The sequence below is a fragment of the Ictidomys tridecemlineatus genome, chromosome 1 (genome assembly GCF_052094955.1).
Source record: "Ictidomys tridecemlineatus isolate mIctTri1 chromosome 1, mIctTri1.hap1, whole genome shotgun sequence".
Taxonomy (NCBI): Eukaryota; Metazoa; Chordata; class Mammalia; order Rodentia; family Sciuridae; genus Ictidomys; species Ictidomys tridecemlineatus.
The window spans coordinates 42,490,378-42,562,466 of record NC_135477.1 but is presented as its reverse complement, the minus strand read 5'-3'; the positions used below and the strand labels follow the sequence as shown (position 1 = coordinate 42,562,466).

Sequence of the window (72,089 nt, the reverse complement as noted above, 5' to 3'; positions counted from 1 at the left end):
TACTTGGGTTAGATACCTTAGCTTCTGAATGACATTTAAGGCCCTTGATTTTCATTCAATGCGGTGATTTTTCAAACTGGGTACTGGGGGGCCTCTGGAAAAACCTAAGGGATATAAACAATCATAGCCTTTCACAACACAACATGGCCATACCCTGAAGTCACTGCCATGAAGCAGGGATGTCCAAGTCACTCTGGGCATGTTCCCCTACAACTCTCATGCAGCATGATGGGTCTCCCTGATAGTACAACTAATCCACTGCCTGTGAATTTTCTCTTGAAGCCACACATGTCATAGTCTGATCCAAGAGTGAGATCACTGGAGTGGTGTCCCACACAGCTCCCACAATGTTGACCTACCTGATCTCCTGCACCAACATCCTCTTCATTTCTGTCTAGATGGACACACTGGGCAATATCTGGGGACTGTTGCTCCAGAGCCACCAGCACATTGCAGGTCTTGAAGTCAAAGCCTAGGCAGAAAGGACACATGTCAGAGAGACAGGGGCTGCCAGCTTCCTGGTAGACTACTCATCGCTGACATGGCCCTTTGTGAAGGGGTCTATGATCTCTAACCAGCACGGGTCTACCTAGGTTCACAGCTGCCACCCAGGATAGTGTGAAGAGGCCATGTCTTCTCCACGCAATCTTTTGTCAGAGAAAATGCTCTGTGGTACATTTTACTGTATTCAATTATACCTTGGTTTAAAAAGTATACCCTACGTGGAACTGCAGCATAAAAACCAGGTGACAGTGGCTGAGAAACAGGTTGGTGACACTAGGCCTTAGGTTTTTCCAGAGGCATCACCAGTACACAGTATGAAAATCACTGCATTGAATGAAAAATCAAGGGCCTTAACTGTCATTCAGAAGCTCAGAAGCCTAACCCAAGTATGAAATTACTGAAAAAATACAGTGTGGATGAACCAGTGTAGAGAGACTCCCAGAGCCCAGGTTCTCTCATTCTGAAATGTTCACGGGGCCAGCAGCAAATGGAAAAACCACACCCTTTGGGTCAAAGCTGAGGCACAGAGTTGGAGGCTGGGTGACACCAGTGTGCTGGGTGCTGGTGCAAGGAAGTCTTGCAAATTGTCGCCCACTCTAGATATCCCTGGAGGAAGCTGCTAGGTGTGAAAAGCATGTTCCTCTCCCAGTTGGCTCTCACAGAATGAGGAGCTAAACACAGATGCTCACCATGAGTTCTCTTTCCCAGAACCCCAACAGCCATCCCCTTTCCAGTCTGTTCTCCTACTCACAATGCCAACTTACGTTGTTTATGTTCAAGCCTCTGGTGGGGATCTCCCACCAGAGAATAAAATGGAAACGTCTCTGTTCAACAGAACTCTTGCTGTGGGAAATCCTTTAGGGTTAGTCTTCAGCACATCTTTTCCACTTCTATTGGGTCTCTCTGCCTGCAATGCTCCCGTCCACACACATGCCCAAACCCTATTGGCTCTCAGCAAATGTCCCTGGGTGTTTACCCTTAAAGTTTGGCTCGCTCCTTGTTTACTATGCCACAGACTCTGCATGCTCAGTGATGTCATCTGAGGCCAGGCAGTCCCTTCACCACGGGAAATCAGGTCATCTTTGCCCTTTGCACCCCTCTTTCCCCAGTGACTGTTATTGAGCGTACAAATCAATGGCCAGTTTTTACAGAGCTGTGAAAGGACTCCCTCATTACAAATTAGACATTTCTTATTTTACCTTATTACTTTCTATCTAAATAATAACTCTCCCCAGTGCCAAAAAACCAAGCAAGGGCTTCAAAAGATTTGGGGAAGCAGAATTTAAAAACCAAAGGGAGAGGGGAAGAGTTTGAAAAGAGCTCTTCCTCTTTGTGTAAGGAGCAGCTGGCCCTGCCAAGGTGGCTGTCACCATCCACAATGGGCCATCTGGCACAAGTCCATGGGCCTGCTTGGGTAAGGGAAACTCAACCAGCTGAGCCCAACTTAGACAGAGCTGGGTGCTCTGTCACTTATCTCTTACTGGGGGAACATTACCTCCTGGAAAATTTCTCTGCTACAGAGAACAAGGTTTGCTCTTGAACAAGGTCTAAATATATATACACAAATTGGCTTTTCCTGGTAAAGAGAGGAAGGTTCTGCATGGTAACATCTCAGGAAGCTGCTGCTCTAATAAAACAATGCCTCTCCTCTATGAACACCCTCATGTCCTGATGGGGGAAACTCATTTGAAGCCTTGCTTTTCTTTCCAGTGATTCTTGACACATTCCTGGAAAACACTTATGCATTCTAGTGACTTCATTGCTCATGAATGCTTTGGGCCAAGTCAGACTATGGTTGAACTGAGTGTCTCACACTGTGATTGGCTCTCTCACTTATAAACTCTCCTCCATGACCCACGAAGATGTGACAGAGGAACAAACAACCAATATGTGACAGATGCAGAAATAAGCATCTTTCAACAGTCATGGTCCTGTTTGTGAGTCTTGATTATAGGTCTGAGTATCAGCAGGTTGTTCTGAAAGAGGACCTTTCTTGCCATTGCCTAAGATCAATACATTTTTCATGGTGACTCCAGAGAATGAGAACCAAGCCAATAAAGACTCAAAAGGAATTTTTCTTTTAAAAAACTGAACTTGTCTAAATATGTACTACCAGGAATATCACAGAATCTCTAAGAATTGGAGCCCAGTGCTCTTCACAGGAGGCCAGCTTAAATAAACAGCCTTTGCAGTGCCCATGGAATGGTGCTGTACACAAGTCCTCAGTACCCAGCATTCATACTTGGGGCCTTTGAAGTACCTTCAGGCCCTGCTGCTCCCTGGCTGCCCAAGCTCAGACACTGGAATCTGCTTCCAGGCTCTCATTTCTTCCAAGCTTTCCCCCTCACCTGGTTATATTGGTGTTTCTCCTCAATTCCATCCTAGGACCTGTGCCTCTATCCTGGGTTTTGGCTTCTGCACCATCTGGCACCAGGGCTAACCCGGGCCCTCCTGTCTTCTTCACCTGCCTAGTTCTGGACCAAGTCATCTTTCTCCATGCCTATAATGAGGGAAAGCATGGTTTGGTGGAAAGAACAGGGATTTCAAACCTGGTGGCCTTTCTCTGTGTTACCTTAGGTAAGTCTCTAAGTCTCCATCTGCATAAGAGTTTCAGAAAGGATGAAGACAAATGATGCAAAGAGTAGCACCATTGCCTAGCAGAGAACATTCTCGGCAGAGAGCAGCTCCCTCCGTTCCGTGCTTCTTTTTCTTCCAAAGTGTCTGCCAGCAGCAAGAATTAAGACTTCAAATGACACCAGTCAACAAAGGACAGGCACATGCTGGTTCCACCAGGTATGTCATACATAGTCAGACTTTCATAATTTTACCAGAGCCTTTGACACCTGAAACCCAGCAGATGGGTCTAGGAAAGGATTTTTTTTTCTTCTAGCAGGGTTTTACTTACATAAAACTGAAAGCTCAGATTTGACAGCTTCAAGGGGGTGTTTTCTGCAAAGACCAACATGGATCCCAGACCCAGGGGCCCGCCCTCACCTTTGGCAGAGTCGTCATAGCCAATGTGCTTGATGGTGTCCCTCACCACCCGCTGGTAGTCCACCATGGCCGTTGAGGTGATCTCCCCACACAGTAGCACCATGCCTGTCTTGCATACTGTCTCTGAAAGGAAAGCGGGGAGGTTATCAGCCATGGGCCCTGGAGGAAGCTCAAGTACCTAGACCTCTCACAGTGTGGAGAGGGGAATAAGGAATGTATTCCAGAAAGATTCAATACACAGAATATCACGGGATGAAGAAATCTGTTGCAGACCAGAGGACATCTCTTTGTAACTCAAGAGAATCACTCCATGGTCTTATGCCCACTAAGACCCTCAGTGCAACCCACTCAGGTCTCCAGCAGAAAGGAATGTGATCTCTTACCACAGGCCACCTTGGCATTGGGATCTTGCTTGAGGTGGGCATCCAGCACTGCATCACTGATCTGGTCGCAGATCTTATCTGAACAAGAATAAACATGAGAATGACACAAATAATAGGTCTAACAAACTGACATGCTAAAATAATTTGAGGTTGTCGATTTGCATATCAAACTCACCTGCCAAAGAGAACACTTTCAAATACAAGAAATCAGATATATTTTGAAATTTTTATTTCTTCTCATTTCTGTCTACTTTTTGGAGGGCACATACGATATCATAGCATTGAAGTACATTTCAAACTTCAGCTCTTTGAGACTCTAAGGCAATTCACACACACATACATTCATTTAACTAAAATCTCTCTTATTCTTGGGCACATTCCCTTTAATTCTAATATATGGAAAAGCCCTAGAAATAGAAGTTAAAATTATTATTGATGTCAGTCAATAAGATTAGGTGCTATGATAAAAAAATCAGATGGGACAGAACAGCTGCATGGCTGTGTGGGTTCCAGAAGATGCCATGCACCATGTATAAGATACCACCAAAAAGGGACGAAACTTGAGGACATTTTGTTAAGTGAAGTGAGCCAAACTCAGAAGGTCAAGAGATGTGGTTTTCCTCATATGTAGAAGCTAGAGAGGAAAAAGGAAAAGAAAGTGTGGTGGATCACATGGAAAGTTGAATGGAGATCAGTAGAGGAAAAGGACCATGGGAGGGAGGAGGGAGGAATGAGGAGGGAGGAGGGAAGGGGAAGTGGAAATACCAGGGAATGGTTTTGGCCAAACTGTATTGTTATATTGTGTGCATGTAGGAATATGTAACAACAAATCCCACCATTGTGGACTTTTGTACACTGTGCTATATATTATGGGTGCACAATAGTGCACCAATAAAATTATGGAAAAGAAAGACACCACCCCCAAGTACATGGTTCCACCTGCAAGAATTCTACAAGCACACACTATACAGCATTGCTATTCCACAGAACTTTTCCATCAACTTCTCTCAGTTCCTCCTCTGGTTTCTTGGCCTCCTGGAAGTCAGATGTCCTTATACCTGAGAAGATAGGACTACCAAGGGTTCAACGTGGGCTGAGTTTTGATCATATTCTTCCACGATCGGCCTGAAAGACACTACCTGGTCTAATATGTGGATCACTAAATGGCACTGTGGAAAACTCTACTCTTGCTTTGGGGTTATGCAAACTGTGAACACCCACAAAGAAATAAAAGTGACCTCTTTTTACACATGTTACATCTCATTTAGTGTTCAAAATACCCATGGAGTCTGCTCCTCTAAGTAGGTTAATATGTTTTTCAGTTAAGAATACAGATCCAAAATCAAGTTGTTCAGCTCTCAAAAGCAAATGTTAAGTTCAGAAATTAAAGATATTAGTTAATCTGCCATTAAAAGTGAATTTTCTAATGTCTCTTTTAGAAACTACTCCTAAATATATTTGGGCTTTCCTCTCTTTCTTGCCAGTGGCAAATACTGGTTATAAATCCAGGCATGTCCAAATCCATAGCCTCTATACATCCCTACCAACAAAGCCCTCTTTTGGTTAAAATATCCTAAGATTTCAGGCCATCATATTGCAAAAAGTTATCACAGGTTGATTATTAATGTCTCTGCTTATTTAAAAGACCCAGCTTACATGTCCCACTCTGGGTAGGGAAAAACAATTGCTATAGGTACAAAACTAGAGCTCAGCAAGCTTGTTGAGATAACAGTATAGATAGCATAATGCCTAATAGAAATAATTCTTTTTAGGCTTTCAAAATTTCTCTAAGTATCACTCAAAAGGCTTACAATAGCTACTAGTCACTTTTCTTGGAAGTTGAACAAGAAACATGAATTTTATCTTTCTAGTGGAGAAGAATTCAGCCCTAAAATGACAAGCAGAAAGTCACCAAACATTAGAAGAAACTGACTTAGTTGGGCAGTTAATTTACCTTGGCAAGTAAGAGGGGAATCAGACAGATTGGTGGGCTGTCATTAAGCAGACAAGAGAACCAATGGCTTGGTGGGAATTTTCATTTTCTATCCACTGAAGCCATGACTGTTATGTAAAATGGACCATGCTTGGGACCACTGGCCACTGCATGCCAAAGAACCCACTTCCTTTAGGTGGAACAAATGTTTCTCCTAACCTGCATATGATCTTTATAGGGCATGGAGCTGAGCAGAGTACATTAGATATTAGCCGCTTACCTGAGATAAGTATAGTAAACCTAGAAACTATAAAGTTGTGCACAATGAAAGAAGCCATTTACACTGAATTAAGTCTCCTACAAATTAATCTAATTCAAGGTTTTCAACAGCTACACTATTGACATTTTGGGCCAAATAGTTGCGGTGGGATTGTCTTATTTATTGCAGGATGTTCAGCAGCATGTCTGGCCTCTATCTAATAGAAACTGGTAGCATCTTCCTGCCACCCCCATAGTTCTGACAACCCAAATTGTCTCCAGACATTAAAAAATGATCTTGAGGGAAAGGGAGCAATATTTTTCTGATTGAAAGCCACTGGGTAACACACACAGAAGGATTACTGCAAGAAGATGTCCAAAGCCAAGTTAAAATGTATGAAAGTTAATTTTCTTTGAGAAAGAACAAGAATAGGGAAGATGGGAAAGGCAGAAACGGTGATCAGTTACCATACACTTCAACTTCTCAAATGGATATGAAGGGGTGTTTAAATACATGCATCAATCTGTCTAGCCCCCAAAGTTCTCCTAGAATCACCTTTCTCAAAGTGTGGTTCCCACATCAGTCATCAGCATCTCCTGGGAATTTGTTGAAAATGCAAATTCTAGAGCCTCTACCAAGACATACTGAGTCTAAAACTTTGAAGATGGGGTCCAAGATCCTGAGTTTCCACAAGCCCTTGAGTAATGCTGATATGCCCCAAGGCTAGGCAACTTCGGTCCTATAATTTGAATCTCTGCATATCTGAGCATTGTCCTCATTGTCACCAAGGAAGCCTCTCCCACTTTCCCATGTCTAAGTCCACCCACCTTTCAGGGACCAAAACAATGCTTGTATTTTCTTCCTCTTGGAAGTCATCAGTCTTCCTCTTAGAAGATGAAATACACCCCTCAGCAACTGAAAATCTATGTCAGCACTGCGTGGAATGCAGGGCTGTTCATTTCTAACCTCACATGCTTTACATGCAAAACTTAGTGATCGATGGTCTTCTGTTGCCTTAAAATGCACATTGATAACGAGTTAAAGCTTTAGGAGGAAAAAAAGACTATAAAAAGTTCAGATCTGATGGTGCATTTTTGTATGTATCATATACTTAGATAACCAACTGCTTGTTATGTCTTGACCCCACTATGCTGAGATGCTGGTGGCGGGCAACTGCATGGACCTTTGACTTCATAATAAGTAACTGTTTTACAAAACTATTATATATTGTTTCTCCAGAGATACCTTATAATAAGTAAATCGCATACATTATTTTAAGATATCTAGTAAAAGTGGCTGCCTTCGTACAGGCTGGGAATGAAGGACTTACCAATCAGTCCAGGACAACCTACTTACCTGGATGTCCCTCTCCTACAGATTCTGATGTGAACATGAAGGCTCCTTCTTCACTTAGAGAATAGTCACACAAGCCATCCACAGGTCCATTCATTTTTCACACTTTTCTACTCCAAGTGCTGTGACTTCGCCTGGGGTTTTTCCTACAGACCCACAGGCTTGTCTTTGGCAGAGTCACAGGGATCACTTCTGCCTAACTGCCCAGTGAGCGAACACGTGAAAGTAAGGTGAGAATGGGCGAGAGGGAGGGAGTGGATGGAATAGGATATGTCACTCCCCTCGGCTGGTCTGAGCTTGCTCCTGAGTGACTCCTATATATGGGAAAGTGAAAGTGCATGAATAATCATGTGAGAACATTGGAGGAGTCCATTTCCTGGGAGGGGAGTCTTCTTACCTTGAGGAATTTCAGTCCTCTGCTCTGGTTGCACAAACCCTAGGCATCTGATCAATGTAAGGTGAAGAAATCTGTCTAGATTCTGCAGAAGTGAAGCTTCTTTGGGACTTTCCTTCTGCTCTCCAGCTAATCTCCGTGTTTTTTCAGGGTTAATAGCCCACTTTGGAGGGTCGACGGTCAGGGGGAAGGGGTCAGTGGTTACTCGGAAACAAACAAGCAGCAAGAAACTCTTTCCCAGAGATATGGTTTAGGCTTAGATTGCAACACTGCGAGGCTTTGCTGTTGGGTGCTACCCTTTCTTCCCCACATCTTATCTGGATCAGGCTCCCCACCACCTCCTCAGGGCACAGCAGGAGTGTACACCTGTACTCTGAACCAGCTGTGATATTATACAACAGACTTATTTTAAAGGAAAAGCTTTTGAGTCCACATTTTTCTGCTAACAGAAATCCTCTAGACCATTAACTTCTCTAAGCAGCTGGCAGGCATATATCAGGCAAGGTTTTGTTTTGTTTTGTTTTGTTTTGTTTTTTAATTATCTGAACAGGTAATGGAGAACAATAGATTCTTTTGGAAAGGGATTTTTGAGAGGTACATTCATTACAGGAAAATTATCGAAGTCCAGTTTCCCAATACTTCCCAGGGATAAAGTAAACATCTGTGCATTTACTTCTACACACTTGACAGACATCTTGTTCACATAACTCCTGCATTATTTTTGCCTTGACACAGAAAAATAGGTAACAGGATTATAACTAGTTTGAGTGCCAAATGACAGCATCTCTTGTCTCATTGTCTCCTACTTTCAGATCTCCTATTTCAGATCCTCACACTTATAGAATAATAGAGAACTGAGATCACAGAGACTGAGTATGGATGGAGTAACCAGTTTCCAATAGAATGCAATAAAAAGCAATTAGCTACAACCTTGTGCATCAAAGGTAGAACTGTGGGAAGCAAAAGGCAGGAGGCAATAGCTCCAACTAGTAATTCTGCTGACCCAAACCTGGCATAAATGTTCCAGAATGTTTTCCTGGCATAAATTCTAGTGTTCCAAATCTTGGGTTTTTGCCAACTGGCCAGCATGATCCCTCCAGGGAATCAAACAATGTTGAAGTGACCTTTTATGGAATAATCTGAGGGATTCTACATACACATATTGACCAAAGGCCTTTAAAAAAGAGTGAACTAAATTGCTTAAGCACAAGACTGCTGAAATTTTAGAGAGGAAAAGGGCACTGGGAAGGGATGGACAAATGAGGAATCCAATTGGGACTTTAAACAACACAACCTTGACAGCACACAGGACCTCTCCTATGTGTACTTAAATTATTTCAACATCATCATCCCTTTGTAAATTTATTTGGGGTACATTAGTTTCAAAGCTAAAGATAATATGAGCTAATTTTTAATTTGAACTATAGACCTAGGTTAGCCTAGTAGTTAGAACTGTGTAACGCCATTCTGTTCTAAATTTGCCTGAAGAGTAAGATGAAGTTCAAGTGTCAAGCACTCATCAGAGTTCTTAGATATAGCAAGAAGACAAAAAACAAGGCAATGACTGCTCTTTGAATTACAAAATGAATAACAACATCACTGGGTAGGGAAGTACTAAGGCTAGGAGATGTCTTGTGCACAGAAGTGATAGTTTCAAAAATGTATGCCAGATACTCATGTAGCCTGGCCACCAATTCAGAGTGAGCAAAGGATCTGGGAAGGATCTTAGTTCAGTACCCATATCATGTATGAGTTTCTTATAACATCCTTAGTAAACAATAGGAAGCTTAATATTCTTTCAGAAAATAAGTGTTAAGAAACAACATAAAGGACATGGTGATTAGAAGTGCAGGCTTTGAGTCTGGGGACCCAGTGTTGCCTCTAACCTACTAGGCTGCCTAGAGTCAGCCTTCTAGCCTTTCTAGGCTGTTGTTTCTTGAGTTATAAAACAGGTAAAATAATTCCCTCCTAATAGCATTGTTGTGAGAACTAAATTAGACCATTTAGATATGATGAATGCTGAACATACTGCTATCAAACAATAAAAATTTAATAAATACTGCAAAATATTATGATTAAATCTATATACATAAACATGATTTTCTTCTGAACAAAAAAATATCAGTGTGTGTATATGTTTGGGTGAATGCATAAGTGTGTATATATATATGTGTATACATGCATGTATATATGTACATACATACACATATTTATTTATTTGTTTGTTTGTTTGTTTTTGCATCTTGCTTTTTCCCACAAGGTCTTCTTTTAGATAGACCTCATTTTGAGCACCTGATTAGTATTTCACACTAAAGATGTACCATAAATTATTTAACCAGTCATTCCCCAATTGTTGAATATTTTCAACTTCAGCTATTTAGTATCTCAATAATGCTGTAGTGAAGATACCTATCATAGGCATATTTTTGTAAAAGATAAAATGAAAGGCCCTGGTAAAGCTGAATGAGCCAAAATTTTTCACTTCTGGAATACATTTTTCCAGTTAGATAAAAATCAATAGCAATCCACTCAAGAGTTAAAATCATAGCTTCAATCTATTTCAGAAAGAATCAGCAGATCTTGGCAAAAACATAATTGCTTTGATAGCTGAAACCACAAGGACTTCCTAGCCCTAATTTGCCATCATAAATGCAAATTGAATCTTACCTTTTGCACAGACTGTCCTGTTCTCCCTTACGCATGAATTGTCCTAATGCCCCCAGCCTCACTGATTACTCAAGTTCAATGTCAAAGGCCCACAGTTGAACTCACTTTCCATGCAGCAACCTTCAACTCTGACACTTCACTGATGAGTCTCAGAAAACACTTGGCTTTGAAAATAGATCTCACTGCAAACCAGATTCACTCCTAATGAGTCTCTGAGTGTGAAAGGGAGAACCATTTTCAATGGGCAGTGTATTCAGGACACTCTGACAATTTTATGGAAGGAGCTTTGAGGGCATCTGATCCTCAGCACCACCATGAGGCTAGTGGAAGGGTGCTGACCAGACAGTGCCCTTCATTGGCAGCCATACTACCATGACTGATGGACATGTGACAAAAAGAAGAAAGGGCAAATATGACAACCTGGAACTCTAGATGCAGAGACACCATGTGCAGGAACTATTTGCTTATTTATTTTTTTAATTTTTTATTTGTTCTTTTTATTTATATATGACAGTAGAGTGTATTTTGACATATCATATATACATGGAGTACAACTTCCCATTTTTGTGGTTGTACATGATGTGGAGTTACACTGCTTGTGTAGTCATATATGAACATAGGAAACTTATGTCTGATTTATTCTGTCTTTCCTATTCCCATCCACCTCCCTTCCCTTCATTCTTCTTTTTCTAATCCATTGAAATTCTATCTCCTCCACTCCACTACCCTGGCTTATTGTGAGTTGGCATACAGGAGCTATTTAAATACAAACATTTCTAAACTTCAGTTAGAAGCTCCTCTGGCTTAAATGGCATAGTAATTTCACAGAATATTTTCAGAAAGAAAAATCTATTTCTTTTGTCTTATTAATTTATTTAAATGCAGACTTTCCCCCACGTATGTCATCCTAGAACCTGGATAACTTATTTGTGAAAGAAAAATAAAATCAATTTAGAATGTACATTTTTAAAATTTTTAGATAATTTTCATGATATATGACCTTCATTGGGTAAAAAGTTCAAAATAAAATACACTTCATGAACAATAAACTATTTGCAAAGAAAAAAAAGAAATATTGAAAGAGTTCATGCAAAAAGCAGGACATGAACTGGAATGATGGAATTTAGGAAGGCAGTTGAGAGGCCAAGAGACCCTGGAAAGGGGCAATTTCAGTCAAGAGCCACAACAAAAGATCATTGTCCAATGCCACCTAAGGATGGCAGGGTAAGAGAGGTAGGCAGGGACACAGAGGTCTGGGAAGCTGGATGCTTCAAGCAGTGAGTAGCCCTGAAGAGGCAATGAGATGGAAGTTACAACAAATTATGTTGTTGTATTGTGTGTTGTGTGCATGTATAGGTATGTAACCACAAATCCCATCAGTGTATTCACCTATAATGCATCAATAAAAAACAGGGGTGGTGGTGAAGATGGGAGTTACAGCTTGACAGGAAAGTGCAAGCAAAGTTGTAGGAGAAAGAATCTAAATTCAGAAAGAAGAGTTAAGATTCTTGCTTTGATTTAGGAGTAATCTAATAAAAAAAAACGGACTCAATGTTCATGTAATTGAAGGCAAAACCAGCTATGCCTTGTCATTTTTCAAAACCATGTGGCTTTTCTTGGTAGAATCATTCCTTCCCCCAAACATGCATATTTCCACTTTTAACACTTGAAATTCTGAGAAGTTGATTCAATTCTTGATTAGCTATCATTAATATTCAAGTTTTCACAAAACCTGTCAATTCTTCTTCAACAATGCATTGGAATACTCCCCCTCCATTTCCAGGTCCATGTATAAGTATCTGTGCATCCTTCCACGTTATTTCAGATTTGATTCAGGCCCCAGCTGGGCTTGCCATCTTACACCAACATACCTTCCAGAGGTGGGTACCATGTTGCCCATGGTAGGTATTTTAAAGCTACAACCTGACTCTTACCTGGAAAAAAAAGAGCAATCTCTTATGCCAACTATCCCTAGTTAAGGCATACAAACAATATTTACATAGTGAAAGCCAAATCACAGTCCCACTCTGCAATCTCTATCAGCAGTCAAAACATGAACCACAGTGTCACACACAAAGACAGGGAAGAATCACGGCAGTATAGAATTCAGTACCACCCCCGCCAAAAAAGGCCAAATAAAATATATAATATAATACCCCTTCCACAAAAATAAACACATTTTTAGAAATATGTCAATATGGAATAAAGGATATATAAAGATAAAGAAGGGAGCAAGCTCACTAAAATTGGTGGGCGCAAGAACTCCAGGGCTCCACAACGTCATCTAATGAGAAAAAAACTGTTGAACACAACTTTCATAGAATGGTAGAAGCTAGTCACAAACTTGAGAAAAGCTCTGTGAGGAAAGAAGCTGTCCCACCGCTAAAAGATAGGGCTACAACATTAAAACAGTTTGCCTGCCACCACTCTCCAGGTCAAGGCAACTGTGATGGAGCCAGCCCAAGCTCTTTGTCTAGGCTGCAAATGCCAGAGGGTGCACATGGAACCTCATTTTCAAAGAACCATGATTGTATATCTGATAACTCCCCAAGGGATGGGTACAAGGGCTGGCCTTTGCTCCTCACTTTGAAGTCCCAAGACTGGACCAGTTTCCCAGGCTGTGAGTGCTTGCAGAATACATTTAAAGGAAAAATAGTATCTGCAGGAGTCTTGGGCAGACCAAAAAGACTGGAAGGAAAAAGGTTGGAAAGGAGATACATGGGATTGGGCAATAAAGACTTTTAAAAATGCCACATATTCTGGAGAATCGAGATAAGACTCATGCCCAGAGCTGCATGTGTGTTCAGAAAAGGCCTGAGAAGGTTCTAAGCTGTGACTTCAGGCTAAAATTCAAGATTTCTGCAAAAATAAGTGAAGGCTTAGGCAGAGGTGTCAATATCCAGGCTAAACATTGAAGAATACCCTGACTCAGAAGCAATCTGAAAAGAATGAAAAAGTATTATGGTCTTTTTCTTTTTTTTTTTTTGCTCAAATTCAATTTCATTATTTTCCCTTGCCTCCCCTTCTCCCTTTCCCTGTCTCCTTCCCTCTCCTCTACTGATCTTTCTGCTATTTTCTTAAAGAAATTGGGGGGAGGGGTTATGTATATCCACAAGACACTAACCAAATTCCTTTAAAATAGAAGAAAAACTGGTAGACTAGTTGAAGGGGACTAATGGTAAGGAAGAAGGAACAGGATAAGGCAAGAACAGAGGAATGAATCTAACCTACCTTTTCTAGTATATATATGATTATATCACAGTAAATGGACAAATCCTAATGGAAACAAAAACTAATGGAAACAAATAAGAATATCAACATAGTGATAAAAATTATAAAAAGAAACCAAATTTGGATTCTGGAGCCAAAAAGTATAACAGAAATACAGATTTCACTAGAGGAGTTTATCAGTAGATTTGGGCAGGCAGAAGAAGAAAGAATCAACAAATATAAAGAGAAGTTGTATTAGTCTGCTTTTCTGATACTATACCAAAATACCTGACACGGGTTAACTGTGTACAGCAAAGGGGTTTATTTAATTCACATCTCTGGAGGTTCAAACTCCAAGATTGGGTAACCCCATTGATTTGGCCTCTGGTGAGGGTCTAATGATGAATTGTGTCATGACAGCAGGAGTTTGTTTGTGTGGGAAAGGATGGCAGAGTGTAATTCAGGACTCAGATTTACTTTTTTTAATATTTATTTTTTAGTTGTAGTTGGGCACAATACCTTTATTTTATTTATTTATTTTTATGTGGTGTTGAGGATCAAACCCAGGGCCTTGCACGTGCTAGGTGAACGCTCTACCACTGAGCCACAACCCTAGTCCTCAGATTTACTTTTAAAACAACTTACTCTATAAGTGCTCTTGAAAAACTACCCATGAAAACTACTTTAATCCCTTCCAAGGGCATCTTCCCCAATGACCCAAGAACCTCTCATTAGACTCCACCTCTTAAAAGTTTCACTCCCTACATCACTATACTGGGGTCAAGCTCCCAACATAAGAACATGTACGCTCAAACCATATTCAAACCTATACCATAGGCCAATTGGTACATTCCATCTGAGGAGGAGAAATGAAAAATAAATAAAAATGAACCAAGCCTAAGAAACCTGTGGGACAATATCAATTATAATAACACATGTATAATGAGAGTTTCACAGGGATAGGAGAAACCAAAAAAAGAAGATAAAAAATACTTAAAGGGATAATGACCAAAAACTCCCCCAAATTTGGTAAAATACATGAATCTCCATATTCAAGAATATCAACAAACTCCAAGCAGGATAAATTTTAATATATCCCTACCAAGACAACAAATAGGTCAAAGAAAAAAAAATCACAAGTAAAATTTAAAAATATTTAGAGATAAATTAAAATGAAAAGAGACATACCAAAACTTATGAGATATAGAGAAAAGGGTATTCAAATTCATATTTATATCTATAAATCCTTAGACTAAAAAAGAAGAGGAGTCTCAAACCAATAACCTAACTGTACATCTCAAGAAATTAACAAGAGCAAGATAAACCCAAGCCTGGCATAAAGAATTAAATAATACAAATGGCAATTATCAAGAGTACAAACAACAATAAATGTTGGTGAGGATGTGAGGAAAAAGATACATTCATAAATTGCTGGTGGGGTTGCAAATTGGTACAACTGCTCTGAAAATCAGTGTGGAGATTCTTCAGAAATCTTGGAATGGAACCACCATTTGATCCAGGTATTCCACGCCTCCACATATACCCAAGAGACTTAAAATCAGCATACTATAGTGATGCAGCCACATCAATGTTTATAGTTGTTCAATTCATTATGGCTAAGCTATGGAATAAGCCTAGGTGTTCTTCAACTGAATGAAGAAAATGTGGTATATACACAATGGAATATTATTCAGTCTTAAAGAAGAATGGAGTTATGGCATTTATCTGTAAATGGATGCAACTGGAGACTATCATGCTAAGTGAAGTAAGCCAATCCCCCCAAAAAACAAAGGCTGAATATTCTCTCTGATATATGGATGCTAACACTCAACAAGGGAGTGGGGAGGGAAGAATAGAAGTTCATTGGATTACACAAATGGGGGTGAAGGGAAGGGGCAGGGATGGGAATAGAAAAGACAGTAGAATTAATCAGACATAACTTTCCTATGTTCATATATTAATACACAACCAGTATAACTCCACATCACATACAACCGCAAGAATGGGAAGTTATACTTCATTTATGTATAAGATGTCAAAACACATTCTACTGTCATGTACATATAAAAAGAACAAATAAAAAAATTTAAAATGACAATAAAAAGATTAAACAGTACATAGTATATTGAAGGTAAATGAAATAGAAAAGTAATGAAGCCAAAATGATTGAGAGAGAGCAACAAAACTGAAAACATTTAGATCAACAGACCAAAAGAGGAGAAGAAAGAAGCCTCAAATAACGTAAATGAAAAATGAAATGGGGAATATGACTATGGACTTTACAGAAATAAAAATAATCATAAAAGAATACCATGAACAACTATATGCCAATAAGATAACCAAAATGAAATTATCAAATTCTTAGAAGTATAAAAACTACCAAAACTGGCTTTAAAAGTAATAGAAAATCTAAATAAAAATGTAAGAAGTAAAAAGATTGAAATAGTTATCAAAACATAGAGAAGGCGTGGTCCAAAATAGGCGGAGTCAATACCTGTTGCTTTCTTTGTCTGTGTCCTCCATGATTTTACTTCAGGTGTAAACATAGTCATGGAAAGTATGCAACAGGCTGGGTTAACTAAAACTGGGTTTCTGCATAAAAAGCCAATCGTGGGAATCCTAGAGAATGAGGGCAAACTAAGAACACAAAGTGAAAGCTGCTCAGGAAAGTATCATTGTAAAGTTGAACATGCATGGAACTGATTCTTAACAGTATGCAAAATATATTGATAAATGAACTAAATGACATATGATGGCCCTGGTCCCAATTTATTTGAGCTAATTAATTTAAGTCCACTATGATTGGAAAACACATTTTGTTTGATTTCAGATCTTTTAAACTTCTTAAGCCTTGATTTATAGTCTTGCATATGTGGTCTTTTCTGAAAAAAATGTTCCATCTATGTTACTATGATTTGGGGAAGGTTGGATAAATAGCAGTTAGAGCAATTTAATTGATAAAGTTATTCAAGTTTTCTATATTGTTGTGGGCTTTCTGGTTGGTTGTTCTATAAATAACCACAAGTCAGGTATTGAAGTCGCCAACTATTTTTGTTGATTTTTCTGTTCCTCCAGTCATTTTTACTTTATGCAGTGGGGCACTGTTGTTAGGTACATGTATATTTAAAATTGTTATATCTTCTTGATGATTTTGACCCTTTTATTATTATGTTACTCTTTGACATGTTTTTAACCTTGAAGTTTACTATATACGTTACCTTTCCATATCTCTTGTAGACAACATATGTCTGGATCTTGATTTTTCATCCAATCTGACAAATTCCATGGAAGTGTTTGACCATTAAAATTTAATGCAATTATTGAAATGGTTATGTTAATATTGCCATTTTCAATCTAACTTTTTAAATTAAATCTTCAGAATTAGAAACATCAGTGTGAACTCATGTTTAGCTTAAATATATACAAATACTTCCACATAGAAATATTTATATATACATATGTATAATTGTGTTTGGATTAGTATACATAAATATATCTCTTTATTATATTGGCTGAGCAATAGCATTTCTGTAACAACCAACTACCTAGATCCTGGCTTCTAATATCATTCCCTATTTAAAGGAAAGAGAGCTCCTGGAACCTAGGGCTGGGGTAGAAAAAATACATAAGATGAACCTGAAAACGAGGAAATGCTAAAAAATAATGATGAGGTTATGTCAAAGGGATCTAGGATACCACTGAAAGAGATCTTAAAGGTCAAAGCTAAAATAATTTGAGTAAGAAAATAAATGAGGTCTAATTTATAACCCAAAGTATAAAATAAAAATTCATGTGTCTATACCAACAAAAATAAACTATTGGATAAACAAATATGGAATACCAGATGAATCTCCCATTTATGAGAATTCTAAATAATTTGTTTTGATGCTGTAGAGGTAGAGTGTAACTCATGCTCCTAAAGTCTAAGCTGCACATGTAACTTTTTTTCCAAAAAGTACACCATAGAAAGGGAGGGGAGGGAAAGTGACTTATAGTGCACTCACGTGACAAATACTAGCTCAGCCAGTGACCAAGGTGACAGATATCAACAGTGATACAGCATACTGATGACAGTTTGTGCTCTTGATATGTGATAAAATGATGTTGCTGTCTTACTCTTCCTCCTAAGAACACATAACTTCAGTCTAAAAGGATCAAACTTCAGATAAAAGGATCAAACAAATGCACACTGAAGGATACTCTACAAGATACCCTACTAGACTTCTTAAAACTGGGAAAGTCAACTAAGTGAGGAAAATCTGAGATATGTAACACTTAAGAGTAGCCTAAGAAAACCTACCTCATAAATACAGGAAACCTAATGGGATCCTAGAGCTGAAAAAAAGAAAAGACATTAGGGAAAAACTAAAGAAATGTGAATAATGTATGGATACTAGACAATACTAGATGAACTTATTACTTAATTGTCACAAATAAACCATATTAATATAAAATGCTAATGACAGGAGAAACTAGGTATAGGCTACATGGAAACTTTCTGTGGTATCTTCATAATAATTCTGTAAAGCTAAAGTAGTTCTTATTTTTTCCCGAATTTTTAAAACTTAAATAATGTTCTTGGCTTATTCATTCCTGTCTTCATTTAATCATTTAATTTAATCATTTTCTGAGCACCAACTATATCCTAGACACTGCTCTAGACTCTGGAGATACAAACCACAAATAAAATCTAACATGTCTTGCTTTCAAAGAGCTTATCTTCCAGTGGAAAATGAAAGAACACTAAGTTACCATTAAACCCCATAAGAAATAAGCAACTGCCTTCCAAATCAACACTCATCTTCTTGAGTCTTCATTATAGACAAGAAAACTTTTGAGAAAGATCTAGGCAATCTGACAACTGAGAATCGAAGTCAGCTCCTGAACCAAACAATGCAAATCCCTAGGAGGAAACTCAGCTTCCTGACCTTAGCAGGAAAAATTATTCTGAGTCTAGGGCTATGCCACAGGAACAGGCTAGCTGTTGGTTCTCTAAAAGCCAGATGAGTGCTTGACAATGAGATATGGTTAGGAGACATCATGCCCTTGGGTGCTGTCTCAGCAGTAGCCGTGCTGGCAGGAAAGATGGGTAGGCAGCCAATAGATAGACCAGGCTCCATTCCAGCTGTGCAGGCAGCCACCTGTCCTCTGTTCTCCATCCCACTCCTCCATTCTCTGACCGTGAATTAAACACCGCCTGAACACTACCATTAGACCTAACGGGCATCAACATGTATACCAGGTGACACTGGGAATCAGTGTTCCAGACAACTGGAAGAACATGTAAGACCCAGGAAGTGAGCCATGGGTAATACCCTCAGGACATTTCAAGGAGTTCCGTGGGTTGTGGGTTGAGAAATGGAGTGTGGGCTGGCAAATGGTGACAGAGGATAGTGTAGATGGTGGCAGAGGCCAGATATGAACAGCTCTGTGGCTCCTGCACAGAGTTGAGACTTTATCCTGATGACAAAGAAAAACAAAGAAAGGGGTTTGAACAAAATCTGTTTACCCCTGGGGCAGACAATCAGGTATGGATGTTTAGGAAAACTGTGTCGCTAGCTGCTGTTTGTGGTATCCAGGCTAGACAGGGCTGCCCTGAAGGCAGGAAATCACATGGCAAAGTCAGAAAGCAGGGGTAGAATTTTATACCTCCCTGGATGTAGTAAGGAAAGGAACAGGAGGATTCAGGGATGACTTCCAAGTTTCTGGCTTGGGTAAATACGCAGGATTCCAGATTAGAGTAATAATGACAATAAACACAAATACTGAGTGTTACCAGGATGTATCAGGCAAAGCAAGGGGATGAATGCTGGTCCCTAGGGGAAAGTGAGGGACCTAGTCTAGATTCCTACCATTCAAATACTGGTGTTCCCTCTTACACGCAAGCCAACATCTCACTTGACAGACAAAAATGGGTTTAATGAGCATTCAAAAATCTGAAATATCCAGGTGCAGTGGTGCACACCTGTAATCTCAGCACCTCGGGAGGCTGAGACAGGAGGATTGTGAGTTCAAAACCAGCCTCAGCAACAGTGAGGCACTAAGCAACTCAGTGAGACCCTGTCTCTAAATAAAATACAAAATAGGAAAAATGAGTTATATGGAAACTTCTCATTATCTTTTTCTTCTCTTCTATGTCCAAAGTTGAAGGCAGGTCTTAGTATAGGGTCCATCTCACCTTCTTATCTAAACAACTACTCGTGCTACTTTTCTTCCAGTTTTGGCCACACTGTGCTATATGACTCCACAAAACAGGATGAATAAAACTATAATACAGCAGCCATTTTTTATAAAGTCACAAGTAACTCTTTTCTCAACCCAGATGGGTACTTGGATTTATTTTTCTAGGTGGTAGGTGTAATGTTAAACCGAAAAGGCTGGAACTCAGGTAAATTTCCCCAGTTGGAATTGGACTTTCTCATTACCGAGTGGGTCTATCTCAGAACCAATGTTGTCAATCCACTGGTTGTTTCATTGTAGATTTAGAAGAAATTCAGGATCTGAAAAAAAAAACCTCAAATAAGAAAAATAGTTCCACTAAGAAATGTGGATTTTGTTTTTCGTTCATTATAGATTAAGAAGAAATTCAGGGTTTGGGGAAAAAAAAACAAGAAATATGGATCTTCCTTCCTTTTTTTCCCCTTTAACAGTTAGTTATATGGTGAAGACTAGAGTGGAAAACTGTTCTTGCTTTCAAACAAACAGGAGCATTGTATCATGTCAAGCCTTTCATAAGAAGCATGGACACTTTATTAATGATTCTTAGTAGAGAAAGAATTTTAAACTTACTAGATGAAATTAAGAACAGGTAGTATAATTAGATCATCTTTGTTTTCTGGAATGGTTGCTGAGGGCCATGGGGGCGATGATGTTGGGAACACAGGATAGATTTACCAAAAATTGAGAGTGATAGAAATTGCCAAAAATGGGAAATGTTGAGCATTATTATGATTAGATTGGTGAACTAATTTGATTTAGAATAAAAAATCTTTTTCACAAAATTAAAAGAAAAATACAAAATAAGGCTGGGGATGTAGCTCAGTGGATGAGTGCCCCTGAATTCAAACCCCAGTACCCCCCAAAAAAAACTGAAATAAACATTCTTTTTATAGATATAAAATATAAAAGTAATCACAAACCATGAAGAGCAACTTGTACAAGGAATTTTAATAATATATGAGTGTATATTAAATGAGCAATATTTTACAGGTTGTTGGGATCACTAAGTAAATCCTATTCATCTTACACAAGCAAATGCATCCACCAAGATAAATATACAAAAATGAAAATAGCATGAGTGTGTTCAGAATTAGTCAGTAATTTCAGAGGGGAAAGTACAGGGCTGGGTGGAATAGAAAAGCGGGATGTGATTGGCCAGTTAATTTCCCAACCAAGGGTAACATCAGTAGAATGGAAGGAGGAGGAGGACTGTAGAAATTCAACTTTTGGACAGAGTATCATGAATTACATGCACCTCTCTGGGCTTCTCTTTCCAGCTACTTGTAGCTCCTGCTGTAGGATGGCTTTTAACATTTTCATAGAAAAACACTAAGCCAACTCTATGAACTGACAGGTGCTACATATGATTTTAGGAAATTATCTATGATGTCTCAACTCTAAATCTCTTCACTTAGAACACTGCCAAGAGGTATCTAGATTTCTACCAGGCATGCCTGAAGACTTCTATGTGCACACAAAAATCTCCATTTTGAAATAGAATCATGATGATCATAGATAGTGTAAATTAGTTGTATTTTTAAAACTGAAGATGATCTCAACTGACATTATTAAATCTATAAAAAATTTAAAATATCACGTCTTTCCCTCTAAGTCAACTCACCATAAACTCAATAACACACTGGGATGTACAGAGATTGACAGGGGACGATGTGGCCTCAGTCCATACTTCACTCTCTGGGATTATGTCATTGGCCTAAGGTTACACAGTACCACCAAAGACTATAACAGAGACAGATTCTGTCATCTTCTCCCTTGTTTCTTCACTAAACAAATCCCCATCCCCAAAAAATGAAACAGAGTTACAACATTTGAAGGTAAATTTGGTAGAAAAAGATAATTATAGTTGTGGTATTAGTCTTCTCTCAACATTCTATTTTTCTTTTATTTTCTCTGGAACATTTTTGATATAAATACTATATCATTGGAGTCTAGATATTTTAAGTGAAATAAAAAAAAACTAATATTTAGGTAATTTGAGCCAACCTGGGTCCCCCCACCCAAGCTTTCATTCCCAAACCAGGAATGCTGCTGTGCCCCCAAACTTCTGGAGAAGCTTCTATCAAACTCTTTCCTTTCTAGTCCACACTCTGAACTTCCCCTCTGCCTCTGTGAAATGTATCTGTGCTACAAAAGGAACCAAGATCATGCAAAGTGTGTTGTGTACCATGCTTGGCTCACAGTAGGTGCTTTCTTCCTTTTAAATTAATGTACAGTAATGTCAGAGATAACTGGACGTCAAGATACTATTGATGCAAGTAAACATCTAGCTGACGTCCCTTCAGCCAGGGTGATCAAGAGAGACACTCTGGAGAATGTAAACATTCCTTGTAACTCATAAAATCCCACCATCAGCCTAGCTACACTAGAAGTCACCCATGAGGTCTCCTTGTGCTGATGTATTTTGGAGTGTTCTGATTTAAAAACTATTTCCCTTTCTTCTTAAAGTTTTCTGTTTTATCAGCAAATTAAAGAGCCAATGTAACAGCAAGTCTGTAAGCAGGTTGAAATGTCTAAACTGCAATAGATGAGCTCATTTGCTGCTTTAAAAATACCTTTTCAGGGCTGGAGTTGTGGCTTAGTGGTAGAGCACTTGCCTGGCACTTGTGAGGCACTGGGTTCAATCCTCAGCACCACATAAAAAATAATAATAATCAAATAAAATTATAAAAATAACTTTTTTTCAGCAATATAACCAATGTACAAATAATGAACTAGAATTTTTATTCTTCAGTATAACTGTGAAAGTGTGCTTTCACAAATGCACTATCCTAAAAAGGTAAAAATAAAAATAAGAACCTACTTGGATCATTGCAAACATATTTTCAATATGTTAAATTGCAAACAAAGTTATACTTAAGAATATTAAGAAATTTACCTTTGGAAAGGTACCCTCCAGATACATTTATTACAGAAAATTTCTATTTTTAAATGGATATAGTTTAAAAGTATGAAATGTGTAGTATCTGTATTAAAATAACTTTTGTTTGGGAAAAAAACAGTGTGCTTTCACTCATATTTAAATTGTCAGTTTCATCATTGGCTATACTTGAAGGGAATTCACTTGAAAAGATAATCCTTAAATCAAACTACATATCCCAGAAGTTTTCAAAATTAATACTGGTTCAACTCATGGAACAAGACAAAAAAGGGACAAGACATACATGAAAAATAACACATTTACATAAAATCAAATTTGACATTCTTGCCACAAAAGAAATATGGTAAACCACGTTAAAGGACAACCTGCCACCTGGGAGATTTCCCAACACATATAACCAATAAAGAAAGTCAATAAGAAAGATAAAAACAAATCGATAGTGAATATAAGCAAATAATCTGAACATGTACTTCCCAGAAGAACAAATCTGTTGTCCATGAACCATGAGAAGAGGTGTAGCCTCACTATTAATCAAAGAAATGCAAATTGAACAACAAAGAAGCTACCATGTTACACTAAGGTGGGCAAAAACTGTTGAAATGACATAATGTGACAGGGCCTCCCATATCCTGCCTGTCAGGGTGTACACTCACATGACCACTCTGGAAAGCAATTGAGCATTATCTAGCAGCTTGAGAATGGACATGACCTGTGCCCAGGACTCTTGCAAGTGTGCCTTGTATACCCTAGTAAGGTTTTCCCACGGGTGATTACTGACCAACCACAGAAGAAGAATCTGGAATTATTTAGAAATGCATATTCTCCAGCGTCAGCCGAGGTATACTAACTTAACCAGGAGTGGGTTCTTTTTATTTAAAAAATTGGTTCTTCTTAGTTATACATGACAGTAGAATCCATTTTGATAAAATTATACAAACATGGAATATATCTTATTCTAATCAGGACCCCATTCTTGTGGGTGGGCACAATGGTAAGGTTAACTTAATGTATACATAGGAAAATTATGTTAGATTCATTCTATTGTCTTTCCTATTCCTATCCCCACCTCCCTTCCTTTCATTCCCTTTGTCTAATCTACTGAACTTCTCTTCTTCACCTCCCCACCTTTATTGTAGTTCAGCTTCCACATATCAGTGAAAACATTCTGCCCAGGAGTGGGTTTTAAAGAGCCCTCCTGCAGATTATGATACATGCTGAGGTTTCAGAACTAATAGAGAAATTTCTTGCTTGTTTCAACAGAAGATTGCATCAAAAGGTTATTAGATACATGGTCCTTGACACATTCTGTTGACAGGATGAGTCTGAAAGAACTTGGCTTACTAACAAATATGGTGTCACTTAAGAGTCAAAGGGACAGTGTGCAATTTGATTTCCTCAAATGCCTATATTTGCATAAAGAAATACATACATATATATATGTGTGTGCATGTAAGTATATACAAAAATAGAGTATTAAAAGCCATCTAAACACCCATCAATAGAAAAATGGGTACAATGTGCTATGAAGTCCACTGAATTTCCATCTGTGTCTCCATCTGTTTCTGGCGAGGAGAAAGGCAATAAATGAAGTAGTTATATGTGTATTGATGGCGTAGATCTTGAAAATACTGGAAAAAAGCAAGTTGCAGCATAACAACTATAGAATGATACCATTTTACATTAGTTTAAAAATCGCACTCAAAAGAAACTGTCTTTTATTTGGATAAACAAATACACATGTATTTGAAAACATCAAGGATGTATAACTGTAAAGTGTATCTGCTGATCTCAAGATAATGGTTACCTGTGGGCCAGAAAGGAGAGAACTGGGATGGAGAAGAATATCAACTAGTTAGTTTTTTAAAAAGCTTCAAGCTTATAGAAAAGAGATAATATTTGATAAATTTGGGTCAGGAGAAAAGATACTGCTAAGGTATTCTTTGTACTCTTCCACATGCTTAAACTATTTCATAATGCTTTAAAAGTAAAAAGGAGTAGAGATGGTCTGCTATGAAAGTTTAACTTATGATTTCTTTGATTTTGCAGAGCTTTCAGTAAAATCCATATTTCAAATTTTGAATTTTGATCTTTTCCTTGGCTAGCAAGGTATAGTGTCAGGACACTCCTGCAGTTAGCTGGGCAGTGAGTCACAGAGCCCAGCCAGCCACGCCATCATGAAGAAAGCAACTAACACTGGACAGAGTACTGTGTTGGCAGCAATGTTGGAATATTATGTTCTATGTTTTCCACATGCCATCACGTCCATGGAACTCCCATCTGTGACTCCAGTCTCTGGTGAGGAGGAAGGCAATTCCTTTTGAGAGGCAACTTAAGACACCTGCCCAGCATGAAGGCCACATGCCAAAAATGACCATTGCATGTGAGTTCAGACTTTCACAGTAGATTATCTTGAACAGCTTAGAGGATAAGAAGTGAGTTAGTTGGTAATTCAGTGAAATTATCAGCATTAGTTAATTCACCATCTTGTAAAGGAAACAGCCAGACCAACTGCTGATGGGTAAACATTACTTGCAATGTGGGTGGAAGACCAGATGTAGAAGTGCATGCAATATAATCTCCTGATGACACAGTCTTGGGTAAAATATCTTTCCCATGAGCATGCTGGAGACCCTACAAGTATGCAAATATTTGTAGAAAGTGACAAATGATACCAACACTTCAGAAGGCATTAGTTTAATTTTCTTTTCTTTTTTTTTATTGTTGGTCGTTCAAAACATTACACAGTTCTTAATACATCATCTTTCACAGTTTGATTCAAGTGGGTTATGAACTCCCAACTTTACCCCGTATACAGATTGCTGTATCACATCAGTTACCCTTCCATTGATTGACATATTGCTTTTCTAGTGTCTGATGTATTCTGCTGTCAGTCCTATTCTCTACTATCCCCCCTCCCCTCCCCTCCCCTCCCCTTTTCTCTCTCTACCCCTTCTACTGTAAATCATTTCTTCCATTTGTATTATCTTGTCTTACCCCTCCTTTCCTCTTATATATCATTCTCACTCCCTTTCCCTCCCACCTCTCATCCCTGTTTAATGTAAATCTTCTTCTCAAGCTCTTCGTCCCTACCCTGTCCTTGTTTACTCCCCTTATATCAAAGGGGTCATTTGGTATTTGTTTTTTAACGATTGACTAGCTTCACTTAGCATAATCTGCTCTAATGCCATCCATTTCCCTCCAAATTCTATGATTTTGTCGTTTCTTAATGCAGAGTAATACTCCATTGTGTATAAATGCCACATTTTTTTATCCATTCATCTATTGAAGGGCATCTAGGTTGGTTCCACAATCTTGCTATCGTGAATTGTGCTGCTATGAACATCGATGCAGCAGTGTCCCTGTAGCATGCTCTTTTTAAGTCTTTAGGGAATAGACCGAGAAGGGGAGTAGCTGGGTCAAATGGTGGTTCCATTCCCAGATTTCCAAGAAATCTCCATACTGCTTTCCAAATTGGCTGCACCAATTTGCAGTCCCACCAGCAATGAACAAGAGTGCCCTTTTCCCCGCATCCTCTCCAGCACTTATTGTTGTTTGACTTCCTAATGGCTGCCAATCTTACTGGAGTGAGATGGTATCTTAGGGTGGTTTTGATTTGCATTTCTCTGACTGCTAGCGATGGTGAGCATTTCTTCATGTACTTATTGATTGATTGTATGTCCTCCTCTGAGAAGTGTCTATTCAGGTCCTTGGCCCATTTATTGATTGGGTTGTTTGTTATCTTATTGTCTAATTTTTTGAGTTCTTTGTATATTCTGGTTATTAGGGCTCTATCTGAAGTGTGTGGATTAAAGATTTGTTCCCAGGATGTAGGCTCCCTATTTATCTCTCTTATTGTTTCTTTTGCTGAGAAAAAACTTTTTAGTTTGAGTAAGTCCCTAGTTTAATTTTCTTAAGGTGAAGGTCAGCAGCAAGCAGCAAGGTGCTAGTCCTGAAGGTGTTAAAGGAGAGCTGCATGGGACAATTGTGTATGAGAAATATTTGCAAGACAAAATATTTAATATGGATGAAATGAGCCTGTTCTGGAGAAACATGATGAAGCATACATATATTCATCAAGAGTCCCAGACGATGTCAGGTGTCTGAACATTCAAAGACTGTGTGATGCTGCTTTGGGGGAGAAACGTTGCAGATTACACATTAAAGTCATTCCTCATCTACCACTGAGAACCCTAGAGCATTCAAGAATATGAGTCATTTCGTATTTTTTATGACCACACAATAAAGCCTGAATGACATCAGCATCGTTCTTGAATTGGTTTTTGGACTATTTCATTCTACAGGTGAAACCACAGGCAAAACAAACAGCTATTCAATCAGCAGGGCATCTGCAGCACAGGGCAATGTGCATCCTAATGCAAAGACTCTGTATTTGTCCCTGGACACGATGGCACTCATTCAGACAATGGGTCAAGTTGTGATAGCAGAGTTCAAAGCATACTATTTATGCCTAATGTTTGCTTGAGTTAGTTGTCAAAGTGACTGATTCTGGCTGAAAGCTCACAGTTTTGGAAAGTTTTTAACATTCTAAAGGCTAACCAAAATATTGCCGAAGCCTAGGGAGAAGTCATACAGCGATGCGTGAAGGGCATTTGGGAAAAAAAAATTAAAACATGAATGCATTCAAAAGTTTTGACAGAGATTCTGCTGTTAATAAAATAGTAACAAGGTATTAGAGCTTGGGAGATAATTAGGATTGCAAGTTGATGAAGAGGAAACTCATGAACTTATTAGAGTGGTGGCCAAAGAGCTTTCCAATGAGTAATTGATCAAACTGGAAGAAGAAGTAAGTAAAAAAGTTGAAGCAGAAGAAAAGTACCCAAGGAGTCAAGAGTGTTCATGGCAAAGAAACTGGTGGAGGTGTTTGCTGCTATCAGTGATGGTACACAGATATTGGAAGAACTGGACATCAACCATGAGAGAGTCACATGAACTGACAGGTAAATATAAGATGTTCTTGCTTGCTAGAAAGAAATATGTGATGAAAAGAAGCAACACACTCTACAGTTAAAAATTGACATCTTTCTGAAGAACACTATGCCTGCTAAATCAGCAAGTGTTGATGTCCAGTGCCTTCTAACTCCTATTCATTTTGTTTTTTGGCAGGAAGGTACTACTGGGGATTGAACTCAGGGGCACTCTGCCACTGAGCCATATCCCCAGTCCTATTTTGTATATTATTGAGAGACAGGGTCTCACTGAATTGCTTAGCACCTCACTTTTGCTCAGGCTGGCTTTGAACTTGCAACACTCCTGCCTCAGCCTCCTGAGCCACTGGGATTACTGGCGTGCACCACAGTGCCCAACTCTACTTCCTATTCTTGAGCCTCATCAAGAGAGAAGTGGATACCCTGTCACTGAAACATCCCCATCAACCAGCAATGGATTTTAATTTAATGACTTAAACTTCCTTCAGGCTCAGTTGTGCTTTCAGTTAATGTATGTTAATAAATTATATGAGTTATTTAACACTTTATTATAATATAAGGCTTGTGTTCGACAATTTTGGCTAATGTGAGTATTCTGAGCATGTTTGAGGCTAAGCTATGATGAGTGACAGGCTACTTGTATTTAAATGCATGTTTAACTTGCAATTTTTTTCAACATAGATTGGCATATCAGGTTGCAATGCATCAGAAGTTAAGGAACATTTGTAGTTTGTCATACTTACTAACACTAGAAACCCTTATTTCTGCAAAAGAAATTTTCCAAAAGGACCTCAAGAGCTTTTTAAAAATTGAACTTTTGTGACATCTAGTGGTAGTATAAATTATTACAATTTAAAACAATTAGAAACAAACTTGGCTCAATGTAATATTAATATCTGAATTTTTGGTTTAATTGGGTTTTCATGGAAATTTAATATGAATTTTAAAATCTGGTGCTTTTGTTTTTTATTTGCTATTTCGGGTGGTACACACCTGAAGGTTTTTAATGAATGTGAGACTTTAAAAATAAGCTAATTTTCTTGTATACATTAACTAATGTGGTTAGCCTCTGGCTTCTTAGAAAATGTATCAATTATATACAGATGAACCCCTGCTGTCCCACTCTCTAGGTCATAGATAGCAACAGGAAGAAGTTTTTCCCATTATACCCTGCTACACACCAGCTGGGACAGGTGTCCCTCCCAACCCAGACCTGCAACTCTGCCTCACCTCCTGAGCTCTCAAAGCCCACCACTGTTCCAGAAACCAGGCTTTTCTTTGTCCTTCACTTCCATCCAGTAAGCTGCCAAGCCCATCTTTGAAATGTATCTTACCCACCACTGGTTTTCTTTATATCTTCTACCAATTTTTTATTACTTGAGAGCAGGGAACATGTCTTGCACACATGCTCCCCACAAGAACCTAATACAGTGCAATTTCACCACCATGACCTGGGTTCAGGCTTCACTACCTCAACCCTGGATCTCTACTTTTTAATGCTCTTGGTATAGCCAAATACATTTAGTAGTTATATGTCAAACATACTAGGTAAGAAGACCAGTTCCCACCCTTAGTAGTCATGTGACTCTTAACATTAATTTCTACCACCATAACATAGGTTCAGACCTTCACTACATCAGTCCTGGACCTTGACAGACAACAGCTTCCTAATCTCTAAATACACCATTTGAGCTTCTTAAAATATCTTTTTGCTCTGCCTCCCCTGAGCCACATCTCCAGTCCCTACCTCTTGACTTGCCTACTTTCTTATTACCAGAACACTAAAAAACAACTTTCTCCACACAAGGAGAATATCTTCCAACCTTGCTACAGCCTCAAGCCACTCACTCTTCATCACCAAACTTCTCCACATAACAGCTTTACCATTCATTCCCTTCTTTCAGAATTCATGACCTTAAACCACATGATGTGAATTTCACCCCCTGAAAATAGTGAAAAGTCACCAAAGGACATCATGGATCTCTGCACACATCCCTCCTATTCTTCTTCCCCTCTGTGACATGTGTCGCTCTCACTGACACTTTTATAGGGAGGTTGAGAGTCTCCTTTTGTCCATCCACTTGAGGCTTCTTTTCCCCTTTAACCTGTTTGCTGCTCCACTGCCCCCACCCTACCCCTCCAAATTCAAATAGGCATAATTCCCTTCAGTGATCTGTGCAAGTAGCTCCCACACCATTACACCCATTCTCAACTTTCTCCTGAGTTACATTCTGTCTTTCTAACAGCCTACTAAATGAGTTTACATACATGTCAAGATGACTCATTAAACTATCTAAACTGAAACTTTAGCCCCAATACCCCATTTTTCCATAACAATTCTAAAGTGGATATTTCTGGCTGGTCTCTTTCAGTACACTGTTTCATTCCCCTGTATATCTTTGCCAAAAGAAAATTTAATTCCTATTCTCCAAGTCACCAGGGTTCCAATGAGAGTCAGCAATGATTGCTTTCCTTAGCTTCCTTGTTGAATCCTCAAGTTCTGACTATTCATCCTTTATGGGAACACGGGCATCTGACTCTTCCTTTCCATTTGCATTGCCACATCAAAAATCATTTATTGAACAAAAGAAGATTCTGTCCTAAGTCTCTAATCCATCTGACTCACTCCCTAGGAATTTGGTTTTCCTATAAAACCAGTTTGATCCTATGGACAAAACTTTCAGTGCCAGGACAACACGCCTTCACTCAAGCCCAGACCTTTGGAGCGCGTGTTCTGATCCGCCATGATCTGTTCCTAACAGCCTGTCTATTCCTCTTTTGCCACTCCTCCTCATCCCCATAGGTTTCATAATACTGTGAAACCATGTCTAAAGAAATAAAGGGAAGTATGTTGATGATGTGTTATCAGAAGAAAAATGTCAACAAAGAGAATCATAAAAAAGCAAATCAAAATTCTAGAACTGGGTTCAATCCTCAGCACAACATAAAAATAAATGAAATAAAGATTTTGTGTTACCAATAAAAAAAAAGATTTTGTGTTCATCTACAACTAAAAGAAATCCTAGAATTGAAAAATTTACAAGCGGGACTCAACAGCTGGTCTGAGCTGGCAGAAGAATCAATCAGTGACTTCAGAGACAGGTCAAATGAGATTATCCTTCTGAGAACAAATGAAAGAGTAAAGATTTAAAAAAAAAAAAACCACAACATCTCAGAGCCCAGTGGGACACTATCAAGTGTAACAATATGCATAATAGTTACAGGAGAGAGAAAAGAGTAAAAAGAACATTTGAGAATACCCAAAACATCCTCAATTTGATGAAAAACAAGGTACAGCTGCACAAGGAGACTAATCATGTTTGATCTTCCTGAAGAAAAAAACAAAGACTGAATTTGACTAAGTAAAGAAGAGAGAGTAAATTACTAATGAAAGAAATGGACATTACTACTGAACTTACAGAAATACAAAGGATCACAAGGGAATATTATGATCATTGCATGCTAATAAGTGGGGTCTCCTAGATGAAATAGACTAACTGCTAGGAAGATATAAACTACCAAAACTGACTCAATAATACAAGAAACCCTGAAAGTAAAGAAAATCAATTAGTAAATCAAAAAGCTTCCAAAGAAGAAAACTCAAGCCCATATGGCATCAGAGGTGAATTCTATCAATTTTTTTTAATATTTTTCAACTTTATTTTATTCTTGGCTGTCATGAAAACATTGTCTGGGATCCTAGTTTCTATTCTGTCATCTGTGTTCGGTTTTATTATATCCTGTTAGCATTGAGAGCCAGAAGAGAGCAGCCACCTATGCCATGTGAGCCCACCATTTTTTTTTTACTTTTTTTTATTGGTTATTCAAAACATTACAAAATTCTTGACATCTCATATTTCATACATTCGATTCAAGTGGGTTATGAACTCCCATTTTTACCCCAAATACAGATTGCAGAATCACATCAATTACACATCCACATTTTTACATAATGCCCTATTAGTAACTGATGTATTCTGCTACCTTTCCTATCCTCTACTATCCCCCCTCCCCTCCCCTCCCATCTTCTCTCTCTACCCCATCTGTTGTAATTTAATTCTTTCCCTTGTTTTTTTCCCTTCCCCCTCACAACCTCTTATATGTAATTTTGTATAACAATGAGGGTCTCCTTCCATTTCCATGCAATTTCCCTTTTCTCCCCCTTTCTCTCCCACCTCATGTCTCTGTTTAATGTTGATCTTTTCCTCCTGCTCTTCCTCCCTGCTCTGTTCTTAGTTGCTCACATTATATCAAAGAAGACATTTGGCATTTGTTTTTTAGGGATTGGCTAGCTTCACTTAGCATAATCTGCTCTAATGCCATCCATTTCCCTGCAAATTCCATGATTTTGTCATTTTTTAGTGCTGCGTAATACTCCATTGTGTATAAATGCCACATTTTTTTATCCATTCATCTATTGAAGGGCATCTGGGTTGGTTCCACAGTCTAGTTATTGTGAATTGTGCTGCTATGAACATCGATGTGGCAGTATCCCTGTACTACGCTCTTTTAAGGTCTTCAGGGAATAGTCCGAGAAGGGCAATAGCTGGGTCAAATGGTGGTTCCATTCCTAGCTTTCCCAGGAATCGCCATACTGCTTTCCAAATTGGCTGCACCAATTTGCAGTCCCACCAGCAATGTACAAGAGTACCCTTTTCCCCACATCCTCTCCAGCAATTGTTGTTGTTTGACTTCATAATGGCTGCTAATCTTACTGGAGTGAGATGGTATCTTAGGGTGGTTTTGATTTGCATTTCTCTGACTGCTAGAGATGGTGAGCATTTTTTCATGTACTTGTTGATTGATTGTATGTCGTCCTCTGAGAAGTGTCTGTTCAGGTCTTTGGCCTATTTGTTGATTGGGTTATTTGTTTTCTTATTGCTTAATTTTTTGAGTTCTTTGTATACTCTGGATATTAGGGCTCTATCTGAAGTGTGAGGAGTAAAAAATTTGTTCCCAGGATGTAGGCTCCCTATTTACCTCTCTTATTGTTTCTCTTGCTGAGAAAAAAACTTTTTAGTTTGATTAAGTCCCATTTGCTGATTCTTGCTATTAACTCTTGTGCTATGGGTGTCCTATTAAGGAATTTGGAGCCCGACCCCACAATATGTAGATCGGAGCCAACTTTTTCTTCTATCAGGCACAGAGTCTCTGATTTGATATCAAGCTCTTTGATCCATTTTGAGTTAACTTTTGTGCATGGCGAGAAAAAGGTATTCAGTTTCATTTTGTTGCATATGGATTTCCAGTTTTCCCAGCACCATTTGTTGAAGATGCTATCCTTCCTCCATTGCATGCTTTTAGCCCCTTTATCAAATATAAGAAAGTTGTAATTTTGTGGATTGGTCTCTGTGTCCTCTATTCTGTACCATTGGTCCACCCGCCTGTTTTGGTACCAGTACCATGCTGTTTTTGTTACTATTGCTCTGTAGTACAGTTTGAAATCTGGTATCGCTATACCTCCTGATTCACACTTCCTGCTTAGAATTGTTTTTGCTATTCTGGGTCTTTCATTCTTCCATATGAATTTCATAGTTGCTTTCTCTATTTCTACAAGAAATGCCTTTGGTATTTTGATTGGCATTGCATTAAACCTATAGAGAACTTTGGATAATATCGTCATTTTGATGATGTTAGTTCTTCATATACATGAACAGGGTATATTTTTCCATCTTCTAAGGTCTTCTTCTCTTTCTCTCTTTAGGGTTCTGTAATTTTCATTGTATAAATCTTTCACCTCTTTTGTTAGGTTGATTTTTGAGGATATTGTGAATAGGGTGGTTGTCCTCATTTCCATTTCAGATATGTCGCTGATATACAGGAATGCCTTTGATTTATGCATGTTGATTTTATATCCTGCCACTTTGCTGAATTCACTTGTTAGCTCTAATAGTTTCTTTGTAGACCCTTTTGGGTCTGTTAGATATAGTATCATATCATCCGCATATAGTGATAATTTAAGTTTTTTTCCTATTTTTATGTCTTTAATTTCTTTTGTCTAATTGCTCTGGCTAGTATTTCGAGGAATAAATTGAATAGAAGTGGTGATAGAGGGCATCCCTGTCTTGTTCCAGATTTTAGAGGGAATGCCTTCAGTTTTTCTCCATTCAGAATGATGCTATCCTGAGGCTTAGCATAGATAGCTTTTACAATGTTGAGGTAAGTTCCTGTTATCCCTAGTTTTTCTAGTGTTTTGAACATAAAGGGATGCTGAACTTTGTCAAATGCTTTTTCTGCATCTATTGAGATGATCATGTGGTTCTTATGGTTAAGTCTATTGGTGTGGTGAATAACATTTATTGATTTCCATATATTGAACCAGCCTTGCATCCCAGGAATGAATCCTACTTGATCATGGTGCACAATTTTTTTGATACACTTTTGTATTCGATTCACCAGGATTTTATTGAGGATTTTTGCATCTAAGTTCATTAGAGATATTGGTCTGTAGCTTTCTTTCTTTGAAGTGTCTTTGTCTGGTTTCAGGATCAGGGTGATACTGGCCTCATAGAATGAATTTGGAAGAGCACCTTCTTTTTCTATTTCTTGAAATAACTTGAAAAGTATTGGTAATAATTCTTCTTTGAAGGTTTTGTAAAACTCTGCTGTATACCCATCTGGTCCTGGGCTTTTCTTGGTTGGTAGTCTTTTGATGGCTTCTTCTATTTCCTCCTTTGTTATTGATTTGTTTAAATTGTGTGTATCTTCCTGACTCAATCTGGGAAAATCATATGACTTAAGAAATTTATCGATATCTTCACCATCTTCTATTTTATTGGAATATAGGGTTTCAAAATAATTTCTAATTATCTTCTGTATTTCTGTAGTGTCCGTTGTGATATTGCCTTTTTCATCCCGTATGTTAGTAATTTGAGTTCTCTCTCTTCTTCTCTTCGTTAGCATGGCTAAGAGTCTGTCAATCTTATTTATTTTTTCAAAGAACCAACTTTTAGTTTTATCAATTTTTTCAATGTTTTTTTTGTTTCAATTTTGTTAATTTCCGCTCTGATTTTAATTATTTCTTGCCTTCTGCTACATTTGCTGTCGTTTTGCTCTTCCTTTTCTAGGGTTTTGAGATGAAGTGTGAGTTCATTTATTTGTTGGTTTTTTCTTTTTTTGAGGAATGAACTCCAGGAAATGAATTTCCCTCTGAAAACTGCTTTCATTGTGTTTCATAGATTCCGATATGTTGTGTCTGTATTTTCATTTATCTCCAAGAATTTTTTGATTTCCTCCTTTATGTCTTCTGTAACCCATTGATCATTCAGTAACATATTATTCATTTTCCAGGTGATGCAGGATTTTTCCTTCCTTCTTTTATCATTGATTTCCAGTTTCATTCCATTATGATCAGATAAGATGCATGGTATTATCTCCACACCTTTATATTTACTAAGAGTTGCCCTATGGCATAATATATGGTCTATCTTTGAGAAGGATCCATGTGCTGCTGAGAAGAACGTGTATCCACTTGATGATGGTTGGTATATTCTACATATGTCAGTTAAGTCTAGGTTATTGATTGTGATATTGAGTTCTATAGTTTCTTTATTCAGCTTTTGAATGGAGGATCTGTCCAATAGAGAGAGCAGTGTGTTGAAGTCACCCATAATTATTGTGTTGTGGTCTATTTGACTCTTGAACTTGAGGAGAGTTTGTTTTATGAACATTGAAGCACCATGATTTGGTGCACACATATTGATAATTGTTATGTCTTGTTGGTGGATGGTTCCTTTTAACAGTATATACTGTCCTTCTTTATCTCTTTTGATTAACTTAGGTTTGAAGTTGATTTTATTCGATATGAGTATGGCCACTCCTGCTTGCTTCCAAGGACCATGTGGGTGGTATGATTTTTCCCAACCTTTCACCTTCAGCCTGTGTATGTCTTTTCCTATCATATGAGTCTCCTGAAGGCAGCATATTGTTGGATTTGTTTTTTGAATCCAGGTTACTAGCCTATGTCTCTTGATTGGTGAATTTAAGCCATTAACGTTTAAGGTTACTATTGATATATGGTTTGTACTTCCCGTCATGCTTGTTTATTTATTTATTTTAATATGGCTAGTTTTTCCTTTTTGGTTATTTTTTTTTCCTTCCCTTTACCGAGTTACCTCCCACTGTTAGTTTTGGGTGCTGTTTTTCAATTCCTCTTCTTGTAGTGTTTTGCTCAAAATGCCTTGCAGTGCTGGTTTTCTGGCTGCGAATTCTTTTAACTTTTGTTTATCGTGAAATATTTTAATTTCATTGTCAAATCTGAAGTTTAATTTTGCTGGATACAGTATTTAAAGAACAACTAGCATTGATCCTTCACTACCTGCTTCAAAAGTAAAAGAAGGAATACTTCCCACTTATTATATAAAACCAGTATTACTGTGATACCAAAGCCAGACAAGAAAACAATTCCAACATGTTTTGAATATAGGTGCAAAAATCCTCAAAAAATCACAAGCAATATATAAAAGGATCAGATATCAAGAACAAGCAGAACTCTCTAGCTGCCATCTTGCATACGCCTAATCTCAGCTGGTCTGCCTGAGACCCCTTGAGTGCCAACCCTAGTCCAAAGTATTGAAGAGGTGAATATGTTTACATGTGATGTATGTATAGTGATTCACCTTAACAACCCTAAAGTTCAGGCGTCTCTGACAGCAAACACTTTCACCATTACAGGCCATGCTGAGACAAAGCAACTGACAGAAATGCTACTCAGCATCTTAAACCAGCTTGGTGAAGACCATCTGATTAGTTTAAGGAGACTGGCTGAAGCTCTGCTCAAACAATCTGTAGATGGAAAAGCATTAATTACTATTGAAGAGGATGATGATGATCAAGTTCCAGATTTTTTGGAGAATTTTGATGAGCCTTCTAAGATGCAGTAAACTGATCAACTTCTGAAGAAGATAAACTTGAAGAAGTTACTTGGAGCTGCTAGTCTACATTATGACTGATATTTAAAATTGTTTTGTTTCTGGAACTCATAAAATTGAGATCTCTAATATTTTTAAGCCCAAGCTCCTTGGACACTGCAGCTCTTTTCAGTTTTTGCTTATATACAATTGACTCTTTGAAGCTAATTAAGCTGAAGAAGCTTGGGAATAAAGTTTGAAACAAAGTTTAAAAAAGAACAAGCAGAACTTACCCCCAAGACATCAAGATTTGTTCAAAAAATAGAAATCAATCAATGTAATACATCATACTGATAGAATAAAGCACAAAAATAAATAATCCTCTTAGGGCTGGGGATGTGACTTAGTGCTTTCCTGGAAGGTGTGAGGCCTTGGGTGTGCCGTAGCATCACACACACTAAGAAAAATGATCATCTCAGTAGATACAGAAAATGGATTTTGTCAAAACCCAACATCTGGACTGGGAATGCAGCTCACCGGTAGACCACATGCCTAGCAAGTGTGGGGCCCTGGGTTCCATCCCCAGTGCACATGCACACACACAAACAAAAATGAATTATGTATACAAACCAACTACCTCAATTTGCTTAAAAGCATCTATAAAAAAAAATATAGTAACATCACACTAAATGGTCAAAGACTTAAAGCTTTTTTTATTAAGTCCCTCAAATCAGAAACAAAACAAGGATGTGCACTTTCAACACTTTTATTCAACATCATGCTGGAAGTTCCATCCAGATCAATTAAGAAAAACTCTGTGGGGAGGAGAGAGGCAGGGCATACAAAGTGGAAAGGAATCAGGAATGTATAAATATAAAGAATAAAATATAAAAATAAAGAATCACATATATTTAATATTTATAAAGGACATGATCTTGAATATAGAGAATCCTAAATCCTAGAGAGAGAGAGAGAGAGAGAGAGAGAGAGAGAGAGATACACACAATTAGATCTAATAAATGAATTCAACAAAGTTGCAGAATACAAAACTAGTTTTATTTCTACACACTAACAATGAATTATCTGAAAAGGAAATTTTAAAAAGTTTCATTCATAAAAGCATCAAAAAATACCAATAATTTAGGAAAAAAATCAATCAAGGAGGAGCCCAAATTTGTACACTAAAAATTACAAATATTGCTGACAGAAATGGGGAAAAAAACCTAAATAAATGAAAAAACATCCTATGTTCATGGATTGGAAAAACTTAATATTGTACAACTACCAACTACTCAAAGCAGTCTAGAGATTCGATGTAAGCCCCATCAAAATTCCAATCACTTTTTTTACAGAAATGAAAAAAAAAAAGCAATTCTAAGATTCATGTGTAATGGCAAGTGAGTCCCAATAGCTAAAACAACTTTCTATTGTTGGAAGAACAAAATTGGGGGGCTCACAGTTCTCAATTTCAAAATTAACTACAAGCTACAGTACTTAAATTATGTGGTGCTTGCATAGGAATAAACATACAGGTCAATGAATGGAACTGAAAATCCTAAAATAAATTCATTCGTCTATGGTCAAATGATTTTCAGTAAGAATGCCAAGATTATTCAATGGAGGAAGGATAATCTCTTCTAACAAATGATGCTGGGAAAACTAGATAGTCATTTGATTACCTCACATAATATGTACAATTACTTTCTGCTATAGATAGAAATTAAAAGTAATCAAAGAGCTAAATAAAAGCTAAGATGTATAAAACACTTAAAAGAAACCATAATGTAAATCTTTATGACTTTGGATTTGGCAATGCTTTCTTAGAGATAATGTCAAAAACATAAGCAACAAAAAAAAATGTAGATAAGTTGAAACTGATCAAAATCAAAACCATTGAGCCACGAAAGATCACTATCCAGAGTGTGAAATGACAGATCATAGAACAGGAGAAAATATTTGTAAATCATATAACTGATGATGGTCTATTATCAGAATGTATAACTGAATAACTCTTATAATTCAAAAACAAAAAGAGAAACAAATTAAAAATAAACAATAAACTGACTCTCCAAAGAAGATACAGAAATGGCCAAAAAGCACATGAATATATGTTTAGCCATTAATCATTAGGGAAATGCGAATCAAACCACAAAGAGATACCATCTAACAGAAAGTCTATCAGAATAAAAGCCATATCCCTCTGTACCCTTGGGTGGGTCCATAATGAATCTTCCTGACATTAGCAATAAATCTTAGGATACTGAAAGACAGCTCAGGGTAGCCAATCTAACTGTGACTCATCTCCTTCAGAGACAGGAGTCTCTTCCACCTTCTGCCTCTTGTGTCTGGCTATGGCCAGGAGGGCTTTAAATAATAGACTATAATATCCAAACTAAGCTCAGATTCTCTTGCTGCCACATCCCAGACCCTAACCCATACCCCAAGGATGACCCTCCCAAGACTGTGTCCCCCTCCCAGCCTTTCATAATGGTCCCCTTGTAGGCTGAGGCTGAGGTCTGGAAGGAAAAGATGCTCTCAGACTCTCATGCCTGAGCAGATATGAATGTAGGTCATCCATGGGTCACAGTGCCTTGCAGCCAGACTGTCATAGAAGTCATTTCTCCAAGGTCCATGGGACTTTATTCTGAAAAATGTACATGGAACTGATAGAGGATAACATGTATTTTTTAACAAAAATGAACATTTCTCCTATTTTTTTCTTTTAGTCTTTCCATTTAAGCAATGGGCTGTTCAGTTGTAATTGTCTCAGGAAAAGCAAATTATAAGGAAAAAACACAACTGAAGAAAAATCTCTGAAATGGGTGTTTTCAAACCAGTGTCCTTGAGAAAACACTCATCCCATAGACTTGGATTTGGAAGAATTTTGTAAAGGAAGTAAAGTTCTCTCCAGAGTCTCAAACTAGGCCTGGAGTTGAAGGAGCCAAGAGCACAGTGCATAGTCTGAACCCAGTGAGACCCGCCCTTCAGCAGTTGCCCCCATACCTGAGCCTACTGATGGGTCCAGAAGAAATGATACCTTTTAGCACCCTAAGACTTTGCCTGGACTCCACTCAATGCTTTCCATATGGACATTCTATACGAGGTCCCTGGACTTCATAAACCCCAAAGAGGAAGGCAGGATCCTGGACATCCCACTGGGCAAAGAAGTGAGGAAGGAGAAGTTCCTATGCCTGTTCTTGAGGGGGCTGAGCAAGCTAAGCTTGAGAAAATTCCCAAGCAGGACAGTGGAGAATGTTCCTTCCCCAGACCAGTCACAACATGGAAGTGGGGATTCAGAATTCCCAGCTCCCAGCAAACTGGAGAAAGCCCTACAGTTCCCTCCCAGGAAGAAAGCCATATCTAAGGCATGCTGAACTGTGCTGAGCTCTCCTCGGTGGCTTCCTCCATTTCCCGCAGACAGCTCATCTTTTTGCCTGTTTTTGGTTGTTTCAGCAAACTCCATCCGTCCTGTTCTCTCAAAGTAATCACACAAATAACCAGAGGCATTGGAATATCAAAACAATATTTTAAGGTACCCCTTTGAAGCCCATTTATAAAGTTGTCCTTAGAGGGAAAAAAACGTAGAGTTCAAGATTGGAGGTAAAAAAAAAAAAAATTCTTACAAATCAAGAGCTCATAATTTGGAACTTAAAATAAGCAGACAATTTTTATTCTTAGATTTATTGATCCTGCAAATCTTGATCAATGTTTAATGCGACCTAGAAGCAAAATAAAAGCAAACAGACTTTAAAACAATGAGAACTCTGAAAAGGTACAAGACAAGGAAATAGAGCTTACATAATTGCTATGTAAATGAAACTTTTTTGTGAATTTCAGATGATTTAGAAGACTATCCAAATAGAACATGATAATGAATGTGTTCTCCAGGTGGTTTATCTCCCTTCCTTTCTTCTACTTTTCTTGCTTCCTTTCTCACTCTCTTTGTGAGGTCCTCTTTCTGTGGCCCACCCCTAAAATTCTGGAATTTCCCGAGCTTTTCCCCTGAGCCCGCAGGCTTACAAACACTCACAGCACACTCTCCCCGGGTGCCTTGCTCACTCTCCTTGCTCACTTGGCATCTCTGCCCATGGCTGCTGAATTTGAATCTCCTGCCTGGACTGTTCCCTGTTCTTCAGACCCATACCCTACATCACATCAAGTGGCCATTTTCACCTGCATATCTCAGAGCTGCCAGAAAGTCAACCTCTCCACACTGAAGCCCTCTTGTTAAAAAACCTTCCTTTTCTTATACTCATCAACTCATTAGATGGTAACACTCAGCTCAGTTGCCTGAGGATAAGAGTTTGGCTTTCTTGTGGGATCCCTCTTCCCTTGTCCACTCAGCCAATCTCGAATTCTATCAGGACTCATCTCTACCTAATCCTGGTTGCTTTGCATCTGGATAATCATAATAGTCTCCTAAATGGTCACCCTTATCCACTGCTGCCCATTGCAAACCTCTCTGCAGCTTATAACAAGACAGATCTAATCCCTAAATCCTTTGAATAACTCCCACTGCATTTAAGATCAAAATCCCTTACATGAACACGCAGAACCCAGTATCATCTGACCTTTACCACCTCTCCAGCTTTAAATCTTCCCATCCTCCTAGCTCCATGCAACTCAGCCACAGAGCTGAACTGTTTCAGTCCATTCTCAACATCTTGTGCGCGGGAGCGCTCTCTCTCTCTCTCTCTCTCTCTCTCTCTCTCTCTCTCTCCCCCTCCCTCCCTCCCTCCCTCCCTTCCTCTCCATCCTCTGGGCTCATCTCAGGCTGAGGCTTGATCTTCATTTCCTTAATAAGACTCATCCAGCCAGGTCTTGTGGCACATGCCTATAATCTCAACAACTCTGGGAGCCGAGACAGGAGAATTGCAAGTTCAAGGCCAGCCTCTGCAACTTAGTGAGAGCCTAGGCAACTTAGCGAGACCCTGTCTCAAAAATAAAAAATAAAAAGGGATGGAGATGTCTCTCAGTGGCAAAACATCCTGGGTTCAATCTCTAGTACCAAAAAAATAAAAATAAAAAAATTTAAAAATCTCTGCCTAGTCCCTCAGAGCACCTTACTCACTGGCCCAAGGCCCACAAAGGGCAGGTACATTGTTCAATTGTGTTTTCTAGCTCCCACCATGGTGTCAAATAATAGCAGATATCCAATAAAAATATAGCCATAAATTAACAAGCACTGAGTCCTTCTAGCCTAACTCTTTGAACAGCTCTTGAAAACAACATTCATGTCCAGCCACGGCTGCCTGTCTCTAGACTACTCGCAAAGCTCCTAACAGGTATCGAACATTCTCTTCCCCACAAGATAGCCAGCCTGGCCTTTCTGAAATGCAGCTCTGGATATGTCAGCCTCCACTACATCAAACTCCACTGCCTGTAAGGAAATCTGATTCTCTGGGCAACTATTATAGTCCTTTCAGGGCCTGGCCCCTGCTTTGTCCCCTGCCTCATCCCTTACCCGCCCATACTGTCTCCTGCCTGGATCTTCACACTTACTGTGCTATCTGGAACTCCTCATCCTCCACCTTTCCACTGAGTAACAAGTAGGTGACTTCCTTCTGGCAACTTCCCTGACCAAGGTTCCCAATCTGTGCTGGCAATTCCATCTCATCAAACTAAAGTGCTCCAATGTGCCCTTCTACCAGTACCGTCCAGGTCCACACCTGCTAATCTAGCTCAGTTATTGAAAGCTCCTCCTTTCATTCTCAAAAGCATACTAGTTTGGACAATAAATTACCTGGTCATTCTACCAAATTCTGGCCTATTTCCCCTCTAGAGAGTAACCTTGTGGACAAGGTCAGAACTCTGTCTTATTCACAAGTGCATCTGGCACAGAGCCTGGCACACAGAAGACATGATATGTTTGCTAAACAAACAAATGTATTTATATACTGAAAAAGTATGCACTCTCATTAGGATGTGTTTGTGGTTCCAGGGCTTGTTAAAGAGAAGCAAAATTGTATGCCTTCCCAAATCTAAAGATTATATATTATCCATGTGCACGCACGCGCGCGCACACACACACACACACACACACACACACACACACACCTTTTGAAGAAATTTTGTTATTTTCAAAGTCTAACTCCAAAATAGACAGATAAGATGGCATATATAGATAGGCACAGGCAGATACAGATATAAGTATGGATTTTCCAATGACACACTTCATTAAATAACATAGTGCCAATTATGCAAATGGTCAGCAATCAGGGAATTGACTTTCTATGAAGAAAAACAGCCTATTTGCCAACCAATTCTGGACTCATATGTGTTAGGCTTTATCAAAGTAAAGAAAAAAAAATGAAATAATCTGCTTTTAAAAAAATATTTGGGGACTGGGGTTGTGGCTCAGTGGTACAGTACTTGCCTACCATGTATGAGGCACTTGGGTTTGATTCTCAGCACCACATATAAATAAATAAATAGAATAAAGGTCCATCAACAACTAAAATATATGTGTGTATATAATATATATATAATAAAAAATTTTGATACTTACATCAGAAAACATTGATTCATCAAGTTCTTCTACTCTGCTCAAGTTAGGTGCTCCATATCTATCACTAATTTCAGCAAGTGTTTTGCTTGTGTCTAGAAATCCTTCCTACAATCACAAAACTCACTTTCACTTTTAAGTGACTTGAAACTAATATCTTTCATTGTTAATTAGTGGAATTAACTAAATATCTGCTGAGGACAAGAAAAAATAGAAAAACTACATTCAGAAACTTAAAATACATGATTCTATGGCCAATATTTCAAGATATTCTAGTTTTTAAGTATATAAACACACTCTGAATGCACAATTTTTGTTTGCTTTGAGATTTAGCTTCAAAGCACATCACACTTGTGATCTATCACAAGAACATATATTTGTACTATTAGTTTTGATAATACCCTTTTAGCTACTGATGCATCAAAATTAAGATTTACGTCCTAGCATAGTCATTCATTTCACATAACATAGATAACTTTTTCTTCTCACCTCTGAATAAAAAGTATCCTCACTCTTAGGCATACTTTCCACACTTGTTCTCATCTCCTAGAATATATAAAAGTTAATAAAATAATTGAAATATAGCCCATTTGATTTCATGTTTAATTTTCAAGCATTTTTATTTTTACATAACACTCTAATCAAACTAAGAGTAAAAACCCATCACTCTTTAAGGTATGGTCTCTACACACTTCACACTCAACTGCAGATCACAGTTTAATTGAAATACTAGCAGAAGACAGCTATGCTTTATTTATAATTAAGTAAAACTTTTTTAAAACTAAATGAGCTAAAACATTAAATCTGAAGCCAAGTTATTAGCAATTGTAAAGAGTGACAACATAAAAGTTCTAATAAAATCTTAAGAAATTTTAAAGAGAACTTGCAGGTAAGTAGAGTTTTACACATATTATGAAATAAATAAGTGGGGAAAACACAAACACTTATTTCTTTCATACTATGTGTAAAACTCTAAGTAAGTAAGTATGCACTAAGTAAGTATGTAAGTATGCACTAAGTAAGTATGTAAGTATGCACGAGTCTTCCTCATAGTGTGTAGGCAACATTCTCCATAAGTCTACAATAGAAATGTATTGCCTAACAGGGGAGGCCTTTTCGTGAATGACAAAGTGTTCTCCCAACCAAGCCAAACCTTGCTTACCAGCCACCTTTTCATTCTAAAACGGCAGGGTGACCTGACAGATCATTTGCTATTGTTGCTATTGGAAGACAATAACCTTGTACTCATAGTCACCCTAATTATAGGAACATATGTGATACTATTTTCCAAAGACAACTCCATTTTCCTATATTCTTATAGGACTATAGCCCCCAACCACAGAAATAGATATTTAAAACAAACAAAACCAGTCAGAACTTTCCCCCAAATTCTTTTCTTAACTGAAACCAAAAGAGAAATCCATTCCTCACCAATGGTGTGAGCTACACACACATAAAACCCAGGAACCATTAAAGACCACATTTTCTCAAGTGCTGCAAACCAGACCATCGAGAGAGAGACTGGAAATAGCAACCAAAGAACAGCAGAGGCAAGAGCCCTGGCAGCATTTGATCCTCTTGCTCTCAACAGTCTGGAAGGCCCAAATGTACCAGAGTTCTTCACAGTTTAAGTGTTCAATACTTTCTCCAACTGGCAATCCTTCCTATAAACTTCCTTTGAGAATGATAGTTTAAATTGTGTGTCTGCAGCCACAATAAGGCCAGAATAAAGAACATGAACGGACTGGTCTCTGAGCAAGGGAGAGGCAGAGGTACTTTGCAGGGGAGAGATAAAGGATGATAATCCAGAGGAGAGACGAATTATTAAAATTACCATCACTCTGGTCACACAGACTGCTGATACCGGAACAGAGTGAAATAACATGGGTGTGAGGCTTTGGAGCCATAAAATGATCCCTCCTATTTTTAGGCACTCAAACAGAACCATCATTTCACCTCAATAAAAGATATTTTAAATCCCTGATTTTGATTGTTATCTTCTTGATATGATCCTGTTTTTCTCCTTTCATTCTGGGTCACTAACTCAACTAAAGAGAAAGGGTGTGCTTGCATGTATGTGTACATCTGTGCATATCCAGGCACTCCTCCTACATAGACTAACTTAACACCCGCATCTATATTTTATAAAACTACGTAGAGGGGTTTAAATTTATACATCAAAATCTCATCTTTTTGATTAAATTCATTCTTGACACTTTTAAAAACACCCTTTAAATAGCAATTCTCTCATCTGAGCCATTAATAAACATATTGGACATATTCTATAAAACCTCCTTCTGACCTTATTTTTAATTATGGAATCAACATGGGAGTAACATGTGAGTATGAGATAGTAGCCACAAATTCAGTCATTCGTAAGTTTGGTCTGTATGACACATACTTTTCTGATACCAGGAAATATTAGTAAACTGGACATTTGACATTCTATAGACACAATCAATGAAGACAGGCTTTTAAAAAATCAATTGTCTAGCTTCGCTTAGCATAATCTGCTCATATGTAAATCAATGGAAGTGTAACTGATGTGATTCTGCAAGCTGTATACGGGGTAAAATGGGAGTTCATAACCCACTTGAATCAAAATGTGAAATATGATATATCAAGAACTATGTAATGTTTTGAACAACCAACAATAAAAAAAATAAATAAATAAATAATAAAAAATCAATTGTGCACAATTTACCTTTGTAAAAGTCATGAAAATCTATAGAAATGTATTTCAAAGTGCAAATTATTGTTAATCTATTTAACCTGAAGAAAATAGACATGCTGTTTTCTTCAACAAACTTAACTTCCAACAGTAGCTACTACCATCAGAAATGGTAAACTCTTTTTTTTTCCCTTTTCCTACATTTAGGTTTGTTTGTTTGTTTTTAGAGCATTGTAGTTATACACAGTATTTGGGTTCTTTTTTTTAGGATCATATTCCACATGTTTATTAGTGCATTAGAGTTGATAATATTGGGTTTAATTTTGATATAATTATGGAAGCGTGGAATATAATTTTTTTCACAGAATACAATTTGCTTCAATTCAGTCCCCAGTATTTCCCTTTGCTCTCTGCTCTTCCCTACCCGTTTCTTTTCCACTACTCTGTCTTCCTATAATTTATTGATAGTTTGTTTAAAATTAATGCTTAATATACATAAGGGTGAAAATCACTGTCACATGTTCATATGTATACAGAGGAAAGTTTTGACAATTTCATTCCATCATTCCTCTCATGTCTCTTTCTTCTTTTTTTTTTTTTTTGTATTTTTTTAGAGCATTGTAATTATACCCAGTATTTGGGTTCCTTTTGACAAAATTATATATACAAGGAATTTGATTTCAATCCCCACCCCCTCTTTTCCTCCCTTCTTCCCTCCTCCTCTTTTCCCTTCTCTACTGATCTTCCTTTCACTCCTTTATTTATTTATTTTTGATTGGTACTTTCTACATACATATAAAGGTGAAATTCCCTTTGGTGTGTTTTTATATGTATATAATATGATTCTGTTAGATTCCTTCCATATTTCTTCCCCTTCCCGCCTTCCTTCCTTCTTCTCATTCTCTGCTTCTACTCCACTGATCTTCCCTTTATCTTCATGATATTCGATACCCTCCCACACCACCTTCTTTCCCTTATTTTGCTTTAGCCTCCGCATGAGAGAAAACATCTGACCCTTGATTTTTTGAGTCTGACATATTTCATATAGCATGATTTTCTCCATTTCCATTCACTTACCAGCAAATGCCATATTTCTTTCTTCTTTATGCCTCAGTAAGCCTCCATTGGGAATAGCTAGCTCTTGACAAAAACGTTGACAGAGAAACTTGCTGCTCACAAAGCAGTTTCACATACATGACTGTACTTGATCCTCACAATAATCCAGTGAGATATTACCCATAATATTATGTTTCTATCCATATATTTTGAAACAGGTAAACTGAGATGGAAAAGGTGATGATATACTTAAGTCACCCAGCTAAAGTCTGACAGGTCTTTAGACAATCCCTTGATCTTTTTGCTATGATATCAGTTTGAGGATTCCAGAATATTTTAAATAAACATATTTATAAAACTTAAAATTACCTTCTCTAATTGTTCTTGAGTTCTCTGAAGTTCTTCTAGTCTCTCTTTCTCTTTTTTTTGCATTTCCAACTCCATTTGTAATGCCAGTTGTTGCTGAATTTTCAGAAATACGTAAGTCATATTACAGTCTGATTAATCACCAGGAAAATACTCTATCACTCTTAAATGCCCCAAGCTAATTTCATTTATACCTACCTGAATTTTAGAAACTTATAGAAATAAATGATTACAGCCACATAATATTTAGTTTCTACAAATATTTCCTGAAGCACAAAAAAGAGGGAAGATTTCTAATTGCTAGTTGTAGGAAGAACAGTTTGTACAAAAATCAAGTCATTTTCTGTTTATCTTGGAGCTACAAATGCAATAGTGATAATTTTTCAGATAAAACCTCTTTAAGCATAAATGGATCTTCAAGTAGTCAAAACTTGGATGCAAAACAATGGGTGAGAAAAATCTTAAGATTATCTGAAACCATGAATAATCATCAGTATATTTGCTCCCAACCCAACACGTATATACTAGAATCTGGGTCGGCTATAAGGATGGTTGGGCTAATTTGATGCCACTCATTCTTTTTATAGCTTGGGAGGTAAGAATGCTTATTACATCTTTAAATAATTGGTAAAGAAATCAAAAGAATGAAATTTCATCACACCTGAAAGTTATATTCAATTCAAATCTCAGCATCCATAAATAAAGTTTTATTGAAACACAGCTGTGCTCATTCACTTATGTACTGTCTGTGACTGATTTTGCCCTGCAACAGCAAAGCAGAGAAGCTGCAACAGAGACCATGTGTGGGCCTCTGACAACTTTACACTGCTGCTCAGAGTGCTATGAATCACAGTTGACAACGTTATAACTTAACAGGGTTTGGAGTGTCACGGTATCATAGTAACATAACATTTTAAAAAATTATTTCATCTATCATGTCAAAACAAGAGAAGAAATGAACTTCAGATGTTGTGCTTTTAAGGTACAATGGACTGTGGATTATTTTGTTATCAAATTGATTGGCAAAATATGGTTTGTATTATACAATGACGTTATGCTAAAAAAAATACACTTAAGCATCAACATTACCACTCTAAGCCTTCACCATGATATTCTTGATTCACATGAAAGCAAAGTTCAGATAAAATAAAATAGAAAATTTAAAACAGAATTATCACAGCAGAATTTTTTCACCAAAATTATAAATGAAAGCAAGACTACAACAAATGTAAGTTCCCAACTAGTTCATATCTTATAAAAGCAAGGAGTTATTAAAACTCATTTCATTTCAGTGGCCAAAAGATGTGTCCAGGAAAAAATAAAACTTGTTGGATTATTAGTCTTTTGGTGAGGACAGTTGTGAAAAGAGTTGATGTTGGGAACAACATCCACAGTCAATTAAAAAATAGGCAAATGACTTTGTTTTTCCTTGGCGCTTGATGTTAGTCACATGTTCCTAAGGCTGCCCAGTTGTTATTCTAAGAGTCACTTCTGGGTTGGGAACAATTAGTCTCCATAAACAGTATTCATGGAAGAATTATAGGTAAGAATATTTCCAAAAAGTTGAGAACATAAACACATATACAACCTGAAGTGAAGTCTGATGTGTTACAACTGATAAAGATTAAAATATGTGTTGTATAGAAAAAGGCTTAGTTGAAAATGCTGGTTAGACACATAGGTGTGTAAAGCTACTACAGAAAATACTTGTATCTCTCATATGTAATTGAGCCAGCATTGATAATGGTGACTCATCCATTCCTATAAACTTTTTTTTTCTTTACTACTAGAGATTGACCCAGGGACTGTTTATCACTTAGTTACATCCCTAGCCTTTTTTTGTTTTTTTCTGACTTTTGATTTTTTAACAGGGTCTTGCTAAGTTGCTGAAGCTGGCCTCAAACTTGTGATCCTCCTGCTTCAGCCTCCTGAGTACCCTGGATTATAGGCATATGCCACAGTGATGGGCCCAATCTTATATACTTAACCATCAAGGGTTCTATAATTTTTGTCAGAAATAAAGCTAAATATATCTTGATTTGTCCCACGTCAGAGCAGTTCTGCAGCTTAACAGTGCTAACATCTTATTGTGAACTTTTAGCTTGGAGCCAAGATTTAAATGTTTTACTATATAAATTTCAGGTATACAACATGATGTTTTCATATACATATACATACAGAAGTGATTACTAATGGTAGAAAACTTAATATATCCATCTGGTTGCTGTTTGTGTGGGGGGGAGGGGAGATAAGAGTACTTGAAATCTACCATCTTAGAAAATTTTCCATATACAATACAATATCATTAACTACAGTCCTCATCCAGGACCTTAGGTCTCTAAATTAGTTCATCTTACCTGACTTCAGTTTTGGACTCTTTGACCTACATCCTCCCATTTTCCCCTCCCACCTCATGTATCCCGCCTCTGGTAACCACTTTTTCATTTAAGAAAAAAAAAGATTCCATAAATAAGCCACCTACGCCAGGGCTGTTCTTTTAGTGGGTATAATATAGGAATATCAAGGAATTGCCTTTAAAAGTCTTTTGTAAATAAAATATAACTATTTGTTACCTTTGTAAACATGTTGTTTTGCTAAATATGTTATTAAAATGTATCTGTAAAATGTTCTGAATGTGAGGAGCTTAACTTTTTACTAGACAGTGCTGTGCTGGTGGTGAGAAGTTACTTTCTGGCTTAGGAATGGGTAAACTTATTTTGTAAAGGGTCAGATGGTAGATAGTTTATGCTTCACAGGCCTAGAGGCAAAATTGAGGATATTATAGTATCTTACACAGTTATAGAAAGAGAGAAAAAAATCCACAATATTTTATTGATGAAATTTAAGTAATAATAATTCTTGAATAGATTTTTTATAATTACCAGCTTACTATTAAGAATTTAAAAAATTTAAAGATAACATTCCACTTAGTTGGATTTAAAACTTAGTATTCCTTATCATCAAAATTGAAAATGTTAATGCTAATCTTTCATCTTTCAAACTGTCTTTTCACACAGATAGTTACTGTCAAATAGTGATATAATCCTGTGTGCCTGTACTTTAAATTGAGCATATTTATCTCTTAGAAGGCATTTACAGAATTCTATTAGATTTTTCTCCTGATATTTGCCAGCTGAAGTCTGGTAGAAGCTTCTTAATGGCACAGTTAAGTGAATTTTGAAATATGAGAATTTTCTTTGAACCTACAATGCGGTCTAATGAACACTCTGGAACTATAATTTGAGGCTGGAAAATACATCTAAGCCAATCATCTGGGGATAAAGATGTGATTTCTCATTTCAGTTTCTGGAAGCACTGGGAAGTACATAATGCTGGTTGACATTTCTTGTGATTCACGCAACATGAGTTGTTGAAATGAAATTACTGCAGTGTAAGATTCACATATGAGTGCTGTTTGTTTTATAATTCTTAGGTTGAATTAAGAAACATAATCAAGAAATTCAAAATCATTTAACACTTGAAGTAATGGTTGAGTGTGATTCTTCTTATTCCAAAAACTTACAACTTGTATGCCAATAACCTATCTACAAAAGAAATGTCATTTATGGTAGCATCAAAAAGAACAAAGTACTTAGGAATAAATTTAACCAAGGAAGTGAAAGATCATACACTGAAAATTGTAAAACTCCTATAAAAAATGAGAATGGCACAAATAAATGGAAAGATAACCTTGTGTTCATGGATTGGAACAATTAATAATATTGAAATGTCCATACTGCCTAAAGTAATCTATAGTTTAAACTTAATACATATTTGGAACCTATCAAAATTCCAAAAAAAAAACTATTTACAGAACTAGAAACAAAATGTACTAAAATTCCTGTGGAATCATAAAAGATCCCAAATAGTGTAAGTAATCCTGAGAAAGAAAACAAAGTTGAAGACATTATACTCCTTGGTTCCAAATTATGTTACAAAGTTAAGGTAATTAACAGCATAAAAACAGACATGTAGATGACCAATGGAATGGAATAGATGGCCCCCAGATAAGCCCAAGTATATATGGTCAACAAGTCCTGCAAGATACACACAGGGGAGGGATAGTCACTAGAGTCCAACATGCAGAAGAATGAAGCTGGACCCTTCCTTTCCTTGCACAATACTAGAAAGTCAACTAAAAATGGATTAAAGATCTGAACTTAAGACTGAAACCATAAAACTCAGAAAATATAGTACTAGAAAATCTCTTTAAAATGCATCCAAATGTGCCAAGGTCCTGAAACAGTAGGCCACAGTGTAAAAACAGACGTTTCTCCAAGGAAGCCATAAAAAATGTTGAAGAGGAATATGAAAGCTGTTCAACATCACTAGCATCAGAGAAATGGAAAAAGGAACCATTTTGTACACTGCTTGTGAGAGTATAAATTAGTAGAGTCAATATGGAAAAAAAAGAGTATGGACATTCTTCAAAAAAATTAAAATATGAATCTAACAATCCCTCTTCTGGGTAAATATCCAAAGGAAATGAAATCAGTATCTCAAAGAGATGACCTGAACTCCCATGATCATTGCAGCATTATTTAGAATAGGCAAAATGTGGAAGCAAATGTCTACTGGTAGATGGCTGGATAAAGAAATTCATATAATATCCCAGGGTGGCCTGCTCAGAGGGATAAGCCTCCAAAGAACTTAAAGTCTGAAATCATTAGTAAAGAACAAAAGACAGAGACAGAATCCCTGTCATTCTGACAGGGAGCAGATTCTAAGCATAGGAGCAGTCAGAGGAGGACAGATTCCCCCAAAGTTGCGGCTGCTGGAGAGATGGCTGGCCTGTTTGGATGAATGGTTTGACATCCAGCTCAACATGCTGCCACTTCCCCTCAAGAATAAGCCAAGTAACTGAGGGTGAAGACTCAGAGCAGCAATGTTCTCAACAGCCCTATTCATCTGGACACCTTGGCACCCAGACACTTCTATCTCAGCATCAAGGGAGATTCTGGCAGAAAAGCTATTTGTTAGTCTGTATTTTTCTTTTTATCCACACATCCAAGTAGTGAGCTTCTTTCCCTTTTTTAGGTGTGTAGATCTGAGACTCTAAAGTGAAGTCTTCTGTGGTGGAACTACAGAGGTGGCTTACATTTAGTTCAGAAGTTCTCAATAAATTGTTAGTTCAGAGGCCACCCTAGAGCTGTCCATTTGAGACTCCTTGACCTCTCCCACCACTCATTCCCTTACCAGCATGTTCAGCCCCCAGTCCTGCTACCCCAGTCCTGCTAGGCCAACTTTAGTCAAGGAGTCTGCCTCCTCTACACTTGCACTAAGTAGGGAAATCACATGATCACACAACCAAACCAAAGGGCACCACTATGAATGTGTGATCATCCATCAACTGCTATCAAGTACCAGCTGAGTACCCCTTATTAGAAATGTTTGGGACCAGGATTATATCAAATTTTGACATATTAGTATATGTATAATAATATATTTTGGGGACAAATCCTAAATCTTAACACAAAATTCATGTATGTTTCATATACACCCAAGTAATTTCATATAATATTGGACAAGAAACAAAATTTCATGATGTGGTATCATGTTGCCACTTAAAAATCTTTCGGGTTTGGAGAATTTCAGATTTAGAATTTTTTTTTTTTTTTGGTTAGGAATTTAGGAATACTCCATCTGTAATGCTAAGTTTCCTTGGTCAACTCTCTCTTCCATTCCCCAAAGCCACCTGCAACCCTTCACATTCCCACTTGCCAATTCATTCTTGGCAGATGGTCATGGTCCCTACTTCACAGAGATGGAAACAATCACACAGAAACTGCTTCCAACATGTGCCATGGAAAACCACATGTGCCTCTCCTCTCTTCTGTCCCTCCATTATAATCAAAGAAGTGCCTTCCACTTGCCTCACCATCTTCCAGACTTCATCTCCTCGGTCTCCAAGGGAACCTGACTCTGAAACATCCAGTTTCCTAATGTCACCCACTCCCCATACTGTGTTCCTAAATCAAAACAAAAAACCCATCTCCACTGAAAATCTCCTTGAAAATATTATGTTCACTTGCCATCTCCTACTTTACTCCACCCTGAATGAACACTCTTCAGTTCAGCAGAGACATGGTAGACCATTTAGATCCTGCTCTCTCTCCTGTTCTTCCACGATAGCAAGCTCTCTGGGTTTTCCCAGCTGCACTGCTACTGTTTCTGCAACAAAGAGGATGCACAGGGGCAGCAAGATGGATCTATCAGGAAGCCACATCTAAGTGGCCAGAGCTGAGGAGTTTGCCAGTGTTTGGGTTGTGGCAGAGGAACTGAAGTTGACATCACTAATTCCTGTCACCACCAAGCTCCCTTTCTTGCTTACCTGCTGCAACAAGAGCTCCTCTGCCTTGAGCCGCTCCATAATTTCCTGCTCCCTCCGAGCCAACTCTCTTTCATGCTCCAAGTCCACCATTTCTTGTTGCCTCTAGCATGGTTAAAAGCAATAGTATGTGACTCATTAGAAACTAAACAATTCAAAAATGATCTGGAAAACTTCACCAACAATAGGAAAACAGGCAAGCAAATTATAGTCCATCCATTTAGAAACGATATAGTAATTTGGGGAGATGTGTGTTTTATTTGAATAAAGAGCACAAAATTAAAATTATACATTGAGAATGACCACAGGTATGTAAAAAGAAAATCTACAGGCAAACATGTAGAAAAAAGACTACCTGTAGAATAAAATACCTAAAAAAATGTAAACAGAAATCTTATTTGGGTATTTTTTCTCCTATGTTTTCACATGTTATTTTTTATAATACATACTATTTTTTACAATAGAAATAACATGTATGAGAAATAGTCTGGTGGTCCATTTTCAGAATAAAGTATTCAGTCTTAATTGGATCAAAGTATAGTCCTTCCCTTTTGCCCACCTGAATTTTAAAATTAGCCAATAGCATAGGTTGTACCCTGGAGTCCTCCAATCAGGGTGAAGGGCAGTGCTGCATTAGGTATATAAACCTGCAGAGCCAGCCCAGGTGCTCTTGCTAGCCAGGTTCCTGTAGCAAGCCCTTTTGGCAGAAATAAAGGTTTGCCTTTCCCACCCATTTTGAGCATATATTTGATTTCTTATTGCTAACACATGGAATCTTTAAAAAAAAGAACCAATTATTTTACATTTCTTATTTCCTAAAAGGAGATTCATACTTACCAGTTGTTCCATGGTTAAATTTTCCTTATACTTGTAAATCCACAATGCTAAATATTCTATTGGATCCGCTGGGCGAACTCTTGCTACTTCTGCAAGACCTAGAGTTAGACACATTCCAAGGTGCTTTTGAAGATATGACGACTCCATTTCTAACTCCTAAATAAAAACCTCTAAAAAATAAACATTTTGCATTAGTGCAGGCTTTCAGTTACAATGCAATAGGAGTAAAGTCAAATAGGCCAACAAAGCACTCTACCTTATCATGGGTACTTCCCAGTATGGGTGGCATAAGCAAACTGCCCCGAGGAAACTTCTAACAGCTTCCAAAAGGGCTGTTCTAAAATCACTAAAGCTAAAATAGTTAAAAGTCCTGAAGGGCTTTTAAGTCCAGTGCATGAGACAGAAAGGGATTATTGACTTCAAGTTGACTTTATGCCAAGCAATACCTGATTCATTTAATCCTCACAACATACCTAAAACTTTGGGTATCATGATTCCCCATTGAGCAGATTAAGAAAGTCCAGGCAAAAAGAGCATAAGTGGACAGTTCAGATTGAAGAGTTGGTACCTACCTCTCGATTCTAGGACTTTACCCTACACTCTACTAAGATGTTCCTCCTACACCATGTATGCCATCTTTACAAAAAGTCTCAACATTAAAATTCCATGTATTTCCAAGGTTAAGAGTATAAAAGAATAGAATACGAGACTCTATTATGTTTTAGATATGAGATGTCCCCAAAAGCTGGTGTTTGTGAGAAAATGCAAGAATAATCAGTGGCAAAATTACTACATTATGAGAGATTTAACCTAATCAGTGGATTAATCCATGGATGCTGATTAACTGGGTGGTAACTGTAGGCAGGTAGGTCACTGGAGGTGTGCTTTTGTGGTATATATTTTGTCCTTGGTGAGCGGAGCTCTCTCTCTGCTTCCTGGTTGCCATGTCTTGAACTGCTTTCCTTTTCCTTTTTACCACACCTTTCTGCCATGATGTTCTGCCTCACCTCAGAGCTATAGAGTAGGCTGACCACAGATTAAACCTTGAAACCCTGAGCCCAAATAAACTTTCGTCCTCTACTTTGTTCTTATCAGGTCCTTTAGTCACAGCAACACAAAGCTGACCAAAAAAAAAAGGCTCCTCACAACCTGGCCCCAAGTTTCTTTTCAGGTTTGATTCCAGGCAACTCTCCTGCCCACAACACACTCTGGGCTTTTGCTCATTGAACATCCTGCCACTCTGCTGATAACACTTTGTGCTTTTCCATCATTGTGATTTTTGTACATGAAGATGATCCCTTCCTCTCAACAGGAAAAAGTATCTCCTCACCTGCAGGACAGAGATCATTCCTCATTCCCTGAGCTTTCCCATCCAACTCAAGGCAGTTGCTCCTTCAACAAGCAGCTCACACGGTCACTGAAGAAGTTCTCTTAGGGGTAACATCTCAGCTAAATTTGAAGTTAGCTGAGATGTCACCCTAGAAGAACCTTTCCTAAAGGGACAATAAAATTTACAAGGCAACAAAGAGAAGGAAGAGCCTTGGTAATGACAGTAGACAGGGCTGGGGATGTGGCTCAAGTGGTAGCGCGCTTGCCTGGCATGCATGTGGCCGGGGTTTGATCCTCAGCACCACATGCAAAGATGTTGTGTCCACCAAAAACTGAAAAATAAATATTAAAAAAATATTCTCTCTCTCTCTCTCTCTCTCTCTCTCTCTCTCTCTCTCTCTCTCTCTAAAAAAAAATGACAGTAGACAAAATGCCAATGTGTCTGGATCCATCCCTGGACAACTGCACCTAGCATTTTGCATAAAATCTCAAAAACACTGTCATCTTGAGGTCCATCTATAGGCCTCAAGGCTTTTCTTCTGTCATGAGATGTTGGTCCAAGAGCAAAATACAATCCTACAGAGGGGAATTGGCAAAAATCTAGAAAATCACACGTTTGATCCACCAATCTCACTTCTTGAATACAATCTCAATGATATACTAGCAAAAATATAAATGGCATATGTACATAGTTACTTGCACTTTCATTTACCATAGTCAAACTGGAATACCATTCAGATGTTCATATAATAGGGATCAATGAGATACAGCACCCTGGATTCTTGTGCAGGCATAAAAGAGAAGGACAATGCTCTCTAAAACAAGAAATGTTCTCTAGGACCCAAAACGAAGTGAAAAAAAACAAGGTCCAGAAATGACATATGTTATCTTTTGCATTCGTAATAGCAGTGGGAAAAGAAGGAGTATGTGTGTATGCATAAACATAGTTCTAAAAACTCAAAATTGAAAACAGAAAAGTGACTCAAAAATGGACCTAATTTCCTAATAAGTTGGTATTAGTGTCCTAATAACATAGAGAAAAGCATTATTGCTACTGACTTGGAACAGTCTTCACTGTGCTTCTTCAGTGGGATCCACTCAAAAAACAGTGCTACACAGATGTCTCAGGTCATTTGAAGTGAGTAACATGAAAAGGGGAAGGGAGTCCTGCTGCTGCTCCAGAAGGATAACACGTGAGAAGGGGAGGACCTCTGGCCTTAGAGTAAGCCAAGTTCAGTGTGTGTCCGGAATCGCTAGAAGTTGCATAGCCTTATCAGTGGAACCTAAGGGTGACATCTAAGCTAAATTTGAAGTTAACTGAGATGTCACCCTAGGAGAACTTTTCCTAAAGGGACAATAAAATTCACAAGGCAACAAAGAGAAGGAAGAACCTTGGTTGGTAATGACAGTAGACAAAATGTCTTCTTGGGCCTCTCATTTAACATGTGGTCCCTGTCCATGAACCTACAATAGTGCCCATCTCTCCTGCATTAAGTAATGTTGTTTTTATATGCACCACTAGGAACCTAGGCCACTAAAGCCCCTTCTAGAGAAAGAGCTAATTTCTGGCCTGAAGAAGCTTCTGCAAGGTGGGAGAACCAGCCTGGGGGAGAACCGGCAGCTGAATAAGAAGGGAAAGTACTCAGGCAGAGGTACCAAAGTTAAATTAAAAAAGAGCTGGTTCAATTAAATTTGAACTTCAGAGAAACAATAAATAACTTTTATACCATTTTCCTACTAGAAAGTAATCCGTCTATCTGAAATTCAAATTTACGTAGTCTTGCAGTATTTTATCAGTATTTTATCTGGCAACCATCAACCTGGGGCTTTTAGGTCACTTTTCCTATTCGGGTCTGCAGAAGAGTCTCTTCCCTTCCCGGGACCCAGGGATCCTGCTAGGAAGCGGGGAGGTGGGTAGGGAGAGAGGAAAGAGGAGGAGGAGGAGAAAAAGAACCAGAGGGCAAAAGGAAAAGGAGCGGGAAAGGGGGCCTAGAGGGAGGAGACTGGGGTGGGGAAGAGGACGGAAAGGAAGGCAGGGATGGGGAGGAGGAGGAGCGGATCCACAGAGTGGCGACCCACGGAGCTCCCAGGAGTGAACCAACTCTCCCTCGGCCTTGAGGGGAGAGACCTGTGCCGCTCTCTAGGTCCAACCGTGAGAACCGCCTCTGCTAGGCGAGAGGAACCGTTCTGAGAAAAGGGCTCCTCCCTTCTTGGTGCGCGCACCCGGCGCATGCGCCCATCCCAATCTGCTAATTGCGTCCCGATGCTAGGCAACGAGGGCTCCCCTCCAGGGCCCGAGCAGGAGTCCTCCCGGCAGGCGCGCGCGGAACGGTGAGCTGAGCCAGCGTCGTGGGGGATGGAGCAGAAACGCGCGCACGACGGGAGGGGATTCGCGCGAAGGAGTTGGGGCGCGCGGAGGGGAGAGATGAGGAGGCTTGCCACCCAGAAGCTGGGAGCAGGCACTTGCTGAAAAGAACCCTCAGACCTGGCGGGTGGACCGACTCTGTGTGGGAGAGGTGGAGGGGCATCGGACTTTCAGGAAGGAGCCTTGAGGGATTTCCAGACCTAGAAAGTAGGAGACCACAGCCCCTGGGAGACTCGCTGCATGCTGCGTGGTCTGGCAGTGTCACACCTCCGCACTTTGGTACTTCCTGGTGACCTCCGGACTCTCACGATTGCACTCTAACCAGGCCCAGGCGTGTGTGCAAAATACTCTGCTAACATTTCCTATTTGTTTGTTTGTTTGTTTGTTATGTCTGTTTTTGCCGTATTAGGGATTGAATCCAGGAGCGCTTTACCACTGAGCTACATCTCCAACCCTTTTTATTTTTTGAGACGGAACCTGACTAATTTGCCCAAACTTACCTCCACCTTGGGATCCTCCTGCCTCAGCCTCCTCTGTAGTGTCTGAGTTTACAGGCATGCATGACCAGTGACCAGGCCAACTTCCCGGGTTCTGTTTTAATTTATGGGTGTAGCATTACCTGGTAGGAGAGGCATCAATAAAAGCTGGTTGAGTAGTAATTGTCAGAGTGGGCACTGATGGATCAAGGAAACAGAAGCTCTGATCTGGGCCCACACACATCAGAAGACGTATTTACGGAGCACCCACTGTGTTCCAAACACAAGTTCTCCCAGTAGGGTTTGTCACACCTAAGCAGTGTGGCAGCTACCCAATGAACAGGGAATGGAGAGTCACCCTGGGAATGCAGAGTTGATGGCTCTGCCTCCGGGTGAGGACAGTTCTGCAATGACAAGGTGGATTTCTAGGTACAAATCACTTGGGGATTCTGTTAAGGTGAAGATTCTGAATCTGTAGCTCTAGGTGGGACCTGAGAATCTGCATCTCCACAAGCCCTCAGGTGATAGAATCCTGCTGATCTTTTGTCATCAGACTACACTGAGTGAAAGGGGTGCAGAAGATTGTTAGTCCTCATTCATTAGTTTAGTTGGGCCACAGATTGGCAGAAAGAGACACCATCCACCCTCCTTCCCAACCTCCACCCCTACACCAAACTCAGTGACTTTAAACACAAATTTATTCTTTTAGTTATTGAGGTCAGAAGTCCAAAATGAGTCTTCAGGGCTAAAAGCAAAGTGTCAGCAGCCTTCTGGGGGATCTGGGGGAGAATTCATTCCTGACAATATCACCTCTTCTCCCTCTGCTCTCTCACCATGTTGCCCTCCCTGTCTGACCTTGCTGATCTGTCTTAGAATGAACTTTGTGATTACATTATACTCACTTGGATAATCTCAAGATGCTTAATTTAATCACATTTACAAAGTCCCTTTTGCCATATAAGCTAATATATTTATAGGTTTCAAGTATTAGGACACAGAGACCTTTGGGAGACATTAAATTTCACTTATTCACAATAAAGTTAATAAATTCTACTGTATAATCTACAGTTTGCATTTTATTTATACAATTTTCCCAACAATATCTTTTACAGAATTCTTTTTTCTGTAAAAAAAACCTAGTATCATGTGTTTAGTCCCCTTTTCTCTTCATTCTTTCCCTATCTTTTTTATGACCTTGACATTGTGGGGCAGGTCGCTTAGAAAACACATCAATTCCCAATTTTACCCAAATTGAAGAGTCTTTATTCTGACCAACCAGGACTGCTCCCTGCAGGACCAAGTTGTCTCTGCAGGAAACAGCCTACAGCCTCAACATTTTAGGATATTTAAGGGTGAAAACCACATCCAGGTTGACATAGCAACCAGCAAGCAAGCAAGCAGGAGTACAGAAGCTGAATAAAGCCATTAGCGAAAGAATTCAATGTCCTTAATCATATTTTCATTCTCATTCAGTATTTCTCCTGGGATTTTCCATAATCATAATCAAAAGAGAAATGGATCAAAGTGACCCATGGAGACCAAGGAGAACAATTTTACATTCTATAAGAATTGCTATTTTTTGTTGCTAAGTATACTATGCTAGGCAATTAATAATGGGTACAGAGGTGGGGCTTTCTCATGGGAGAAGCATTTCTTGCATGAGTCTAGTCATTGCCCATACAGCCTGGCCCATAATATTTTGAAGAGTATAGTCCAGTTGTAGACTGTTTCTCAATTTACTTTGCTTGATGTTTTTCTCAGTTGGATTTAATTTTACATTTGGACAGGACTTCACAGAAATGTATCATGTGCCATAGGAAGGGCATCCCAGCAGGAGGTATGGGATGTCTGTCCCTTCACTGGTGATACTTAGTTTGATCACTGGTTAAGGTTGTGTTGACCAGATTGCACCACTGTTAAATTTCTATATTTCCCTTTGGAAAAATTAATGCATATTTTTGGAGAGAAACTTTGAGGCCACGTAAATATCCTGTTCCTTATCAAATATTATTTACCTTCTCAGGCAGGATGGTGTATGGCTATTTTCTCAGTGACTCAGGAGGCTGAGGCAGGAGGGTTATAAGTTTGAGGCAATCCTTAGCAACTTCGAGAGCGCCTTAGCAATATAGGGAGACCCTGTCTCAAAATAAAAAGGGATGGGAATGTAGCTCCGTGGTAGAGTACTCCTGGGTTCGATCCCCCAATACAAAAAAAAAATTAAATAAAATAAACCAATAGTCATTCACCCATTCATGATGTGTTTTAGCACTCTAGCTTGATTCAGTTATACTACAATGGTTATAAAATAGCAATTTTGAAACTTCCATTATTCTTTCCACATATATTAATCAGCATTCTACTCTGGGAAGGAACTTAGTTTTTTCCCTGTTCATCTACATTTGTTTTGGGATGGACTTATGGATACTTTTTTTATTCTGAGTTATGTGTGAAACTTATCAGAATAAAAATACAGCCACTTGTGCTAAGTCTAAAGAAACAAATAATAAGTCAGGCTCTCAGGCCGTGAAGGACAGGATCTCACACACATGTGCCTAATAATAGGAACTATGGCAAAAGACTGCCAGAGCCACAGCCTTGCACAAACACCAGTGCAACCTGAAACAGAGAATACCTCTGCAGGGACATTTGCCCAGCAACAGTCTAATCTTGCACTGATGTCACCCTTGCTATGGATTCTTCATGGTCAAGGATTATTGTTCAAAATATTGATAAAATCCTCCTCTTTTTGCATTTGTAAACCTCCCCTGGACCTGGGCACTGGTGTGCCCAGCAGTTTGGGAGACCAATACAGAAGAATAGCAAGTTCAAGGCCAGGTGGGTCAATCAGAGACCCTGTCTCAAAGTGAAAGTAAAATGGGTTGCAGCTCCAGCTCAGTGGTAGAGCACCTCTGGGTTCAATCCCTAGTCCCACCACCAGCAACCACCCCCTCCCTGGCGTCAGCCTGTATGAATGCACAGTTTGCAGGTAGCGTATGTTTTCCTGTTGCAGTGCTACTTCTCTATAAACTTAATTTTTTGGAGAATCTGTTTGTTATTTAGGTTAACAAATCTATTACACTCATTATTTATTTTAGTGATCAACTTGTCCCATATTTGGCTGGTAGGAGCCACTTGAACATGGCTCCAGGGTCCTCAACCTTTTGGTTCTTCAGAACTCCTTTACTTTCTGGCACAGTGAGTGATCAGGCACTTTAGGCTTTTCCTGTACTTGGCTTGGAGCCAGCTGTTTCTTGAGGTGCTCCAATGCCCTTTTCATGATGAGGGATGTTTGAAAACACTTTCTCAGTGCTCAGGGCTCTCCTTGCTGGTCAAGCACTTGGCTTCTAGGCCCTGCAGCCCCCAGAGCAGGGAAACACTGGGTTTTCCTTTTTAGCTCCACATCTGTCTCTGTCTCTCTCTTTCCTTCCTTAAACTTAAAAATGGAGGGATAGCGTTCCAGGGAGGAATAAACTAAAAAACGCCTCCAGAAAATGTGAAGGCTGGATCTGACCCTCTGTTATTCCCTGGATTCTTCTGGAGTTTAAATATGTAACTTTCAGGAACACAGAGTTGGTCAGGGAGCCAGGTGCTGGAGAGCTTTAGAACAAAAGTCTGCTTGAACATAAGGCCTACTGGCAAGTATACATTTGTTGGTTCTTTTGAGAAGAGTGGTTCTATGGTTTGGATTTTAAATGTCCCCAAAGGCCAGATGCTGTCATTTCAGTCTCTAGCCTGAGGTGCTATAGGGAGATGGTGCAGCTCTACAGGGGTGAGGCCCAGTGGAAGCCCTTGAAAGGGGACTGTGAGACCCTGACTGCTTCTTCTTTTTCTGTTTGTTTTTGGCCACTATAAGAAGAGCTTCTATGCTCCACCTGATGCTCCCTGCCATGGTGTTCTGCTGAGCACCCATAGACTGAAACTACTGGCAAATATAAATTCATCTTTATGTGTTGATTACCTCAGGTATTTTATCACAGCCATGGGAAGCTGATGAACATGGGCGGGACCAAGTAACATTTCATATTTATCCTAAAATAAATCTGAGTTGGTCAGAATGAATCTGTTTTTAAGATAGGATTACCTGTGTACAAGAATGTGTCTGTTTGGATGCTTCCCAGGTCCCCAGGATGGAAACGGAATACCTGAAGAAGTGCTTTGGAAATTCCTTGTCCCAGGCACTGGCAGAAGTGGCAAAGGTTCGGCCCAGTGACCCAATAGAGTACCTGGCTCACTGGCTTTACCATTACAGGAAAATAGCTCTAGCAAATGAAAAGGTGCGTGTGTGTGGAGGTGTGTCTAGGGAGGGCTCAGTTTCCCCAGAGAGACTGGGATCCAAGGCAGAGTCCTGGAGTTGGCCAGGGGGGTTTTGGTTCATCCACCTTCCCAGCATGACTTAGTCTGCAGCTGGAATCCAACTCGGGGGGTGTAGAGTTGGTGGGTTTGGAGCTGCCAGCAGGCTAAAGCTAGTTACAGGAAGAAACTCCACAGGCTTAAAGGACCCAGGTCCAGGATTATACCCAGGGATGGCGGGCCCCCTTATAAGACCTCTTGATGCTGACCTGACTTGAGCCTGTGACATTACCCCAGAATATTCGAGAACAGATCCAGCTGAAGGAGGAATATGAGAACAGCCTCAAGGAAAGGGAAATGGCAGCAATGATGAAACAAGAAGAGCTTCAGATTCAACAGAAGTGTAAAGAGTGTCGCAAGGTAGGAAGGAGGAACTCGCCATGGCCCATTCCCATCCCAGTGACGACTCCAGGAAATCCCCAGGGCAGCCACCACCACTGTGCTGAGCACACTGAGGCCCCCTTAGTCAACTTTCCCTCCCTGTCACACATTTATGTCTGAACCACTTCTTGTCAATAAAAATAGGAAAGGTTAAAAGGCAAATTCATGTTAGATTCAGAAAATACCACTGACATTACTGACATACACATCCAGATTTTTTTAAAACAATCTATTCACCTGGAACAAATTTTTTTTTTCATGAAATCCTTGAGCCCTTTTTCAAAAATTATTCAGTATTTTTCAGAACCCAAACATGATTGTTATCAGTGCATACTTAATGCATATGATTACATTAACTATTTGGTATATTATTATTATATTCTGCTTAGGTGTCAAGCCTCTGGTGCCTCCTCTTTGAAGCTACAATAATGAACATAAATTCGTAGTTCAGAATAGTTGGAAAAAACTGTACATTCATCACTCTGAAAAGCAAATCTTTTATCTCCCACAATCTTTTCTACAATTTCCTAAAAGATGTCTCCTGCCATTTTATGCTTTCCCCAAATTACATTATGCCAGAACAGATAATTCACTTAAATGGGGTTGTCAGGCTGGAGATCTGAATCTTATTCAGTTATCACTACATCCTGTGCATTTGAGTCTTTAGTGCAGTCTGGTACAAGTCACTAACTTTTGCTGGTTTCCAAAACCAACTTTGAAAATATGCATATATTAAACTTATTTTCATTTATAATAAAGTGCTCAGCAACCTCATAAATAATAAGTAAATTTATTTTAAAGGCTGAACATATGTAAATAAATTAAAAGAAAGATGGTTTTATGCTATTTTTTTGAGGTGATCTAAGGCGCTCTCCCTCAGGAAGGGGTTCATGCTTGGAGCAGTTTTGGGGAGATGGAAGAAATGAGGCTCAGTAAGCAGAAGTCACCATCACCTTACTGACAACCCAATCATTTTCTAACACCATGTTTCACTGGTAATAGAAATAAAAATACAAGATGATGGACTCCCGAGTCTCCACCCTAGTTTTGTGGTAGCTTTATTGAAGAAAACTTTGCACACTCCGGTATTTGAGTCACACTGAGGATATTTTGCACCCTGCAGCAATATTCCTCAGCAAGATTTTGAAAAGCAACAGGTTCACCTTTCTTTTACCAAGTGTGAGACAAGGAAATTGTAAGGGACTGAGAGATAATGCCTGGGCTGTGTGCAAGTTCTCACTTTTAGGAAAGAGTTCATGTGCAAGTTGTGGTTATGAAAATTGACTCCACTTGTTAGAAGGGAATAAACAAAGAAAACCCAACAGGGATTTAAAATAAAGCTGAAAGGATCACCTCCCTGGCAAGGGAGAAGCACATCATTCAGTTCTGAGTTAATTTCCAAGTAGAAGTTGAAAGGGCGAGATAAAAGGCAAAGAGGTAATGGGAACCAAGATCTGGTTCCAAGTTGGCTCAAAGTGGATTATGGACTATCCCTTGATATTGGCTACCTGCAAATTTCACATCACTAGTACTGGTAAATCTGGTTTCAAACAGGCCCAGGAGGGGTTTCATGAAATTTCAGCAGTCCTGCTGGTTCACCAGATTGGCTTATATGCACAAACTCAAAGCCTTGCCAGATTTTTTTCCCCTTAATCCTTTAAAACTATCTTTGCTTACATCTTAGCAATACTTTGTTTCTTGAGTACCCCAGATTGAATACTATTCTAGTGGAAGTGTCAAAAGAAGAATAGAAACAGAGTGCTCAGTGTGGCAGAGGTCATTCCAATTACAGGAATCAAGAAGAGCTCCATAGAGTGGGTAACAGTAGAGTCCAGGCAAAGAGAGCCAGCGAGGCTTGACCTATATGGGTTTCTCTTCACTAAGTAGAGGAGCTTTGACAATATAAACCATAATTTTGTATATCAGTCAGAAAGTGATTCTTATTGTTTATAAAGCTCCGAAGCATTCATGTTTTAGGAATGCATTTCCATAAAAATCAATACAGGTATTTGCTGCACAGTCTCAATACTTTGAATACAGAAGGGTCTTAGAGATCATGTGACCAAGTGCTTCACCCAGAGCTCTCTGCTCAGTCCCTTAAGGTTCAGTATGGAATGAAGCTCTGAGACTTCTAAGCAAAGATGGAGTGGAAGTAGCCCATAGGGCTTAGGTTCCAAGGACTCCTACCTCAGCCAGAGACTACAATCACCTGAAATTGTTTCATAGGTTCCTGAGGGCACTGCTCATCTTTTCCCCTCTATGCTTCAGTTTGGACAATTTCTATTGATCTGGCTTCAAGTTTGTAGACACTCTCTTTTGCAATGTCCAATGCCCTATGTTAGGATTTTAAAAAAAAAAATTCAGATATTATACTTTTCAGTTCTAGAACTTCTAAATGGCCCCTGCCCTTTTTTTTTTCCTCATTTGTGGTACTGGCTAGGGATTGAACCCAGGACCTCACACATGCTAGGCAAATGCTCTACCACTGAGCTACACCCCCCATGCCTTTTTGAAATTTTATTTTAAGAGTCTCACTAAGTTGCCCAAGCTGGTCTCAAACTTGCAATCCTCCTACTTCCACCTCCTGAGTGGCTGGGATTACAGATATGTGCTACTACACCCAGCTTAGTTCACTTTTTTAAAATAATTTCCATTTTCTTTGCTGATATACTCTTTCAAACAATATGTCCATTTTTCCCCTTAAAATTTTGAAAAGTTTTAATCATTGTTTTAAGTCCTTGTCAACTAATTCTGGCATCTATGTCCTTTAGGGGTCTCTTTCAATTGAATACTTTTTCACTAGATTATGTCTAGTAATTTTTACTCCTATGCTGAACATTGTAGGTGGTATTTTCTAGGGAGCCTCAACCATGTTGCATTTCCTTTCAAAGGTGTTGAGTTTTGTCTCGGAGGCAGTTAGATCATTGGTGAGTCATTTGATCCTAGCAGATTTGATGGTCTGCTTTGCTATGGCAACTGTATTTCAGTTTTGTACTTAGTCTTTGGCATGATGATAGCAACATTGTGTTCCTGCCATTCTTGAGAGTGTTTCCAGAGTGTGGTTAGCCTCTACTAATGTATTAGTCTGCTTTTTGTCACTGGGACCAAAATACCCAACTAATTTAGGGGAGGAAAAGTTTATTTTGGGCTCATGGTTTCAGAAACCTCATTCTATGGTCTGCTCAGGTTATAGTTGTGGGCATGAGGTTAAGCAGAATATCCTGGGAGCAGGGTGTGATAGGGAAAACTAACTGGACTTGTGGCAGCTAGAAAGCAGAGAGAGTGTGAAGAACCAGAGACAAAATATAGAATCCCCGAGGCATGTCCTCAGTAACCCACCTTCTCTAGCCATGCCCCACCTGCATACAGTTACCATCCACCAAGCAGTCCATTCAAATGATTAATCCATCAAATGGATTAATGCACTGATGGGGTCACAGCCCTCATGATCCAACCACCTCTTAAAAGAGACACCTCTGAACTTTGCCACATTGGGGACCATGCTTTAACATGAGCTTTGCGGAGGACATTCCTAATTCAAGCCATGACAACTAATACCTTTTTTGCTTTCTTTGTCTTCTGTTTAGAAAGTGATTTCCCCTGCTTTCAATCAGGAACGAACAGAACCCTTTGAGGAGGAGGCCTTGGAGCAGGAACCCCTGCCCAGTACTGCCAGTAGGATTCCAGCAATGCCTCAACAATTTCCTCCTTCAGAGCTAGCTGAGGAGATTGAGCAGAACTTGGAATCCCCATAAGATCAAATCACCAGGAGGCTTTGCCCTGTGAAGTTGCTGATTAAAATGCCTCCTGGAGGCTGGGGTTGTGGCTCAATGGTAGAGCATTTGACTAGAGTAAGGCACTGGGTTCAATCCTCAGCACCACATAAAAATAAATAAATAAAAATAAAGTCATGGGCTGGGGATGTGGCTCAAGCAGTAATGCGCTCACCTGGCATGCACAGGGTGCTGGGTTCCATCCTCAAGACCACATAAAATAAATAAAACAAAAGATGTTGTGTCCACCAAAAACTGAAAAATAAATATTAAAAAAATTCTCTCTCTCTCTCTCTCTCTCTCTCTCTCTCTCTCTCTCTCTCTCTAAAAAAAAAGGGCATTGTGTCCACCTACAACAAAAGAGAGAGAGAGAGAAAGAAAGAAAAGAAAAGAAATGCCTCCTGGCTCCAAATCTCCCTCTTTAATTATGAGAGTGGGAAGAATTTGAGTGACCTTTCCCTCAACACTGCAATCCAAGAAAACAGCCCTGGAGGGAAAGCTCTTGCCAACCAAGGTTGGCAGGACTCTGAAAGGCAGGATCTGCAGGGCCTCTCTAGCATGGACAGGCAGCTAGCCATAAGAACCCTCCTCATGTGTAAATCAACTCAGAAAATAAAGATTTTTAAAATAAGGAATGGAACTGAGTCTTTTACCTCTTGTTTTATCATTTATTTGGAGACTGCCCAGTGAAAGCACATCATCTCTTATGCACATGTCTTAACTGTAGCTGTACTTTGCAGTCAGGCCTCCCAGAATATTGACACATACCCTGGAGTCTATCTGTCATTAATAACAGGTATTTTCCCTCACTGTATATGCCAGTTTGTCTCATGTTTTCCAATTTTTTATAATTGGTTATGATAGTAAATTTTATGTTGTGTAATCAAACACAACATAAAATTTACTATCATAACCAATCCTGAGTGGACTAAGTGTATTAAGTATGTTAATATTGGTAGGCAAACATCACCAGTCAGCACTGAGTCTCTTTTCATAATGCAAACCTAGGACTCTATGCCCATTGAATGAAAACTCCCATCCCCTCCAGCCCCCAGAAGCCACCATTCCACTTTGTGTATCTATGATTTTGACTATTCTACATGCCTCATCTGAGTCACACAGTATTTGTCTTTTTGTGGCAGGCTTGGTTCATTTAGCATCAAGGTTGATTCAAATATCATCAGAATTTCCTTCCTTTTTAAGGCTGAATGATTCTACCCTATTTGTGGAACACATAAAATGCCAGTGTTTCTGCACTTAACCACCACACTATGGTGTCTCAAGTGATGTAAGAATTAAGAAGGAAACCAAAGGGTATTTGGTCCCCAAAAGGGTAGAGAATGGGTGTGGGAAATCCAAGACAGCTGCCAGGTTTCTGGCTTGAGTCCCAGGGGTGGATAGTGGTGGTTCTTCTTGCAATAAAGGACACAAGAGAAAGAGCAAGTAAGGGCATGCTGGGTACATCATACCTATGAAGGGGACAGGCAGGGGATACCACAAAAGGGGGCATCTTTGAATTATTGTCCCCACCCAAGCTTCAGGAAAGACCAAAGCCCCTAGCCCAGCTGTGGCTTTTCTGTAAGATCCCAGAGCAGAGGCTGGATTTACTGTTCATGAACTGAAGGGGGCTCAGAAGTTTTTCATTTCAACTCTGTGAATGACAATGTTCATTTCCAAGTGTAACAATTTTAAATACCTGAGATCCTATAAGAGATACTCTCCTGACATTAGGAGATAATAATGCTTGGCTTAGACGTGTGTCTTTATGGATTTCTTCTACTCCAGAAGCAAGTTTACCTTCTTAGCTATGTTTTAAAACTCATCATAAATTGGGTGATGCTTGGCGGTAGCACTTGGAGTTAGAATACTATTACAAATATTCCTTAGAATTATTTTTAGGCTTTAATTCCCACAAGACAGCAGGTTTGCTGTGAATGTGTTCATTCCTCCTGTCTCCAAGAACCCAGAATACTTCAGTGTGTCCAGGACCTACCTAGGACCGACCCCTGAACTTAGAATCCCTTCTGACTTTCTAAGGATGCTTTAGCTGAAATTGTGAAACATGATCATCATGCTTTCTTTAAAGATTGTAAAACTGCATATGAAATACAAAAAGAGCTTGGAATCCCAATGATATGGTAATGTAAATGAAAATGTGGACTGTTTTAAAAACAACTAAAAATCATTGTGACACTGTTTTTCTCTTCCATTTTTCCAATGATCCTGGCATAAGTTTATTTAGCTGTTGTATGGTATTGATGAGCTCAGCTATATCAAGTTAATTCTTATGAGGGACACAAACCAGCCAACTCAATGGGGAGCTAAGGCAAACAGCATTCAGGCCATATAGGAAAACTTCATTATTCAAGATTCATATCCAAGTGATATGGGAATAAAAATTGAGGGTCATTAGGGTAAAATCATCTTAATTTTGTGTTTTGTGCTTAGTGAATAGGAGAGAAAATGCCTGAGTCATTTGCATTAGTGCTTTACCAAAAAAGTGAATAGGGTCAATGGAGGTCCCTTCAGATACCCCTCCCATCCCATGGGGACCCTCTTCTAATAGTTTCTTTTCCAGTTCTTTCTGGGTATAGCAACAGAGAAAAGAGTAAGGGTCCTCTGCCTATATCTTAACATAGAAGACTGAATTTATTAGTTTTCTATTGCTGAAACAAATTACCACAAACTGGTAGTTTAAAACAACACCTATCTGTTACAGTTACATAGGACAGAGATCCAGGCATGATTCACAGGGTATTCTGTTCAGTCTCCAGGTAAAAATCAAAATGTTGGCCATAGCTCATTGGTTGTTGGTAGAATTTAGTTCCTTGCAGTTGTAGGACCCCTCTTTCTTATCGGCTTGCAGTGGAGAGACAATATCAGCTTATAAAGGCCATTCCCACTATATGACCCTATCCACAACATGTTGTTTGCACATTCAAAGTCAAGAAAAAAAATCTCTGCTTTGAATCTCTCTGACCTCTTTTAAGGGCTCATCCACGTGGATCTCTCTATTGATGAACTTGATCATCTCCCAACCATAGCCATGATATCCCATCCTAGTCACCAGTTCTACACACACTCAAGGTGGGGAAATATGCACAGGAGGTGAGGGTCCTCTAACAACTCTTCCTGCAACACATATCTCTTCAGAAAGAAGAGGGCCACATTACAGAAATAATGCAAAATAGTTCATTATGAATTCAAAGGCATTTCGCCACCCAGAGCAATGAGGTTCAAGCAGTGGAGAAAGCCCACAACCCAGCATGAATGAGAGGAAACCCCGGTGGGCTAGAACATGAATGGAGGAGAGGGATTGTCACTGGAGGAGAATGGAGTTCACCAAATGCCTGGTTGCTTGGTCAGGCAATGGGAAATGGAAATAAGGAGAGTGAAGACAGAGGAGGAAAGAAATACAGATGAGAAATGGAAGAATATTTTCATTGAGAAACATCCCCATCTTGTGGGCTTTTAGAATAAGTACTAATGTCTCAAACTAAATTCCCAAATACTTCTTTTACCAAGCGCTATAAGTGAGATAACACCTTTATGATTCCCAGTTTAGTAAAAGTTTAAAGACCACAATCCAATCTCTTCATGTCAAAGAAAGTGAAGGTCTCTTGTCTGGCATGTGGTACCCATCCTTCTGCATGTCTCTGTTCACTCAGAATGAAGTCTGAGTTCCTTCGAACAGCATAAAAAGCTATTCATGATGGGAGGGGGGAGGGGGGTCCTGCCAACCTTTTCTTTTCTTTTTTTAAAAATTTTTGTTCTTTCTAGTTAGACATGACAGTAGAATGTATTTTGACACCTGCTAACCTTTTCAATGCCAGTGCCCACCCCGTTCCCTGAGGGGCCTTCCAGCCAGCCACACAGAATAATCTGCAAATGCCCAAAGACACCTTGCCTTTTCCCAGGCCATTTCCTCTCCCACATTCTGGTCCCTGTTTTCGTGTGCTGATGTGTCACTTACCTGGGCATTTGTTAACAGGCGCCACAGGCCTTCTGCTCACCAGGTTTTCCTTTGGCCTGCCAGGACTCTCTTCCCCTGCCTTGACAGAGGGAAAAGCTGGAGGCGGGGGTGGGGGACAGGGGCATTACAGCAGAGGGAAGATGAGCACAGGGTGCTTTGGCTCCTCTCCCACCCCAAGGGGCAGCCCCTGTGGCAGCAACAGCCCTCCTTCCCAGCCTGACCTCTGCTCCCTTGGGCCCCACATCCTGAGACACAAACTCTCTAACATATTTACACCCTCTTTTCTGCTCTTTCCTCTGCTTCCTGCTATCACAGAAGCCTGTTATTTCCCCCCTTTGCTTTTATCTTCCCCACATTCTCCCTTCCAGACAGCCAGAATTATTCTGGTCTCCTTCAATTGCTGCTCCCAAAGCATTACTCCCCACCTTCATTTTCACATGTGAAAATGTGAAACATGTCATCCTGGAACATGTCATCTATCCAAGAAACTCTCTTCCTCTGATAATTCTTAATGAAGTTGTATTTTCTTACATATTTCATTGACTTTGTGAATCTTGGATATATTTACATATTGCTGAGAGAGTTATTATGAATTTGTATGCAGACTTTTAAAACAATGAAGTTTGAAACAAAAACTGCATGATAAATGCCATCAGTGCCTATGAAAATGAAGGACTAGTGTCAGGCCAGATGTGGTGGCTTACATCTGTAGTGCTGACTGCATAGGAGGCTGAGACAGGAGGACCTCTTCAGCAACATATAAAGATCCCATCTCAAAACAAAACAAAACAAAGAGTATTAGGGTAAAATGCAGGAACTTGTGGTGGTTTTTTTTTTCAATTATTCCTTTCATTGCTTTCATTCCTGATTCTATAGGAGCCTGTACTTACACTGAGGGTGTGTGTGTGTGTGTGTGTGTGTGTGTGTGTGTGTGTTTTAGGGAAAGACGGATTTCTTTAACCTCTTGCCTAATGTCCTAGTTCTCTGATTTCTCTGCCTCAGATGCTTGGATGTATAACCCCCTATAGTTTGGTTCAGGTATCTTGATTCTATTCTCCATAAAATGCAC

General features: G+C 38.9%; 3 protein-coding genes across 3 annotated transcripts in view; 1 reads left to right on the top strand and 2 right to left on the bottom strand.

The window, feature by feature from the left end:
• The window catches only part of Mat1a (methionine adenosyltransferase 1A), a 16,596-nt gene extending 8,871 nt beyond the window's left edge, over positions 1-7,725 (bottom strand). Inside the window, exons 1-4 of the mRNA XM_005338547.5 lie at positions 7,430-7,725; positions 3,882-3,959; positions 3,499-3,621; positions 360-472 (exon numbers count right to left, since the gene is read on the bottom strand). Of these exons, the coding sequence (XP_005338604.1) occupies positions 360-472; positions 3,499-3,621; positions 3,882-3,959; positions 7,430-7,523 (408 nt within the window). The 5' untranslated portion in view covers positions 7,524-7,725. The remainder of the gene's footprint in view (positions 1-359; positions 473-3,498; positions 3,622-3,881; positions 3,960-7,429) is intronic.
• A 31,550-nt stretch (positions 7,726-39,275) lies between these two features.
• Dydc1 (DPY30 domain containing 1) lies at positions 39,276-57,685 on the bottom strand. Its single transcript, XM_040273658.2, has 7 exons — positions 55,704-57,685; positions 54,374-54,543; positions 53,540-53,641; positions 47,212-47,304; positions 43,605-43,661; positions 43,119-43,223; positions 39,276-40,329 (listed from the first exon to the last, which is right to left on the bottom strand). Exons 2-7 carry the CDS (start codon positions 54,518-54,520, stop codon positions 40,291-40,293), a joined length of 543 nt encoding a protein of 180 aa, XP_040129592.1. The 5' UTR covers positions 54,521-54,543; positions 55,704-57,685; the 3' UTR covers positions 39,276-40,290.
• A 252-nt stretch (positions 57,686-57,937) lies between these two features.
• On the top strand, positions 57,938-67,682 carry Dydc2 (DPY30 domain containing 2). The gene is made up of 4 exons (XM_013364373.4): positions 57,938-58,033; positions 62,662-62,817; positions 63,131-63,253; positions 66,862-67,682. Exons 2-4 carry the CDS (start codon positions 62,671-62,673, stop codon positions 67,027-67,029), a joined length of 438 nt encoding a protein of 145 aa, XP_013219827.3. The 5' UTR covers positions 57,938-58,033; positions 62,662-62,670; the 3' UTR covers positions 67,030-67,682.
• Positions 67,683-72,089: the final 4,407 nt, after the last annotated feature.

Excerpts from the sequence above, each read along its gene's own strand:
- Dydc2 (XM_013364373.4), top strand. The coding sequence starts at position 62,671 with ATGGAAACGGAATACCTGAAGAAGTGCTTTGGAAATTCCTTGTCCCAG. Across the intron at positions 62,818-63,130 it reads TAGCTCTAGCAAATGAAAAG|AATATTCGAGAACAGATCCA; the intron begins GTGCGTGTGTGT and ends ACATTACCCCAG. Across the intron at positions 63,254-66,861 it reads AGTGTAAAGAGTGTCGCAAG|AAAGTGATTTCCCCTGCTTT; the intron begins GTAGGAAGGAGG and ends TCTTCTGTTTAG.
- Dydc1 (XM_040273658.2), bottom strand. The coding sequence starts at position 54,520 with ATGGAGTCGTCATATCTTCAAAAGCACCTTGGAATGTGTCTAACTCTA. Across the intron at positions 47,305-53,539 it reads AGGAGCTCTTGTTGCAGCAG|CAACAACTGGCATTACAAAT; the intron begins GTAAGCAAGAAA and ends CTGAAAATTCAG. Across the intron at positions 43,662-47,211 it reads CTCAAGAACAATTAGAGAAG|GAGATGAGAACAAGTGTGGA; the intron begins GTAATTTTAAGT and ends TATATATTCTAG.